Raw genomic sequence first — 72,089 nt, 5'->3', positions numbered from 1 at the left:
CCACTGCGGGTGTGTCTTACCGGCATGTTCTCTCTCGTCTCCGTCTCTCCATGGGACACCCCAGCTTCTCTCACATCTGTTCCCTGCTCCGCCTTAGCTTGTATTCCTCCTCCGTCACTCGGCCTGGCTCTCAGGACAACTTCTTCATTGTCCTCGCCTGCATCTTCCCTTTGGTTGTCTGAGCTGAATTCAGGAAGAGGTCTATCTTCCGGGTGATCCACGCTTCTCTCGACTTCCTCGGCCTTTGGCCAGACCAGTATTTTGTTGACCCTGGCCATGCGGTCTTGCGACCAGACCTTGCCGTCACTGAGGAGAGCCGCCCTGCCACGCACCTCCTTGACTTGCAGCGGCTGGCTGAATTTGCTTTCGCCCTTCTTCTGTAGGGTGGGGAGTTTGATCCTAACCCACTCCCCTTCTTCCAGCGCTGTTTCCTTCGCGCTGCGTCTCTTGTTGTAGTGTGCTGCGTAAATCTTCTGGGCCTTCTCCAGATTGTGCTGCACTACGGCTGGGGACCACTTGCTGGTGATGGTCTTCTCCCTCCATGCCACGTTGTCTCGGGTGAAGGGGTGCCGTCCTCTTAACACTTGAAACGGACTGTACCCCACTACAGAGGGCGTTATCCGGTATGCCCAAATCATGTTCATCATCTCCATCTCCCAGTCTTTTCCTTGCGATATGGCTGCCTGGATGGAGCCCATGAGCACTCTATTGAACCTTTCGACTTGGCCGTTGCATGCTGGATGGTACACGGCCGTGTGTCTCACCTCGATCCCATTCCTTTTCATGTATCTTTTCCACTTGTCCGATACAAATTGCGGACCATTGTCGCTGAGGATTGTTTTGGGAATTCCTTCTCTGAGGAACACCCCAGTTAGGAACTTCAGGATCGTGTCTGTGTCCATCGCTTCCTGTATGTCCACCTCTGGCCACTTGGAGTATTTGTCTATTAACACACAAATGTACTTGTTTACTCCTCTACTGTCCAGGACGGGCCCCAGGATATCTATAGCCACGTCCTCCCAAGGGCCATACGGGGTGTCGAACTTCCCCAGAGCGGGTCTGAGGGGGCGGAGCACCTTGTCCGCTCCTTGGCACTGTCCGCACTCCCGCACTTGTCTCTCGATGTGGGCATCCATTCCTGGCCACCAATACATCTGTTTGACCAATGCTTTGGTTTTCACTATGCCCAGATGCCCCTCGTGGAGCACTTTCAGCAGTCGGGGTATCAACGTCACTGGTGGCACCACTCTCTCTCCTCTGTACAAGAATATCCCCGAGTCACTCAGGGACAATTCTTCTCTCATCTCATAGAAACGTCGGACACCCTCCGTTAGCTTCTTCTTGTCCGGCCACCCCACGGTGAGATGTCTCCTTACTTCCATCTTCTCCTCATCGAGCTCATAAGCCGCCTGCCTTCCTGCGCACTGATGGACGACTCATGATCCTCCATGCTAGCGACCATCTCCTCTGTGTCCGGAGTCTCTCCTGGCGCCTCTTCCATGGTCGATGCCCGGCTGAGGTAATCAGCCACCCTGTTCTGCGTACCTGGAAGGTATTCCACGTCGTACGTATAATCTAGCAGCTTCAGGGTCATTTTTGCTATTCTCGGGGTGGCTGTGTCGTGGCCTGATGACGTCAATACTTTGATGAGTGGCTTGTGATCCGTCTGGAGTCTAAATCTCGTGCCCCATATGAACTGGCGAAATTTGCTCAACGCCCACGTGACGGCCAGCATCTCCTTTTCAATCACGCTGTACCTCTGCTCCGTCGGGGACAGCGCCCGGGATGCGAAACTGATGGTTTCTTTTGTTCCGTCCTCCCTTTCCTGCGCCAAGACAGCCCCCAAGCCCTTGTCGCTTGCGTCTGTCGTTACCATGGTCTTGCCCGTGGGGACATACCCCTGCAGTGGAATTGCATGGCTGATGCAGTCTTTAATGGACTCAAATTCTGCCTGGGCCTCTTTATCCCATTCGAATTTTGTATTGTGCCTGGTCAGTTGTCTCATCCTGTGCGTTCTCGTGGCAAAATGTCTTACAAACTTGCTGTAATACTCGGCCATTCCCAGGAATGACCGCACTTCCTCTTTGGTAGTTGGGGCTCTGGCGTCCTTGATTGCCTTCACATTTTGCTCCTTCGGCGAGATCCCGTGTGTGCCTATCTCGTGCCCAAGGTAGGTCACTGAGCGAGACCCAATCCTGCACTTGCTCCACTCCGCCGTCATTCCTTTGCCTTGCAGCACTCCCAGTACTTGGTGTAGTTTTCTGTCGTGATCTCCCTTGTTGGAGCCCATCACTAGGATGTCGTCTTGGAAGTATTGCACTCCCGAGATGTCCTTAAACAATTTATGCATCAGCTTCTGGAAGACGGCCGCAGCGGACGCCAGGCCGAAGGGCATTCTCCTGAATTGGTAGCATCCAAAAGGCGTTATGAACGCTGTGTACTTTCTGCTCGACGGGTGGAGTTCTATCTGGTAGTATGCAGACGTGAGGTCTATGGTGGAAAAATGGGTAATACCTTTTGTCTTTGCTAGCATCTCTTCTATTCTGGGGAGCGGGAACCTCTCCACTATGAGGTTTTTGTTAAGCTCCCTCAGGTCCACACAGAGCCGGACCTTGCCATTGGGCTTTTTTACCACCACCAAGGGCGATAGCCATTCTGCACTGTCCACTGGCTCGATGATATCCAGTTCTTCCAACTTCCGTAGTTCCTGGCGCACTGCCTCGCTTGTGGATATCGGTATGTTCCGGACCTTATGCACTACCGGTACTGCTCCTTCCTTAAGGACCATTTTATGCACAAATTTGTCCAGTTTGCCAACCGTGCCTTCAAACACTTTGGGGTATGCTGCTTTCCAGTCTTCCTCCCGCGAGAGGGGCCATTCATCAGTGAGCAGGATCTGTTCTTTCCCTCCAGGATTGAGTATTATGCCGAGGGCACCTGCATCTCTCCACCCTAGGACGGATGGGCCCTTTTCCGCTACATACAGGGTGCACGTGGCCGACCTTCCTCTGAATTCGAACTCCAGGTCCTTGCATCCTACCAATGGAATGGAATTCTCGGTATACGAGATGGGTCTGATGTCCGGCGGCTCCAGGTCGGGTCCTAATACTGGCACGAAATCCTCTTCCCAGATCGATCTTTGCACTATGGTCCAGGGGGACCCAGAATCCACGGCCACATATACCTTGACGCCCCCGATGTGCATGTCGGTGCGGGGCTTATCCCTTCGCTTCCCGGATACGTCCAGTACTTGATCCTCTATGCATAGCACCAGGTCGTCTTCTTCCTGGTCCTCTTCTTCACTTACGTTGGCTGTGGCCGCGTCGATGCACTTGACCGTGGACTTCGTCCCTTTCTTTCGGCAGACCTTTTCAAAGTGACCGTTCAACCCGCAAAATGCGCACCTGGCGCGAAACGCGGGGCAACGCCTGTCCTGGGCTGCGTGTGCCGCACTGCCGCATCGATAGCACGCAAATTTCGTTCCCTGGCTGGGGCGGGGCAACTGCTTCCCTGGCCCTCTTGTGTCCTTCCTCGGGTCTCCGTAGGTGCTTTTGGGCTTGCTGGATTGTGGCGCCTCGTCGATTTTGTTAATCATCGGTCTCGGCCCACTTTCTCTTTTCGCCGCGTCTGCGCCCCTCTTCGACATTTCTGCCTTCTTGACCATTGCTACCACTTCTTTCAAGGTTGTTTCATTCATCGCCCATAGCTTGTCTTGGACTGCTCTGCTGGTGGTGTGCATCACTATTTGGTCCTTGATGTATTCATCCTGCAGGTTCCCGTACCTACACGTGATTGCTAGCCGGCGGAGCGCTGCCACATAGTCATCAATGGACTCTCCTGCCTCCTGTTTTCTCTGTTGGAAGTTATAGCGGTCTATCGAGACACAAACTGCTGGACGGTAATGACTGTCCAGATCGTCCAGTGCATTCACAAAGACGTCCGTCTCCGCTGCACCTCTCTCTTTGGGCACCAGATTCTTGAACACCCTGACCCCTTCTGGGCCTAAGTTGTGGAGCAACAGCCTTTTTTTTCTTTACGGCTTGTATTCCACTTCGCTCTCATCCTCCAGGGCTTCAATGTAATTGAGGAAGTATTCCTTCCAGTCTTCCCATTTGAGTTGGGGTTCACCTGGCCTGGTTAGGAATGGGACCGGTGCCATTAGGGCTGATGCCTGGTTCGCCATTCTGGCTTCGCCTCTAGGTACCTCTTCCTGGGCCCTTTGGGTGGGTTCACCGGACGCTCCTGCGCTCACTGCCGTGTCACCTTGACCCCTTGGGCTACCTGGGGTATTGTCCCTCGTAGTGTGCGCTGTCTGCACTGTCCTCCCCCCTTCCTCTGACTTAGGGGTGTCTCCCTTGGTTGCCAGGTTGCTGCCTGGGGGCTCCCGGGGTCCTGGGCCACACTGACCTGGCTATTGCTGTTGGTGTTTAGCTCCTGGTCGTGCTGCTGCGCTGCTGCCACGCCCTTGTTTGTTTTTCTTGCAGATCCTGTGCTCTCCTGGTTCGTGGACGTGGTTGTGGGGAGTTTTAATTTTCTTGCCGATGTCCCTGCACCTGGTGGTGTCCGGATCCCACCCTCGTCGCCACTGTAATGTTCTATTCTTCCCCCACAGGATGCTCTGACACAGGTGAATGGTTTTACTCCGTTTATTCTCTTTATCTCTGCAATGTACACTACAAGGGCGCCGAGCGTCTAACAGATTGCCGCTCCGGTCGCCAACTGCCGGCTTTCTCTCTTCGCGCCTTTCCTTTTCCGTCTGTTGCGCATGCGCGACTATCCCGCTCTAGTCTACGGCGTCACGCGTCATCACGTGTACGCCGGTAGACTAGAGCGCACACCACAACTACCGTCCTCCTCCGACCAGAGAACACACCTACAAGCACCCGCCTAAAACACCCCCCTCCGGGGGCACCATGGGAACAACTGCTTCGCTGCACAACCAACGAAGTATCAAACAATAGCCGGGTGCCTCGCAACGTTCATCTGTACAAGCTAACTGGCGAAGCACTAGGCAGCAAGGGCGCACCGCATCCGCATAGTATACAGTGTTCTACATTCTCTACTTTCCCCTGACTACATGTCCCAGTCAAAATATAGCAAAGGTAGCAGCTAAGAGATGGCCTTCCTTGTCCCAAACACCATAGAAACACGCAAGCTCCGAAACACGGATGAAGCGCTGGCGCCGAAGCACATCTGTATATTTTAAACCATCGAAAACCGGAAAAGCGCGCTTCGCCACTACCGACGAATAGGCCAATACAACCAAATTAGTATGCCCGCCTGGCTGCAACAAACAAGCGCTCTCGTGCCCTGCGACACTCAAGGAAGAACTTCTATCGCCCTTTAAAATGCAATGGCACGGCTATTTCCGACACAAATCCATTTCTGGAACTTTCCTCACCACTCGGAGACCTCTACAAACACTCTTATTGCACACCGCATGGGGGACTCGGCAGGGAACACAACTGCCCCCACCGCCAAGGCAGAGAAACATGGCCCACGTGCAACCAACTAGGCCGTGCAAAACATGGCCGCTACCCCCATGTCACCCAAGGTATGGGGACGACTGGAGGAGGGTGAGAATGCCCCGCCACGCACAACATAAACGGGACAGCATGCTTATTATATCTCAAAACATAGCAGCAAGAAAGCCATGTGATAAAGAAGTAAGATCTACCACAGAATAAATACAATAAAAAGACGGTCAAATCTTATACAAGATGACGAGTAACGCACGTAACGAGATGGACCGGGAACACAACGCCTTACCACCGCAACAGCTCCATGACCCGACCACCTAGGCCGGAAAAGACGAGGAAAAAGAGTGTCCCCGAAGTTATACGCGCGACGTCCGGAGCGGCAAAGAGGCCTAAACAATGGCGAGGGGGAGAGATGTAGCCCCTCTGCCTGCCTGCCACCCCGGACGCGCGTCACCGACCCGCCCACCTCCAGCCGGGCATCGCCTGCCCTGGGGAGGAGTGGCTGACCACTGTAAGGGACGGGGGGCAGCCCTCTGAGACTAAGGGCCCGCCCTCCTGATGGCCACCGGGTGGCCTCGGGCAGGCACAATTCCCGCCTCGGCGGGTCTCGGGCTCAATTTCCTTGGACCCGATAATTCTCGCCTTGGTGCCTATTCTAATCATGAGTCCCACTCTGCACCTCTGGGCAATAGCTTGCTTAATCTCTACAACGGCCCCAACAACGCTGAGGATGCCTGACTTCACCTTGGGGGTGCCCAGGAGTGGGCTCCTCACAGGGAAAGGCCAGGAAGGGTCCTCGGCGGTATTCGTACAAGCGCCAAGATGCCTACGGGTAGTCGTGCGCTATACAAGTGCGTAATCATTTCATTTCATTTCAGGTGTGGTGACACCAGAGTCCAGGGGTTTGAGGAGCCCGTTGCACCACAGTTATTTCTGTAGATGGGGGCATTTTCCTTACTTGCATCAGGGTCCATGACTCCAAGACTACATCACTGCATACTTCCAATTGTTTTAAAATGTTAAGGGCTGAAAATCAACATTCCTGCCTTGCTCCTCTTCGGTTTCAGGCTGTTCCAGTTTATGCGCTTCTCAAGAGCACCAAGTGTTGCTTATTTGTGCTGGGGGAGGGGTGGTTTGCTGGTGGTTGGCATCGGCGTTCATTCGTTGGAACCGAGTACTCATTTTTGGGAACCAGTACTCTTACCCCTAGATTCATCAAAGTCCCGTTTTGCGAGTCAGTAATAGCGATTATTAAGGAATCGCTATTACAGACTCGCAAAACGGGATTCATGTACAATTCGCAATTTATTTTGCGATTCCTACTGCTTCCTTATTTGCAATTAGCTAATTGCTAATCGCAAATAAGGAATAACTCCCCATTCATTCCTATAGGCCTAAAGGCCCATAGGAATGAATGGGAAGACATATCAATGTGCGATTCGCTATTAGCGATTCGCATTTTGAGTTTGCAATTTCAAGGGTGCAGGGGTGTCCAAAGGACACCCTGTTGCACCCCTGAAATGATATTGGACGCTGGTGTTACGCACACACATGTCCCAAGGACATGGGTGTGTGTAACATGCAACTTAGAAAAATGCACTTAAGTGCATTTTTCTAAGTTTCCGCTATTTACCACGAGGTTTGACTTCGCAGTAAATAGTGGCCCAAAATTGCGAATTCGCAATTTTAAAATGTTTCATTAATTGCCTTTAAGGAATCTCAAATAGAGATTCCTTAAATGCAATTCCTCGCAAAATTGCGAATTCTATAATAGCGATTTTTGCATTTGGGATGATGAATCCCAAATGCAAAAATTGCGCTCGCAAAGGGCCGATTTCTCAGAATCTGGCCCTTTCCGAGCCGATTTTACGTTGATGAATCTGGCCGTAGGTCTTAGTCTTAATCTTTATTCGATCAACCAACATTAGATCATAAATGATACACAGAAAGAGACAAACAAATGAAGAGAAAAAAGTAGGAATATTAAAAACCTCTACAGTAAAATTCATGAATGACTTCATTCAGAGAAGTAAACAAATCTAAAAAAGCTACAAAAGAATAGCAATGTGTTATTCAGATAAGCTTGCAAACCCTTACAAGCGCTATAAGAAAGATAAAGTGCATTAATTCAGAAATAACATCATAACGCAAAGCCAACAATTCATTTTTGGAAACCAGAATTAATTTTTCATCATCAAATGTTGACCCAGAAGAAGGGAGAGAATAAGAGATAAGTAAAGAATGATAAAGGGAGAAAGCAGGGATGCAAATGAACCCCTCCCTTGATGATGGGATGCAGGAATCGTAACTCTAAAGTGGTGGAATAAACTGAAGAATGAGGTGGAATAAACACTACACAGCCATGGCATTTTGCAACTCCAGCATTCAGCAGTTAGTGTGCAGGGCTCCTAAGAAAAACGCTTCCCACTTGCAAATCTATGCTTTTATAAATTAAGCTCTGGATCAAGTCCCCATGACATGGTGTCCAACTGACCTACATGCTATGTTATTTACATTCTAATGGAATCAGATCTAGTGGTGAAAGAGGAAAAAAAAACATCAACCACCTCATGTAAATATTTTTGAGTGGCGATGCGAGGAAAAAATCCTGCGGCGCACCATAAGAAATGCGCACTAATGGTAAAATACTGTATGTATGTATGTGTTTGGTAATTATATGGTACAAACCTACACAAAAGGCAGCAGAGTGCTGTACCGGATCAATGGCAAAGATACAATAAATGCATGATTGGAGGGGTAGCTGGTTTCTGAGAGCGAATATGGACTTTTACTGCACAGTGAACTAGTGTTCATTGAAGAGATGTATCTTCAGCTAGTTACTGAATGAGAGAAGGGGTGGGGCAACATTGTTAGATAAGGGATGCATGGGGTTCAAGATCCTCACTGCATAGATGGAGCAGGCATATTATCTTCGCGTTTTCTGATCTTGCACTTCTCTGTCCCCAGTCTAATGGTACCCTGGCAGTAGGTGTGCCGACACCCGCAAGAGATGGTGAGCGTGTCAACCATATATACGTAAGTGCCAGGCGGTATGTTGTTCAGATGAAACTGCTGCTTTTAAAGATGGTGTGGCCCAGCATGAGGAGCCAGTGAAGTTGGGGGTGATTGATACAAGATCAGTTTTGTTTCTATTTTTATTTGAGTTTGGTTCAAATTATTGAGAATGTTTTCTCTTGGAACAGTGCACTCTGCTTGTAGGCCTATGTCTACATTCTATTATATTTCACACATTGTGCAGCCAACACAATTGGTAGTGTTGCACCCTTTGGTTTAGTGGGATTAACACAGTATAGCATTAAAGAGTTGAGTGCTCCTCTATCCCCTTGTAGTTGGGGGTGATGTGTTCATATTTCTTCAGCCCCATGAAGGGCTGTGTGCAGTAAGTAGGATGTCCTTAAAAAGGACCAGTATATAATCTGTGAAGCTGTGCTGCGGGGCATTCCCTCCATCCAGATGTGAGAGTACAAGGGCTAATGATGCAGTTCTGAAATCATTTCTGGGAGGATTGGTTTCATTTTCTTTGGTAGAGAAAGATGGTGCCAGGCCGTTTAATTTATCTTGGTGATTTGTTTCATGAGGGTGAGATCAGTGCTCAAACAGTTAACCTGGCACTGGGTGAAAGATGGGGGCTCAAATTCCTCCACAGTAAGGTCTTAAACTAGATTTGACTAGTTGCTGATTTTTGTTCTTGGTGAATAGTAGGAGCTTAGGGGCATATTTACAAGCCCCTATCGCCACAGGAATTTCACTTTTATCAACATTCCTGCGGCGAGAGGTGCTTCACCTTATTTACAAGGTGGCTTAAGGAACCCATTTCACACTATACTTAGCGTCAAAGGGGTGGGCAATGGGTGTCACAGTGGGCGTTCCACTGCAAAACCCATTGATTCTGACACTGCCCCCAAGTTACACGGGTGGCGTAAAAAGGAAGCAGCGCCAAAATTAAGCCCAGGGAAAACCTGATCTTAACATGGAGAAACAAGGAGAAATGCTTCATTTCTCCTAGTTTTTGCTGTTCCTATGATTGAGCGACACTTTCCTGCACATGAAAAGCATTTTAAAAAATGGTGATTTGCAACTTGCAGCACACATAAAATTTACAATATCGCCTTACCAGTTTGTTTATGTGCAGGAAGGAACACCTTCCAGCATATAGACAATAATTCCCTCAATGCAGGCACCCTTGCGCTATGGTGCAAGGGTACCTGTGTTGGAGCTGGGCAGCTGAATTTGCCACCAGTGCTAGCTAAACACAGGAATGCACCGTATTGTTGTAAATATGGTGCATTCCTGTGTTTCCAGAATAGCGGAGTGCAGCGCTACCTATTTTGGCTTAACGTCATGCTCAGCCATTCCTTTGTAAATATGCCCCTTAGTTTTGGTGAGGTTAAGTTTCAATATGGTGCTGGGCATCCAGGATTAGGTGCAAGCAGTGTTTGAGGCTCTAGATATCTGGAGAAGGAGAGCCTTAACATTATAGTTGTGTATAGTCGGCATATTGGTTAATTTGTAAGGTGTTACCAGTGAACAGAGACTCAGCAGACTTCATATAGAGGATGAAGTTAGTGGGGGCAAGACAGTTCTCTGGGGATCTTTTGAGACTGGAGATGACCCTGTGAATAAACTGGTATTGATTAGATGGGAAGAAGGAGAACCCGTTAAGGAGTTTCCCAAGGAATCCAATTCAAGACTTCAGTGTGTGGATAAGGGTGGGATGATTAACGGTGTTAAAAGCAGCAGAGTTGTCCAGTAATTTAGGGAGGCATGGGTCACCTTCACATGTGTCCATGAAGGGGCTGTCTATGATATGTAAGGTAGCTATCTGCAGCCAGATTAGTAGTCGTGGAAAAGATGGTTGGTGTTGATGTGATCTTGAAGTTGTGTACAGACTGCTTTTTCAATGATTTTGCCCAGGATGGGAAGATGAGTAATGGGTCGGTAATTAGTGAATTCATTGGGGTCTAGGGTGAGTTTCGTCAGGAGTGGATGGACCTGCTCTGTCTTGAGGGCTTCTGACATCATCCCTTGAGGAAGAAAGGTATTGAGCATGATGATTAGGGGTGAGAGAGCTTATAGAGGGAGTGTTTTGATAAAAGACGAGTAAGATATCATCTTCATATATGGTGGCTTTGACTGAGAGAAGGATATTGCTGAGATCTGCCAGAGGAAGAGGTTTGAAGGTGGCCTTTGTGGGATGCATTGCACAGGTGTGGGTGTCAGAAAAAAAGAGGCCTGGACTTGTTGATGTACTGCCAGAAACTCTATATTTTTTCACTTAAAAATGGTTGATGGGATTTTAGTTTGTCTGTGGAAGGTTGGACAGAAGTGTCAATTAGAGGGTTAATGCTGTGGTTGTCTGTCTTAAAGAGTCTCCTGCTTCTCACCATCTTCACTGAGTCATTGGAAATGTACTGCACTTTTGCTGGTGTGATTAGTTGTCTGCTCATTAGAAGGAATGACTTTTTTTTGGGATGAGGTCACCATAGTTCAGTTTTTCTTCCATTGCCTTTCCTGTCTGCAGATTGAGTGCTAGTCAGCTACATCTGTAGAGAGCCCTGGTGCTGAAGGGTTTGGCTACTAGACTCATTCTCTGTTCACTTATGATAGGGATGACATGACTGAAACCAGATTAGATTCTACGCCGAGACACCACCAATAACCTGCTATGGCAGGCCACTGGTATCATCTTGTTAAAAGTGACTAATGTGCTAGCATTGTGAACTGGCCCTAAAGCAAACATGGCCAGCAGGTCAACCCGTGTAGTAACCAGTGCAGCTTTCATTTTGTGGCAAGGGCAGTATCCAGACTGGCATATATTCAACAGGTAAATGTTGCTTAGTTTGGTTGAACATTCCTTTTGTAGGTCCCTCCTAAGATATCGCATGCGCTGTCTGTTGCAAGACATACCGTTAGCTTACAGTGTGTTTAGAGCTCACCCATTGCTTAACATGCATTGGCTTCATTGTCTTTCTCATATGCTTGCTTCTTATTTATCAGCTTCAGTAGGCTTTCCTTCTTTATCTTGGAACATGGATGCATTACTTGTGTCCTTCCACTGCTCATTTTTCAGATGCTACTTTTGTACCTTTTAAGCATTCTATAAGAGTTGATGTGGGTTCCAGCTGTCTCCCCTATGTACTGCTCCCCCACTGTGTTTCTCTATCTTGCCCTCTCTCAGATGTCATTCGTGCTTCCTCCCAGCCTACCTTCCCTTGCTATTTTTCTCCCCAGCACCCCATGTTCATTTGCTCCCTGAGTCCTGTCCACCCACCCTTTGCTGTAATGTGCTTTTTCAGCCCCAATCCATTGTTAGTGTATTTCCCCATTCCAATCCACCTGCCCTCTGTTGTCCATGTGCGTTCCTACCCCCTACCCCCAATCACATGTCGTCTGTTGTTTGTGTGGTGCTCCAGTCTCGTCCATCCTCCATCGTCAGGTTGCATCCTAAGCCCCTCCTGCCAGTCCTCCATTTTCAGCTTGCTACCACGTCCCCTCTGGACCGCCCTCCATTATCCCATTCTTTCCCTCCCACTCTCTGTTGTCAGCTTGCTGGTGCAAACCCTCCCGCTGATCACCCATTGTCAGTTTGCATCCCCTGCCCCACCCCACCCATGTCAGCTTGCAGACCCAGTCTTCCTACCCTCTGTCAGTTTGCTACTTCAGAACCTGCCACCTATCATTTGTTGTCAGCTTGTTTTACCAACAGGACCTTCTCACCCTCCATTTTGAGTTTCCAAACTCAACCACTCCTGCCTGCCCTCTATTATCAGCTTGCTTTCCCAGATTCTCCTGACCACCTCAGTTGCCAGCGTGCTTCCGATCCTCTCCTGCCCACCTTCTGTTTTCAGCGTGCTCTCCCAGCACCTCCTGCCCACCCTACATAATCAGCTTACTTCCTCAGACCCTCAAGCCATTGTCGGTTGTCCCTGTGCTTTCCCATTGTCTCTCACATGTGTTCTCCTTTACCTGTGTGTGTCTCTCTGGCTCTCCCTCCCTCCTGCTGTGTTGCTGTTTTCCCCAACAAATGAACCCCTTTGTTTGGCTTTTTTTATTGTAAGTTAGTGTTGGCCATGTCATAGCACTATTTTGATTAATTATTTTTAGCCTTGCTGAGCAGATTTATAACGCAAAAGCACACTAAGCAACCCCATTAAATGAATGTCCAGACAGATACTTGCTTTTATGAAAAAAATGATAGTTATATATGAACACAAAGTGAAATTTAGCACACAAAAAGCAAATACACACAATCTTTGTAAGGCCGTCACTCTAGCATTGTCGGGGTATATTCCTGAGCTGCACTCATGAGGATGGTTGTCATTCCCCAAATCAAGTGAGGCAACATTCAGTTTAGCCCCCGCCGATTGAAGTCTGAGAAGGTCCACAAAGTCAGTGTCCCAGTGCTTCAGCAGTTTTAATCAAAGCAAGTACCCCCAGAGGCTCGGTGGCCGAGAAATCAGTCTCACCCACTTTTGCTGCTGTTCTGCAGGGAAGGGCACACATCAGCGGTCTGGTGGTGAGTAGAAAACTGCATACTGTAAATGAGGTGTCAGGTGTCCGTGACACTCCTCCGTCCCTGAGGTAAGCTTTTGCCAGGTGTCCTGCTGCCAGTCTAGCGTGTTTCAGAGTTTGGGTAATTGAATTGATGTTTGGCTTCAACAGGTCATAACGGGCTACTCTTCACTGTTGCTCCAGTGCGACTACCCTCTCACTTCACCACAGTCTCCACCAAGCATATGGGGATGTGGACAGCACACACAAGGTGACCCTCCGGGTCAAAACACTGCATGGACAATGGGCCGCTTATGATTCCATTACCAACCCCCTCTCCTTCCTGAGATGTGCCCAAACTCCATTTACCAGGGAACTTTTCAGAACCAAAGAGCACTTTTTAAGTGCATAAAAGAGCCTGACCTCCCTTTCTCCATTGTGTGTGCTCCCCTCAGCTCTCAGGAATGTAGGCAATCCACAAATCTGTCTGGGATGGCTCCTCCATCTCCACATGCCTGCTTCAAGACCCTTAGCTTCCAATATGGAACCCACAGGCCTCCATGTACTGTACCACTCACAGGCAGACATACATTTCAGCATGCAAACACATGGGCTCCACAGCGCTGTATGATAACACCATGTAGGCCAAGGGAAAGTTAAACACACAGCAGGGGGACTTTACATGAGTGGCGCCAGTGAGCCCCACTCCAGTGACATAGGTATAAAGGCTGGTTCACTGTACTGCTAATTTACTGCTAATTATTACAAAAGCACATATGCAGCCACAACAGTGACTGTGCTACTTAACTCTTTGGTAAGAGCAGTTGCCCTTTACACTTATGACAGTAGCACTTTGGGTGCTCTTGCCTGCCTGTCAAGACCACAATCATTGAGACAGTCCTGGGTCATGGTCCACAAGCATTATCGGTAGTCTCTCTTCACTTAAAATTCAGCACCAGGGATCCAGATATTGCTGCAGATGGAGCACTCAGGGCAGGTGAATGTCCGACACCATGCAAGGGACTTTTCATTCCAACAGTGTTATTTTTTTGGGGTTACTGGAGAGGAAGGGGAACTTCACATGCCCCCATAGACAATGGTGCTAGTTTCAATGTCCTTCTGCCACTGTTATCACAGCCTCATTTGAAACGTGAGAGTAATTTCCTTGACTGGGATGAAACATTTCCCATCGTCAAATACGGAAAGCAGGCAGCAGCCTAAGCCTGTTTTTTGTAGGCCTGAGCGAAGTTCGCGAAGTCACGCTGCGATAAACTCCACGAGGTGCTGAAAAAACTACACCGTGCTACACAGAGAAATACAAGTGTTTGATTCTGGTAAGTCACGCTGTTCACGCTGATTTATAGCACCAAGAGTTTCCCCCACGCTGCAAAATCAGCCCAAACACCTTTGTGTGGAGCACCAGAGGGTGTGGCTTCTTTCTGCTGTTGAGATATTTTCTACTCGAGCAGCAGCTTCCTCAACGCAAGTGGCAGCTTCCTCTATGCGAGCCGCAGTTTTCTCACCGTGAGCTGTAGTGACCTGTTGCCACCGTCCGCATTCAGAACTCTCATTGGAGGTGGTCTAGCTTGTGATTTCTATCGCTCACCAAGGTTGGCGAGCTGTGCAACAGAAAAAACTCTGTCCCCTGTCACTTCGCAGAGTTTTTCAGAACTCCGCACTCCATGCGGAGTGGGCAAAACTCGCAAACTCTCCAGGCGGAGCCAAATTCTTCACCCACCCTTAGTTTCTTAGCAATCAGATTGTTGACTGCCAAATAAAGGGAGCGGTGGACAAAAACAAATCTTGCAAGATGGCCCCCAGCTCTCCTCAGCAGTCCCAATCCCAGACACCTCAATCCATCAACATGAGACAAGTGTTAAGTGTGCTGCAGATGGCTGCTCATCTCCACTCACCCACCTCCCTGAGTTTCACGGTTATTCCCGAGGGCTGGGAGGGGAGAATGTGTGAATCATGCTGTGCCTCTAGACCAGTCGATCGTCATCCTAAACAAGACATTGAGCTGATCTGAATATATATGTATGGTTTCTTCAATGGTCATATCATTAGACTGCTGCTTTCACACTGAGTGACAGCAGAAGAAATGGCCCAGACAAGTCAGGCAATATAATTTTACTGAAAAAATAGCCCTTAACTGGCCTCAGTTATAAGTCACTAGTGACAATGGCTGACTGTCCACCTTCTTCATATAATATCTTGAGCTATATCAAAGTATAGGAGGATTTCATGGCCACCTCAGTGTGGTGTGAAATGACTTCCTGCATACCTTTGCCCTCAAATTGCCCCAAATCAATCATCCATCTTGCCCCCAATCTTTTTAACTGATCTCTTTTATTGTTGATAATCACTCAAACAATTTAGGAGACTAGTCCTTCTTTCAGTTCTTCAAACTCTCTACTTTGCACTGCTATGTTTTATAGTTATTACTTAAAATATGTAAGTTGTTGTTTGCAAAAACTTTGAATAACACCCAACCCTGAAGCCACAAAAATAGTGCGAGAAGTCTAAGCAATAATCACAATGCTAATGGTCGCTGACTTGAGGTGTTTGGTGCAATTGCAGCATTCAGTTTACATGTGTCCTATTAACACCAAATCTTGTTGGTTATTTCATGTAATATGCCCAATCCAATAGACCCAGGGGTCTTTGTATACCGTGACAAAAAACAATGGTCCTAGAGTTATTGCCTCACTTTGGATTGTCAAAAAATATCCTCACATACACCAATTGAAGTCTAAAGGTTTTTTTTTATAATGGTCTTTTTATTGAATTTTGATTTGAAGACAAGTAAAAAAACAGGTAATTCTATACACAGGATAACAGGTTATCTACAACAAAAATGTTCAGAAGATACAACATAGTGAATTGCATGTAGTAAATTGTTGCTTACAACCCAGTCCATGTAGCTTTGTTGGGATGCCATTCAGGGTCCAGTACTATGGAAGTGGCCCCAAAATGGTCCGCAGACTTTTTTCATACCCCTTGGCATCTCATAGCTTGAGATCTAAGTGGGAGCAATGATCCATCGCTCGATTCCAGATTTACATTGCATGTGGGCTGCTTCTAAGAGCCGTTGGCATGCTATTTCTCTTTTCCCTACGGGGATCCACTCCTACAATGAGCGTTAGCCACTACATCCTCCTAGCCATAATCCCAATGAGCTCCATCTTAAATCCTAATTCCATCCTCGATCCCTCTGCGGAAGGTATGGATTTCTCCAGTAAGTGCAGATTAACAGATGCTCCCATACCATATGTGCAAGGTAGCTGCTGCCAGCTGGGTATCAGTTCTTAGCCATTTTTGGTCGACCAACGGGTTCCCAGCAAATGTATTGGAGTAACTGCAAGGAACACAATTAGATTAATCTAAATGCAGGCAAGCAATCAGGATCACAAGACCCCATACAACAAAGGGAGCATATTGGTGTCTGCATAGGTGCCTAATTCTGAGATGAGAAAGTAAGAAAACAAACCACCTCCAGATATAGCAAGAATATATTTTTTTTCTGCAGAGGGAACAAATATTCAATTTCTCATTTCAGGAGACAATATGTGAAAAAGAGGCTTGAACAATCAAGGATAGGCATTTCTTTGAGGCACTATAAACATGAACAAGCATGAAAGCAGCCGCATTTAGTTACTCTAAGGCAATAACTCTCAGCACAAATACAGTGGCTCTCCTGACCCATGGCTCTTTGTGCCCCAGTTTCCTGGTCTCTAGGAGGCAAAGTCCAGTCAATAAATCTCTGATTTGCCTGTGAGCCGGTCCTCACCTAGAAGCTTAAACATAAGTGCTTGGACAACACATCGAGTATAAATGTATTAAGACCCTAGTCACAGACGTGTTTACCTATGCTATTGCAGCATGGAGATACTCACTTATAGACTTCAGGCTTAAGAGATTGTATGCTTCAGTCCTTTACCCTGTGTGTGCACACATGAGATATGGAAATGTCAACACTGGAGACCCAAAAACTCTGAAAATGCATCTTATTTTTGATGTTCAGACACCCTTTCCCACCTCACCCAGTTTCATTTAAAAACCTGAAGATTAAAACATTAGAAAATTACAATATAAGTAGGGACCCAAAGTCCACTACTCACAATGACATGAATGAATTTTAAGACTAAGTTTACTTGATTTTGCCTCGTGCCCCTTTTTTCCTTCTTCATACATTTCTTGCCTGTTTATCAGACACCTGCAGGGTATTTTTAATCCCTGCTTTCTCCTTTTGTCACTGTTTTCCTACCTCACTCTTCCTCCCTTTTCTGCTTTTCTGTCCCTTGGTCTGGGTCGAAGTCTGATGATGGAAAATAGGTCCCAGTCTCCAACGAGCATTGGCAAAGTCAAGAAGTCTCGCCTATGTGAGAGCTATTTTCTTTGCCAATGTGTTTTAGCCATGTTGCACACCAGCATGGGCACTCTTCAGCTTGGCTAAAAGGTATTGCTGTGAGGAGAGTTGCATGGAGTGTCGTAGAGTGTAATGGCGAAGAGCGGAGAAAAGTATTGTAAAGTGCAGTGGCACAGAGTGTCATATATTGGGGTGGCATAGAGTGGAGTTGTGTTGCGTGTCATACTGTAGAGCAGAGTGGACTGGTGTGGAGTGCATCAGAGTAGAGTGTTGCAGAGTAAAGTGGTGTAGAGTGCAAGCAAGTGGTGTAGAGTGCATAACATCAGTGGTATACGATGCAAAATATAGAATGCAGTGCTGTAATTAAGAGTGTTGTATAGTAGAGTACAGTGGTATTGAATTCAGTGGCGCAGAGTGTATTGTGCAGTGGTGCAGAGTAGAGTGGCGTAGAGTACAGTGGTGTATGTGCAGTGGTGCAGATTAGAGTAGCATAGAGTGATGCAGAAAAGAATGGAGTACAGTGGTGCAGAGTAGAGTACTTGCGATGTGATGAACTCGCTGCTTTCTTCACTGAGAAATTAAGACTCATCACCATTGAGCTCGCCTCCAAGAAGGCGCTACGGCCATCTTCCGGGTCCGCATCACCCCTTGACCTCTTAGAAAAGCGCAAACCTATCAGCCTGAGCACCAAGAACAATGCATCATGGGGCTCCTTTACCCCATTCAGTGAAAAAGACATCAACAAGATTCTCCAGAATATCAACCCATGTAAACACTTCAATGACCCGCTGCCCCCGGCCATCTTCAAAGAAAACAAGAATGTCCTCATTCCCACCTGGACAAGGATTGTAAACACTTCTCTGTCACAGCGCAATATCCCAGACTGCCTAAAAGCAGCTCAGGTATCACCTATACTAAAAAAAATGAACGCAGATAGAGCTTACCTCAATAACGTCTGCCCTATCTCCAACATCCCCACCTTAGCCAAACGCCTTGAAAAATGCGCACAATCCCAACTTTGTGCGCACATAGAAAATTTTCAACTCCTAGACCAGCATCAATCTGGCTTTTGGAAGGGACACAGTAAGGAGTCGACTTTCACTCACGTTATGGATGACATTTTAAAAATGCTTGACCAAAACGAATCTTGCCTCCTAATCCTCCTTGACCTTTCCTCCGCATTCGACATGGTCAATCACGACAACCTCCTATCCATTCTGAAGAACAGGATCGGTTTCTCTGGTCAGGTGTTACAATGGTTCTCGTCCTTCCTCCACCACATATCACAACTCTCCCAGCCCTCTCCAGTAATCATTGGGGTCCCCGAAGTGTCCGCCCTATCTCTTATACTCTTCAACCTTTTCTTGAACCATTAGCTAATTCACCAAATTCCACAAACATTCTCTTCCATATGTATGTGGACGATACGCAACTTTATTTGAAAATCTCCTCCCCGTATAACATCATCTCACTCAACACTACCCTCACGTCTACTCATAATTGGGTAACTGAGAACCATCTCCTGCTCAAAACCTCAAAAACTGAATTCCTCATCATCTCTCCTCCGAACCACATCCCCAAGCCAGACCTTTGGTTGAATAACCTCACTGCTTTCAACTGCACCTCCCTCATTATAGACTGCCAAATCTCTCGCAGTCACCCTGGATAAGCACCTCAACATGAAGAATCATAAAAGCAACGTATGCACCGGAACTAATCACTCGATGAGGACACTTAGAAATATCAAACCATTCCTTCCACAAACTGATTTGAAGCAGGTGGTCCAAGCGCTTGTTTTACTGAGGCTTGACTACGGCAGCGCTATGCTCTGTGGCCTTACCAAATACACTCTGGCTACACTAAGGGCATGACTGAACGCGGCAGCTGGACTGATCACAGGTACCAAACGAAAATGCGCGCATATCCCCAGTTCTAAAATCTCTTAATCAGCTGCCCTTCGAAGCTCGAATTCAGTTAAAGATTGCTGTTCTGGCGCACAAAGCCCTCCATTTCAAAACTTCCAGGTACCTAGCGCAAAACCTTAAACTATCCTGTGGCGGTAGATCCTCAAGAAGTGCTAACATTTTCCTCTTGAAACCATACATATTGAGCAAAAAGAGAACTTGCCACCTAGCCTTCTCCAGCGCTGTCCCAAAGATACGGAAGACTCTTTCACCGGAAGTACGCAGAATCTCCTCAACGTTTGCTTTCAAACTGGAAGCCAAAGATTCCTAATGAACAAATTCTTACCTTAATTGGGCTAGGTTCATCTCCTCGAAGTCATTGATCCTACAACCATTGGACCATCAGTGGATGCTGCTCTTCTTTGCCTTATACTGGCCCCCCCTCATAGCCTGCTAAGTACTTGTTTATTGTATTACTCTCCTTTGACCCAGCTGTCTTGTAATTATGTGATTATTCTTGTTTGCGCTATATAAAACTGTATAAATAAATAAATAAGTAGAGTAGAAGATAGCGCAGTAGAGTACAGTGGCATAGAGTATAGTGGCGAAAAGTGGAGTGCTGCAAAGTGAAGTGGCGCAGTGTGTAGTGCCGTAGAATGTAGTGGTGCAGAGTGGTGTGGCGAAGAGTGCAGTGACAGAGAATGCAGTAGTGCAGAGTAGAGTGGTGTAAATTTAAGTTGCATAGAGTGCAAAGAAGAGTGTAATAGAATGCAGTGGTGTAGAGTGGCGTAGAATGCATTGGCATGGAGTGCATTGGTTTAGAGTGCAGTGGCATAGGGTAGAGTGGTGTAGAGTAGAGTGGTGCAGAGTAGAGTGCAGTGGCATGGAGTGGAGTGGAGTAGACTAGAGTGGCATAGAGTAGAGTGGTTTAAAGTAGAGTGGCACAGAGTAGAGTTGCACATTGTAGAGTGCAATGGCATAGAATGGGTTACAGTAGAGTGGAATGGTGCAGAGTAGAGTGCAGTGGTTCAGAGTGGAGTGGTACAGAGTAGAGGGGCATAGAGTGCAGTGGGGTAGAGTACAGTGGTGCAGAGTAGAGTGGCGCACAGCAGAGTGCCATGGCTGCAGTTGTCAGAGTGGTACAGAGTGGAGTGGCATAGAGAGCGGAAGAGTAGAGTGGTGCAGAGTAGAGTGACATAGAGCGCAGTGGTGTAGAGTGATGCAGTGTAGAGTGTCGTAGAGAGCAGAGGTACAGTGTGGCATAGAGTAGAGTGGCATAGAGATAAGTGGCATAGACTACAGTGATGAAGAGTAGAGTGCAGTGGTGTAGATTGCGGTGCCTAGAGTGCAGTGGCATAGAGTAGAGTGGCGTAGAGTGCAGTAGCAGGGAGTGCAGTGGCATAGAATGGCTTAAAGTGCAGTGGGGTAGAGTACAGTGATGTAGAGTAGCTTTGGCATAGAGTGTATTTAATTTTGTTGTTCAGTTACTTAAAACCATTATAAATTAAACAACATGAACAATGCATACACCTTTATATACAAAACCTTTGAGGCATTCAAATGTGTCATAGGTGCTTCATAGCTAATCAAACAGCTTTACTTCTATGACAAGGCTCAGGTATCAAAGAACCTTGCAACCAGCTCCAAGGTCAATGGTTAGATTAAGGAAAAGAAGGAATATAACTAGAAGAAAGGAAAACACTACCTAATAAAGGCATGGTTGTGCAAAAGTACAAAGTGCAAAGTTCAAAATTGCAGCAGACTTTTTACACAGAAAATAAGCACAAAGTGCAAATGGCAAAGTTCACAATAAAAGCAAACATTTTTCAACTGGAGTTGGTTGTGAGGCCCAGGTATTCCCTTAAAAGCTGAAGCATGGTTTGGCAGAGGGATTCTTAAATAAATACCTAGAAAATCAGAATATGTTGCAGAGAACAATTCACATGACACTTAAAACGGAAATTTCATGAGCAAGTTCCACTGCAAAAAAAAGATTCCTAAAGAAAAACACAGGTGCAGGGTGCAGACTTATCAGAGCAGGGATGAGCAGAGCAAGGTCAAAGTTCAACCACAATAGGAGGTCCTCACGCAAGCACAATGTCCTGGCACCCTGATGGCACTGCCGGCTGACCTTTCGTATGAGCCTGCCCCTCTGTTATTAGATCATTTAACTGGACAAGTTTGCCTCTGTGTGGTGTAGAACTGATGCACCATCATGTAAGATGTAAGATGTTTGAGCTTGAAGCTGATGCAACACCACAGGGCGTCTCCTTCCTGGTTCGTTTGTTAACAGCTTGGGCCACAAATTTGACCAGCAGCATCTTCATTGTGGTGTTATCCGGGTTAAGGGCATTCATGATGGCCTGCCGACATGTATGAGGGGCTAGTTTGTTCCATCCTGGTCTTAGTTTTGTCGTTCCTTTAACAGAACAGGGCAGTTCCAAACAATAGGTTGGAATTCATCCTTCTAAGCACTGCAGCCCCTGCACATTATTGTTTCTGAAGGCATATGCCACTGAGCTAGATGTTTCAAAAACAGCCAGTCCCCTAGCCTAAGAGCTATAAACTTTCGTTTTTTGTACTTAAAAGTGGAGTGGTGCAGGGTAGAGTGCAGTGCCATAGAGTGGAGTACAATAGAATCGAGAAATGTCATAAAGTGGTGTAGAGTGTAGTTGTGCATAGTAGATTAAAGTGGCATAGAGTGTATTGGCATAGAGTGCAGGGGTGTAGAGTCAAGGGAAGCAGAATAGAGTGCATTGGCATATAGTGTATTGGCATAGAGTGCAGTGGGATAGAGTGAAATGTTGCAGAGTGGCCTAGAGTGTAGTTGTGCAGAGTAGAGTGGAGTGGCTGTGAGAGGGTTGCGTGAAAGGAAAAACGAGGAGGACGAATCCGGGGATCAATTTTGACAAGGTTTTATTTAAAGCAGCCAAAAGTCCAACAGGGTGTCGACACAACAAGATGTATAGTTTGTTTTCTGTCTCTTTGGTGTTGTGGTTGGGGTCTTCCTTCTTCGGTAATCGGAGTTCTTGGTTCAATAGGGCACCTCAGGAGGCTCAAGGAAGAAGAAGAGAAAGGACAGTAAGATGGTCTGTTGTCACAAGCGTACAAGGATAGAACCCTTGAGCCGTTTAGCGCGGGACACCCCCGCAGCACCAGGCGAGAGACCAGCTTGTATATGTGGATGCTCGCAATATTGGAAACACGCAAAGAAAAGAAGAGAAAAAAAAACTGTGAAAAGCCACTGGTGGTTTGAAAGGCTATGCTTCCTCACAGTCTCCTTTGCCTCAGGGCACTGACTGTATAACAGATAATGGTAGTCACGAGTAGAGGTAAGGAGTGCTCAAAAGGTAACAGGGGCTTGTGCGTAGGGTGTGGGGGTATTCAGTGCAGAAAACAGACATAACTGCAAAAACATCCACGGTGCCCTGTGATGCGGCACATACCCTGATACCCTCCTTTTGCTCCCTCCGCTTCACATACCGCAACAGCTGCAACTCTCCTGAGTTGCGGCGGCTCGCAGGTATCCTCTGGTTGCGTCAACCACTCCTCTGACCAGGTTTCCGCTCCTTTTTAAGTGTCGTAGACTATAGTGGGGACAATGGCTGCGATCACCTCTCCGTGTTGTTCTGCTTCCTTGGTGCACTCCTGCCACACGTCTCTTGCTTCTGCTCTCGTGAACTCCTCTCCTTGCTCCTCTGTTCTGTGACGATGCACTGGAACTTCTGCGTTCTCCTTACATGGCGTTGACCCTACCTCGCCTTCCTGCCATTAGTTCCTGTCTCCGTCCTGGGGAATCCTGTCCTGTACGTAAGAGGCATTGGAAGAGATTAACCATTTCTCTCCATGCCTTCGTGAACTGTTGGTTGATCGTCTGTGATATTTAGGAGAAAAAGGAAGGAGGGGCAGGGAGGCTATGGCGGCAGCCCACTTACATTGGCCTAGACAGGAGGGGTGTACAGTGCATTGACGAAGAATGCAGATTCAAAGTTTGGAGTTGTGAAGAATGCACTAGCATATAGTAGAGTGGGGCAGAGTACAGTAGAGAGGCATAGAGTGAAGTGGCATAATGTGCAGTTGCTTAAATGGAGTAGTATAGAGTGGAGTAGAATGCACTGGCACAGAGTTCAGTGGTGTGGTGTAAAGTGGAGCAGTGCAGAGTAGAGTGCAGTGGTGTGGAGTGGTGGAGAGTAGAGTGGAGTGACGTAGAGTGGAATATGCATAGTGTGGTAGCCCAGTTCCATTGCAGACAACAGATCTTCAATTGAAATCACCACTACATTTGCACCGAAATACAGTTTCACAAAAAAAAGTATACAGCGCACAAAAAATAATTTGTGGAATTATCATCACCTAGTGTACTGATTTGTTTTGATCGTTTTTAAATATTTGTTTCCACCACACTTCAGAATTACCCAAAATGTGCTTCATTTGGGCTTTTCTAATTCTGAAATAAGCTATACAGTTCAATTACAGATATTTACATTTTGTAATGTGCTAGAAAAAATAGCATCATACAGCCTTCCTCAACCACTTCACAGAGCCAGCATGATTGTCACATAAATCCTCTCACTTTGAAGTCAGAGAAAGAAAAGTAAACAGCAAGCTCCCTCCAAGAGAGAGTCTGACATTTGACCTCTGTCTCTGAATGCACAGCAAATGTGACAAGATAAGAACAAGATTTAAAATCCTGTTTACAGAAATAGAACATTGATGGATGAATACAGTAAATAATGTTTGGGCAAGGTGAGGGACGAACTCGAGCTGGACAGCATAAAACAAACGGAGCCAGTAGAGAGAAAGCAAGCAAATGTGAGTTACAAACCACAAAGCCAGTAATGAACAACAGAGGGAATGCATTCCCAGGGAACCTTTCAAAATGTCCCCAGAATGTTGTTAGCAAACCAGACAGATGCACTGTCTGGTAGGCTTTGATCTAAAAATATGCACAGGTTCCCACCACCTGCAACCACCAGACAAATTCAGAACGGTGGTCTATCAATGCACCTAAGTCTTGAAACACAGCCATTGCTGCTGCTCTCGATCACAACCCATGAAGTCAAGTGAATTCCACTCAATGAGCAAAATGGCGCTGACCAGAATGGGCCTAAATTCCTTGAGGCTTGTTCTAGAAGCAGCTGGAATACCCGAGGGCATGTGGACATTAGAGCAAGGAGGAGGCTTGCGATTATATCCCACGCCCCCACATGGAAGAAACCAGCCCGTCCTTCAGATAGGCCCTGCACAAACAGGCCCGAAGTGCAGGGCTGAGGGGGAAAGCAGAACTGCTTCACACGAGGCGCTGTCATCCGGCTGCCATCCACCATGCTCCCCGGCCGCCTCCCAGCGGACTGAACTTCAGAGAAAGAAAGACGGGGCCTGTCTCTGTACAGTGTTAATTCATTCCAACATATTCATGGCATGCAAATACCATTTATCTATTCAGCCATCAAATCCCGCGATTTGCATCTCGAATCTGCCTCCTGTGCCCAGACTTTTGTAGTTCAGCTTCTCAGCACCAGATTTACACTAGAGGGCCTACACTGGCTGCACACATGATAAGCAGTGTGATGCTGTAAAAATATTAATAGCAACAATAATTATTGTTATAACAATAGTATTAATAATAATTATTAATATTTATATGTATGACAATGAAGCATTGCAGTTAATACTGTTTGGGACTGCGAGAGAATGCTAAAACAGACCTCTCTTTTTTATGTGCGCAGTTCTCTTCTCTGACTTCAGAGTCTCCACACTCATAAACTTACTAATAAAATTCAGTTTGTGAATTTCCACAAATGTGGAAGTTTACCTTTGTGAATCGGTTTGTGTGCCTTCTTCAAGTAATGCATTAAACAAAAGAAAATTATGTGGTAACTTATCAGCAAATACAGTCTAATCTGTAGTTAAACGTGCTGGACACCAGCACTTATTTTGGGAAGCCACACTGATCTCTGCTTTTTTGGCTTTAAAAGCCAAGAAAGCGGAGATAAAATTATCTCCCTATCAACAACAGGGTGCTAACACGCACATTTGCATGTTAGCACCCTTTTTCACTACGCTTCCCTTTGCATCTCTAATGAGATGCAAAGTGGGTGTTCTAGAGCAAAATAATAGGAGAAATGTCGCAAAGCGACATTTCTCCTATTATCAAGCTTCACGCTAACCCTATTAGAGACAAAAAAAGCAGCGCTAACCACGGTTAGCGCTGCTTTTTTTACACCTGGGGGCATATTACCAACGTTTAGCGATATTTACCGCTAACGATGCTTAGCAACGAATTTTTTAACGCTAAGCATCGCCAGAAATTATCGCAGAGATAACTTGCTATTAGAAAGGTTTATCTCAGTAGTGATAAAAATCCTTGCCTAACTGCCAATTGAGAGATTATCTCTGGAAAACCAACGATAATCTCTCAAAGTTTGGCGTTAGCTTGATAATAGCGGCTCACAAACTTAGCCATGATATCCACCTTCCATAGGATATCATGGCTAAGTCAGGAAAATACCAGGTGTAAAAAAATCAGTGCTAACCGCGGTTAGCGCTGCTTTTTTGATCACTAACAGGGTTAGCGAAATCCTTGATAATAGGAGAAATGTCGCTTAACAACATTTCTCCTATTATTTTTCTCTGGAACGCCCCCTTTGCATCTCATTAGAGAAGCAAAGGGAAGCTTAGAGAAAAAGGGTGCTAACATGCGAATTTGCGTGTTAGCACCCTGTTGCTAATAGGGAGATAATTTTATTTCTGCTTTCTTGGCTTTTAAAGCCAAAAAAGCGGAGATAAATCCCTTGATAATATGCCCCCTGGTATTTTCCTGACTTAGCCTTGATATCCTATGGAAGGTGGATATCATGCCTAAGTTTGTGAGCCCCTATCATCAAGCTAACACCAAACTTCGAGAGATAATCGTTGGTTTTCCAGTGATAATCTCTCATTTGGCAGTTAGCGTGAGGATTTTTATCACTTCTGAAATAAACGTTGCTAATAGCAAGTTATCTCAGAGATAATTTCCGGCAATGCTTAGCGATAAAAAAGTCGGTGCAAAGCCTAGTTAGCGATAAATATCGCTACTCGTTGGTAATATGCCCCTGAGTTTTCATGATCAGACTTTGATCCGCAGCAAAGGAGAGAAAGGCAGAAAAGAGAGAAAGGAGAGAGAGATAAGAAATCAGTGACTGAGTAAGAAAGGTGTAATGTAAAAGGATCTGCATGAATGAGATAAAGAGGCACACAGTGTATGTTGCGTGATGGAAGAAAAAGACATGAGGTGTAATGAAGTCTCGAGAACATTGGTATTCGCCACTCATGCATTTGGCAGCATTGGGTGTGGGATCTTATGAAAGGGTGGGCCCTGTTCTCTGGGTCCTCTGTTCTGAACTCTCTAAGTGATGTATTGTACTGATGGGGGTAGTGTGTGGCCCCTGCAAAGTGCAGCTTAGAAAAAACACCCCTTACTGAAGAAATCAGTTTATAGACTCTGTCTTGTGCAGCTTAGCAAGTAACATGGCACACTGGAGTACCCAGTGTGTGATCTCAGTAAGTGATATAACAATTGGGCTAATCAAAGGGTTTTCCATCTGCATCTTAGGAGGTAAACTCTGGCCTCTAGAGCTTAGTAATGGAAGCCTCCACAGAAAATACCACTTTTCAGTTTAGCAAATACCTGCGGTTTATAGCAAATTAATTGTCATATGGAAGAGCATTGAATTCAACTTGTACTCCTCAGGGTGATGGAGTAAATGACTCCATTGCCTTGAGGGAGTGTCTGTGTCCACATTTAGAGATGTCTACTAGCACTGCAAACATTGACAAGACCCGCCAAAATAGCGGTTTAGTTAATTGTTTTAAACTTTTGACAGACGTTCTTCAAACTTTTAGCGTGTTTTTGTAAAAACAAACCTCCAAAGTGAGGGTTTAGTTTTTGAAATATCAGAAACTAATGACCCCCACACCATTGGAGTTGTCTCCAATGATGGGGGTCTTTTAAACATTTTCACAGTCCCTTGCCACTAGGTTTTACCAGTCCTTGACAGACACAGAAAACTGGTCATTCATCCACCCACTCAAAATCAGGAGAGTGATCGAATTGCCAAAACTCAGATGGCCTGTACTCCTTCGGGCTACCGAGTACTATCTCAGTGACGGAACTGGAGAAGGCTCAGTCATCGAGATACTGAATGTCGACTCACCTGTAAATCAGGTGAGTGGACCCAAGGTTTTGTCTAGAGGATACTCCTTTGTGCCTGAGATGGAGTTCCCTAGCCACCAAACTCCAAATCAGGCCCATAGTGTCCTGCACTCTACAACTAGAAATGTGAGAATTTATTTTGTAGAAAGATGTGAATGACCTTTGCCCTTTCCAGTTCAACAAACTAAGGTGGTTATTTCCTAAGGGCCTCATGGAAGTGTTGTAGAAAGCTGACTCTTTATGTGATATATCAGTAATCTAATATACTGTGTAAAGAGTCCAGGGTTCCCTTACAAGTGGTCAAGGCAAGGGTTTGCTATACAATCCCTCTACAAGTGCTCTATTAGGGGGCAGCGTGGTCGAGCACCCTAAGGCTTAACACAGAGGAGTGCAAGACATTTGCAAATACACACAATGATTGATGATTAATAAATTACATACACAACTCAAAATGAAGATCCATACCAATTTATAAAGATACCAAGTACCTTTATATATGTTTAGGCATCAGAGAAAAATCGTTCAGGTAAGTAAGTTTTTAAATATAAATACTTTTCACTTTAAAAAGCGGACACAGTGCAATTTCCAAGTTCTGCAATGTTATCTTAAGGAAGGAAGAAAGAACAAGTTCTACTAACAGATATAGTACTGTGACTTACAAGACCAATCTCCAGGGGTTAAGTGAGAGGTGGGCAAGGTCCAAGGTAGCACCAACAGTACACCACCAGCGGCATGAGGGCAGCCGGGTGCAGGGTGCAAATCAGAATTGGGATCCCATTATATATCAAAGGAGGTTGGTCACTGCAAAATGAAGCTGCAGGCTCTGGCTAGGAAGCCAGCTGGGCTAAACCATCAAGTGGGCTCAGGCCTTCCAATGCTCGGGCATGGGGGGACATCTTTGGTCCTCTTCCCCAAGGCCCAGGGGCGATGGGCGCAGGGGTATCCTTAGCCGTTGTGTTTTTCCTTATCGTAGCTGTCGCAGTTGGGGGGGCCTGTGTGCAGAGGCTGCAGGTGACATTGGGGAGTCAAGAAGGGGCAAAACCACGATGGACTCAAGCCCCGAAGGGCTGGGGGACCTTGTCGACACCAGTGGGCCACTTGAACTTGGGCAGAGGCGAGAGGTGCAGTGGTGACTTCGAGTGTTGGGTTTTGGCAGTTCGAGGTGCCTCAGAGTCTTCTCTTTTAGAGTTCTTTCAGAACAGGTCCACTGTTCACTTGAGGTCTTGAGTCTATTTTAAAGGCAGGCTGACTTCTCAGGTTTATAGAATCTCAAGCTGCAGGATGAGTCGATGTTGATGCAGTTTCGATGAGGGATGCAGAGAGGCTGGCAGGCTTAATACCAGGTCAGCTGGTTCTTGTCTCCTCTCTGCTTTTGTGGCTCTTCAGTGTCCTCTCTCTTCTTTGGTCTTCAGGATCTCCTTTTCTGATGCAAGGGGCTCCCCTAAGTACTGCATCTAGGGGTTTTAGGGGAGTGTGGGATAGTGGCCAATGTGCTACTGACCCTTGGGTTCACTACGACCCCTATGTGGCCACTTCCTGTGGGAAGTGGGTACAACCCTGTACCAGAATTCCTAAGTATGCCATCACAAAGATGTCTACTTCTGCAAAAGCGTGTCCATCTCACAGTAGCCCACCTTAGGTGTGGTACTAAGCTGCAGGTGGCACGCCTACGTGACTAGCTAATTTTACCACCTGTCCAGGTGCCAAGGGGGCTCTGAACGGAAAGGGCCGGTGGCCCAGATTCTCATTCCTAAGGCAGCAACTTCTTTGAAGCTCGCCAGCCCAAGTAGGCTAATCAGCAGGTCATCCTGCGGGAGGGGGTGTTACACCCTATTCCAACAGGCTCTTGTTCTGGATCTCCTGAGAGCAAAGGCTCTGACCCTAGGAGGTCAGAGCAGTGTCTTGGGTGGCAGGCTGGAAGAAAACAGTCAGCAAGGACACCAGAGGCTAGTAGGTTTTCAGAGGTTACCCCTAAGGTTCCCTCTGGGTTCATGTATTGGTAAATTTGACACTGGCATCATTGTGGGTTTACCAATATGAGATGTTTGATACCAAATATACCTATTTTCAGTAAAGCCATTATGTAGCTGAGAAACTATTTTTCACCAGTATCTAGCACATGTTGTATAATGACCTCCCTAGTCACTTGTACTGACAGTAATAGGACTGACGAGCACAGGGGCATAGCTGCTCATGCAGGCATGCCCTTACATGCAATATTCAGCGCACTACCTCAGGGTGGTTAGGCCAGCTGTAGGGGTGACTTACAAATATGACATGTAGTGTTAGGGGACATGGCATACAGGGATGTGTGACATGTTGTATTTTCACTTTTGTCTGAACCTAGACACATTGCCTACATGGCAGCCTCGAATGTGCTTGTTGAGGGGGCCCTTAATGTGGCGCAATTTGTGCTGCAGCCCTTAGGGGCCCTCTTTAATACCTCAGACACTAGGTTCCAGTATACCATTTACAAGGGACTTACAAAGGGTGCTAAAGGTTTTGCAAATTGGAGAAACAATTGTATAGTTTTGGGAAAGAGTTCTGGCACTGCAGACCTGGTTAGTAGGAATCCAGTGCACTTTCATTAGGCAACAAGTGGGGGTGGCCATGTCAAAAAGGGTCACTTTTCTACAGGCATGGAGTGCTACACTAATTTGCACTGTACCTGCAGGCTAATATAATGGGTCTTTGGGCAAGTTTAGATTTGGTATTTTTAATTTCATCTTTATTTCTTTGGCTTAGGTTCATCCTTGAAAGTTTTTGATCTAGTCTTTAATTTTTAGGGTTCTTTGGGGACATCCTGTGTATCGCAATTCATTATGTGGACAATAACGGTACGAGTTGCAATTAAATGTAATTTTTCTTTTAGATTTGCTGACATCAATTCCTAATCTATATGCCTAAAGCCTTGAATCTCTATCTATCTATAGACGTTCTAGTAGCCTACTTTTCACCATTGCACCATAAATAAACTCCTCATCACTGCTAATTACACCCAAAGCTGTACCCTCGTCTACCTTACCATGCTCCAACTTTGTCAGCACCATCGAGGACTTTGTCACACTCCTGGACTCGACTCCGGCATCTTTATTTTCCTTGGCAACCTCAACGGCCACCTGGAGGACCTCACCGATCCCAACACAACCAACCACCTCAAGGACCTACCAAGCTCAGATTCACCCAGTGAGTGGAAGGCCCTAAACATGCCTCCGGACACCTACTGGATCCCATCTTCACCAGTTTCAGCAACATCATGGTAGACAATTCCACACCTATCACCTTGTCCATTCACACCCTCATCAACTTCAGCATACTCATCCCACACCACAGCAGAAACACCGGATCACTGAATATCAGAAACAAAAATATTGTGTCGACAGAATATCACATCAAAATTTTGAGGACCAAAATATTGCAAAGGGATGTGCAAATAGGTAAGTATAAATTTACTATTCTTAACTCTACCTTGAAGATATATATATATATATATATATATATATATATATATATATATATATATATATATATATATATATTACCTACTGGCGGTCGCCAGTAGGTATATATAGTTAGGATTTTTTTCCTATGGGATTTTTGAAAATTCTATGTTGAATAACTTTGGCGTTTGAGGACGGAATTGGCTGAAATTTTCTGGAAAATGGAACATTTTGTTTCTGAGCAGCCCCTGAAAATTTGGGGGGGTTTCGTCAAGCGGGGGCCGAGAAAAAAGGGGGGTCCCAAAACGTGTTTTTAACATTGAGTTTTCCATAGGGCGGTTGGACTCACTTTTAGCTCGAACGGCTGAATGGATTTCCACGAAACTTGGCAAAATTGTAGGGACTGGTAGCCCGATGTGCCTTTGCTATGTCTCAAGATATATGCTCCAGTGGTTTTTACGAAAATTAACTTTGAAAAATATATATTGGGCTACATTGGGCTATATATATGTTGGAGCCCAAATGTAGCCCAATGTAGCCCAATGAAGCCCAATGAAGCCCAATGAAGCCCAAAGATGGCCGCCAGAGACAAAAAAAAACAAATGTAGCCCAAATATCAGCCAGATGTAGCCCAACTATAGCCCAGTGACATAATGTCCCAGAGTGTTTTAAAGAACAACTAGAACGCTAACAGTCTTACTTATGACAAAAGTATGGCACACCTGAAGTCATCTTGATTGGAATAAAGTGGTAACACTTAATACATTTAATTTGAAAAGGAACAAAGTAAGGGGTTTCATTTTGCCATAGAAATGTTATATATATATATATATATTCACTGAAAAAACCATAGGTTAGAGACCATATATAGTTAGCTGGACATTTTATTGACAAAAAAACAATGAAATTCCATATATAGTTAGTTGCACTAACTATATATCGCGCACCCGCAATCCACTGCTGATGATGTCACATATTACATCATTCATGACATGGTCAGTGACATCACTGATGACATCACTGATGACATCTCAAATGACATCACTGATGACATCACTGATGACATCTCAAATGACATCACTGATGACATCATCTAGTGTCTGTGTGTTTTTGTAAAGTTTAAATATGTTTTACATATTGAAGAATGAGTGGATGTATGGAAGACTGAGTGTGTGTGTGGCTGGCTGGGAGGTGTGTGACTCTGTGCATATCAATGTGTACTTGTATCAGTGATTGTATAAGAGAGTAAGTATGTGTTAGTATATGTGTGAAAAGTATGGTGTTCTGTGTTTAACTGTATAGATGAGGAAATCGAAGTGTGATTGATTCTTCACAGGACTGACTAGGTGTATGAGTGCATATGATAGTGTTGTAATAATGAGTGACTGTATGTATGAGTGATTGTATGGGTGAATGAGTGAATGTGTGTGTAGACGTAGGAATCAGTGAGTGCGTATGTAGTAACTGGTATTGGTGTGTCATGATGTCATCAGTGATGTCATTTGAGATGTCATCAGTGATGTCATTTGAGATGTCATCAGTGATGTCATCAGTGATGTCACTGAAGTATGGTGTTCTGTGTTTAACTGTATAGATGAGGAAATGGAAGTGTGATTGATTCTTTACAGGACTGACTAGGTGTGTGAGTAACTCCATGGATGAGTGGCAGTGTGTGAGTGTCTACATAGGTGTATGAGTGCATATGATAGTGTAATAATGAGTGACTGTATGTATGAGTGATTGTATGGGTGAATGAGTGAATGTGTGTGTAGACGTAGGAATCAGTGAGTGCGTATGTAGTAACTGGTATTGGTGTGTCATGATGTCATCACTGATGTCATTTGAGATGTCATCAGTGATGTCATCAGTGATGTCATTTGAGATGTCATCAGTGATGTCATCAGTGATGTCACTGACCATGTCATGAATGATGTAATATGTGACATCATCAGCAGTGGATTGCGGGTGCGCGATATATAGTTAGTGCAACTAACTATATATGGAATTTCATTGTTTTTTTGTCAATAAAATGTCCAGCTAACTATATATGGTCTCTAACCTATGGTTTTTTCAGTGAATTTTCAAGGTTTTGTAAATGCAAATTCCTAACTATATATGGTCTATAACCTATGGTTTTTTCAGTGAATTTCATTGGTTTTTTAAAAGCTAATATCTATAGCTGTAAAATATATTCTTTATTACGTGACGTATCACGTAGCCACGTGAGACGCCTCATGACGCGTCGCATAACCGTGACGTATCGGTTCTGCAGCGCAAACAAAACCCGTAACGTAAGCGTGCCGGAGCACGCTTACAGATATATATTTTTTTTTAACCTTAATTAGACAAAATCCACACGTGCACATATCTTGAGGCCTTGCAAAGGCACATCAAACAAACAGTCCCTACAATTTTGCCAAGTTTGCTGGAAATCTATTCCCTTAATTTTTTTTTTACTGTTTCTCTTGGTTTTCCCCTTGTTACGCTTACCGGGACGCTACCCGGTACGCGAACCAGACGCTCCAAAAACACAAGATGGCGGACTCCCGTTACGCTGCCGGTTAGCTGCCCGGTTCGCGTACCGGGAAGCGCCTCTACTGCGAAAAATCGCGGGGGACTTTAATATCCCCCTCATAAATCCTAGGGGGTCAGGAGGGGTTTACCTTGCCCCCTTTCCTTCATTTCCCCCTTCTTTTTTCACCACATCTTGTCTCTCGAACCTACCGAGAGACAAGATGGCGGCCGCTCCGGACTGTTTACAATGTTGACAGCTACGCTGCCGGTTAGCTGCCCGGTTAGCTGCCCGGTGAGCTGCCCGGTTCGCGTACCGGGACACGCCTCTACGGCGTAAAATCGCAAAATTTTTTGCCCCGCAGGGCACTTTAATATCCCCCTCATCAATCCTAGGGGGTCAGGAGTGGTCTACCTTGCCCCCTTTCCTTCATTTCCCCCTTCGTTTTTCACCACATCTTGTCTCTCGATCGTACCGAGAGACAAGATGGCGGCCGCTCCGGTTTGTTTAGAATGTTGACAGACACCGGAGAGCCAATCAGATTCGCTTCGCGAAGTTCCGTTACGCGTCAGGTACGCGAACCGGGGCGCTAACCGGAGCGCTGTCACAGATATATATATTTTTTTAAACGTTAATTTCTCAAAATCCACTGGAGCACATATATTGAGACATAGCAAAGGCACGTCGGGCAAACCATATCTACAATTTTGCCAAGTTTCATGTAAATCTATTCAGCCGTTCGAGCTAAAAGTGAGTCCAACCGCCCTATGGAAAAATGAATGGGAAAAACGCGTTTTGGGACCCCCCTTTGTTCTCGGCCCCCCCTTGACGAAACCCCACCAAATTTTCAGGGGCTGCTCAGAAAAAAAATGTGCCATTTTCCTGAAAATTTCAGCCAATTCCGTCCACAAACGCCAAAGTTATTAGACATAGAATTTTCAGAAATCCCATAGAGAAAAAATCCTAACTATATATACCCACTGGCTATCGCCAGTAGGTAATATACATATATAAACATATGTAATCTGCATATCTATATAAATATAAATGCATGCATACATATACATATATGCATACATATGCATGTTATTTACATGAAAGTTTTAAAAACACTAATAAAAGCAAAGCTAAAAAGCCACCTCATTACAAACAGAATGGCTTTAACTTAAACGAGGGCGAGATCTATTGCATTTTCAATGCTTGTTTACTTTGGTTCTATCAAGAAGGCATTCAGATGTGTCACACATTTGCCATAAATTCTGAATGTTAGCACTCTAGTTGCTCATTAGATCACTGTAGTAAAGCTAGTGCTCACCAGGGAAGTCTGCTGCTAATCATGGTTTGCAGCCATTTTCCCGCATTTTTTATCCCGCAGACTTTCAGTCCGCATACCATTATCCCGCAAGGTCATTGAGCTCGCATACCATTATCCCGCATTTTTTCAAAACGCATGTGCATTTATCGCGCATGCCTTTACAAAGAATTACGTTTTAAAGGCATGTATGGTAAATGCATTTGCGTTGTGAAAACCACGATGACGAGAGAGGTAAGTGGGTTTGTGTTAATTTTTTCGTGGGTTAGTGATTGTGTAGTGTAGTGTTGTGTAGTGTAGTGTTGTGTTAGTGTAGTGTAGAGTTGTGGTGGTTGTTTAGTGTAGGGTCATGCTGGGGGTAGTGTTTTAGGGTTTAGGGTTGTGTTGTAGTGTTTGCGTAGTGTAGGGTCATGCTGGGGGTAGTGTTTTAGGGTTCAGGGTAGTGTTGTAGTGTTTGCGTAGTGTAGGGTCATGCTGGGGGTAGTGTTTTAGGGTTTAGGGTTGTGTTGTAGTGTTTGCGTAGTGTAGGGTCATGCTGGGGCTAGTGTTTTAGGGTTTAGGGTAGTGTTGTAGTGTTTGCGTAGTGTAGGGTCATGCTGGCCGTAGTGTTTTAGGGTTTAGGATAGTGTTGTAGTGTTTGCGTAGTGTAGGGTCATGCTGGGGGTAGTGTTTTAGGGTTTTGGGTAGTGTTGTAGTGTTTGCGTAGTGTAGGGTCATGCTGGGGTGTAGTATTTTAGGGTTTAGGGTAGTGTTGTAGTGTTTGCGTAGTGTAGGGTCATGCTGGGGTGTAGTGTTTTAGGGTTTTGGGTAGTGTTGTAGTGTTTGCGTAGTGTAGGGTCATGCTGGGGGTAGTGTTTTAGGGTTTTGGGTAGTGTTGTAGTGTTTGCGTAGTGTAGGGTCATGCTGGGGGTAGTGTTTTAGGGTTTTGGGTAGTGTTGTAGTGTTTGCGTAGTGTAGGGTCATGCTGGGGGTAGTGTTTTAGGGTTTTGGGTAGTGTTGTAGTGTTTGCGTAGTGTAGGGTCATGCTGAGGGTAGTGTTTTAGGGTTTAGGGTAGTGTTGTAGTGTTTGCGTAGTGTAGGGTCATGCTGGGGGTAGTGTTTTAGGGTTTAGGGTAGTGTTGTAGTGTTTGCGTAGTGTAGGGTCATGCTGGGGGTAGTGTTTTAGGGTTTAGGGTAGTGTTGTAGTGTTTGCGTAGTGTAGGGTCATGCTGGGGTGTAGTGTTTTAGGGTTTTGGGTAGTGTTGTAGTGTTTGCGTAGTGTAGGGTCATGCTGGGGGTAGTGTTTTAGGGTTTAGGGTAGTGTTGTAGTGTTTGCGTAGTGTAGGGTCATGCTGGGGTGTAGTGTTTTAGGGTTTTGGGTAGTGTTGTAGTGTTTGCGTAGTGTAGGGTCATGCTGGGGGTAGTGTTTTAGGATTTAGGGTAGTGTTGTAGTGTTTGCGTAGTGTAGGGTCATGCTGGGGGTAGTGTTTTAGGGTTTTGGGTAGTGTTGTAGTGTTTGCGTAGTGTAGGGTCATGCTGGGGGGTAGTGTTTTAGGGTTTTGGGTAGTGTTGTAGTGTTTGCGTAGTGTAGGGTCATGCTGAGGGTAGTGTTTTAGGGTTTAGGGTAGTGTTGTAGTGTTTGCGTAGTGTAGGGTCATGCTGGGGGTAGTGTTTTAGGGTTTAGGGTAGTGTTGTAGTGTTTGCGTAGTGTAGGGTCATGCTGGGGGTAGTGTTTTAGGGTTTAGGGTAGTGTTGTAGTGTTTGCGTAGTGTAGGGTCATGCTGGGGGTAGTGTTTTAGGGTTTAGGGTAGTGTTGTAGTGTTTGCGTAGTGTAGGATCATGCTGGGGTAGTGTTTTAGGGTTTAGGGTAGTGTTGTAGTGTTTGCGTAGTGTAGGGTCATGCTGGGGTGTAGTGTTTTAGGGTTTTGGGTAGTGTTGCAGTGTTTGCGTAGTGTAGGGTCATGCTGGGGGTAGTGTTTTAGGGTTTAGGGTAGTGTTGTAGTGTTTGCGTAGTGTAGGGTCATGCTGGGGTGTAGTGTTTTAGGGTTTTGGGTAGTGTTGTAGTGTTTGCGTAGTGTAGGGTCATGCTGGGGGTAGTGTTTTAGGGTTTAGGGTAGTGTTGTAGTGTTTGTGTAGGGTCATGCTGGGGGTAGTGTTTTAGGGTTTAGGGTAGTGTTGTAGTGTTTGTGTAGTGTAGGGTCATGCTGGGGGTAGTGTTTTAGGGTTTAGGGTAGTGTTGTAGTGTTTGTGTAGTGTAGGGTCATGCTGGGGGTAGTGTTTTAGGGTTTAGGGTAGTGTTGTACTGTTTGTGTAGTGTAGGGTCTTGCTGGGGGTAGTGTTTTAGGGTTTAGGGTAGTTTAGTTGTTTAGTGTATGCTAAAGGCATATTCGTTCTAAAAGTTTTCGTTATTTTAATTTGCGGCCTAATAGTACATGCGGGATTTTTTTTGCGGACTGATGGTATGCGGGATTTCGTCATATATTCGCTAATCATACTTTCTATGGCAAAATGAACCCCCTCATTTTGTTCCTTTTTAAATTAAATGTTTTAAGAGTTACCACTTTATTCCAATCAAGATGGCTTCAGGTGTGCCATACCTTTGTAACAAGTAGGACTGTTAGCACTCTAGTTGTTCTTTAGAACACTCTGGGACAATCTGTCATTGGGCTATAGTTGGGCTACATCTGGCTGATATTTGGGCTACATTTGGTTTTTTGTCTCTGGTGGCCATCTTTGGGCTACATTGGGCTACATTGGGCTACATTGGGCTACATTTGGGCTCCAACATATATATAGCCCAATGTAGCCCAATTTATATTTTTCAAAGTTAATTTTCGTAAAAACCACTGGAGCCTATATCTTGAGACATAGCAAAGGCACATCGGGCTACCAGTCCCTACAATTTTGCCAAGTTTGGTGTAAATCCATTCAGCCGTTCAGGCTAAAAGTGAGGCCAACCGCCCTATGGAAAATTGCATGGGAAAAACACGTTTTGGGACCCCCCTTTTTTCTCGGCCCCCCCTTGACGAAAACCCCCCAAATTTTCAGGGGCTGCTCAGAAACAAAATGTTCCATTTTCCTGAAAATTTCAGCCAATTCTGTCCTCATAAGCCAAAGTTATTCGACATAGAATTTTCAAAAATCCCATAGGAAAAAAATCCTAACTATATATACCTACTGGCTATCGCCAGTAGGTAATATATAATATATATATATATATATTACCTACTGGCGGTCGCCAGTAGGTATATATAGTTAGGATTTTTTTCCTATGGGATTTTTGAAAATTCTATGTTGAATAACTTTGGCGTTTGAGGACGGAATTGGCTGAAATTTTCTGGAAAATGGAACACTTTGTTTCTGAGCAGCCCCTGAAAATTTGGGGGGGTTTTGTCAAGCGGGGCCGAGAAAAAAGGGGGGTCCCAAAACGTGTTTTTAACATTGAGTTTTCCATAGGGCGGTTGGACTCACTTTTAGCTCGAACGACTGAATGGATTTCCACGAAACTTGGCAAAATTGTAGGGACTGGTAGCCCGATGTGCCTTTGCTATGTCTCAAGATATATGCTCCAGTGGTTTTTACGAAAATTAACTTTGAAAAATATATATTGGGCTACATTGGGCTATATATATGTTGGAGCCCAAATGTAGCCCAATGTAGCCCAATGAAGCCCAATGAAGCCCAATGTAGCCCAAAGATGGCCGCCAGAGACAAAAAAAACCAAATGTAGCCCAAATATCAGCCAGATGTAGCCCAACTATAGCCCAGTGACAGAATGTCCCAGAGTGTTTTAAAGAACAACTAGAACGCTAACAGTCCTACTTATGACAGAAGTATGGCACACCTGAAGTCATCTTGATTGGAATAAAGTGGTAACACTTAATACATTTAATTTGAAAAGGAACAAAGTAAGGGGTTTCATTTTGCCATAGAAATGTTATATATATATATATATATATATATATATATAATATATATATATATATATTACCTACTGGCGGTCGCCAGTAGGTATATATAGTTAGGATTTTTTTCCTATGGGATTTTTGAAAATTCTATGTTGAATAACTTTGGCGTTTGAGGACGGAATTGGCAGAAATTTCCTAGAAAATGGAACATTTTGTTTCTGAGCAGCCCCTGAAAATTTGGGGGGGTTTTGTCAAGCGGGGGCCGAGAAAAAAGGGGGGTCCCAAAACGTGTTTTTAACATTGAGTTTTCCATAGGGCGGTTGGACTCACTTTTAGCTCGAACGGCTGAATGGATTTCCACGAAACTTGGCAAAATTGTAGGGACTGGTAGCCCGATGTGCCTTTGCTATGTCTCAGGATATATGCTCCAGTGGTTTTTACGAAAATTAACTTTGAAAAATATATATTGGGCTACATTGGGCTATATATATGTTGGAGCCCAAATGTAGCCCAATGTAGCCCAATGAAGCCCAATGAAGCCCAATGTAGCCCAAAGATGGCCGCCAGAGACAAAAAAAACCAAATGTAGCCCAAATATCAGCCAGATGTAGCCCAACTATAGCCCAGTGACAGAATGTCCCAGAGTGTTTTAAAGAACAACTAGAACGCTAACAGTCCTACTTATGACAAAAGTATGGCACACCTGAAGTCATCTTGATTGGAATAAAGTGGTAACACTAAATACATTTAATTTGAAAAGGAACAAAGTAAGGGGTTTCATTTTGCCATAGAAATGTTATATATATATATATATTCACTGAAAAAACCATAGGTTTCACACCAGTTATAGTTAGCTGGAAATTTTACTGATATAAAACCATTGAAATTCCCACGTTATAGTTAGTCGGACTCACTATAACTTGCGCGTGCAATGCACTGCTGATGACATCACATATTACATCACTCATGACATGGTCAGTGACATCACTCATGACATCACTGATGACACCATCCTTGTGACACAGTGACAGACCTCCTTTCAGTGTAATGTAACCCATGAAACACATATTCAAAAATAGAAACTAATATTTTCAAAAAAGTGGATATACCCATACCAGTTACAACAACCAATTCAGTAATATCACCATCTAATACACATCCACTCATGTGTATGTATATGGGTTATTAGATATTTTTATTAGTATCAGTATGAGTGTCTATATGGTTTGGTGGGGGTATTACTTAGCACATAGATGCATGAGTGACTGACTCTTTGTTTGTATGTGTTTTGAAGACAACATATGTACAGGACTGTATGGGTGGATGAGTGTCTATATGTGTTTGTTAGTGAGTGAATGACTGTCTCACTAGTGTCTTTATCAGTAACTACATATGTTTTAATCTAGTATATATGAATATTGATGTATATAAGTGAGTATATGTGAGAGTAAGAGATTGTAAGAGTTCCTGTTTAAATAAGTATGTGTTTCTATAAGTGATTGTTTAAGAGAATAAATATGTGTAATTTTAAATAGAAGTAAGGTGGAAGTGTGTGTATAACTCTATATTCAAATAAATGGATGTTCAATAGTTTATTTGCACGTGTGAATATGTGTGTGAGTAACTTTTGGATGAATGTCGGTGTGTAACAGGATGTATAGGTGTATCACTTCATATGATGAGTGAGTATATGTATGAGTGACTATATAGAACTGTTGGTGAATGAGTGGATGTGTATATAGATAGTGGAATTACTGAATTGCTTGTTGTAACTGATATAGGTATCTCCATTTTATTAAAAATTTCAGTTTCTATTTTTGAATATGTGTCTCAAGGGTTACATTATAGTGAAAGGAGGTCTGTCACTATGTCACAAGGATGGTGTCATGAGTGATGTCACTGACCATGTCATGAGTGATGTAATATGTGATGTCATCAGCAGTGCATTGCACGCGCAAGTTATAGTGAGTCCGACTAACTATAACGTGGGAATTTCAATGGTTTTATATCAGTAAAATTTCCAGCTAACTATAACTGGTGTGAAACCTATGGTTTTTTCAGTGAATTTAATAGGTTTTTTAAATGCTAATTCCTAACTATAACTGGTGTGAAACCTATGGTTTTTTCAGTGAATTTCATAGGTTTTTTAAATGCTAATTCCTAACTATAACTGGTGTGAAACCTTTGGTTTTTTCAGTGAATTTCATAGGTTTTTTTAATGCTAATTCCTAACTTTTTATACAGACTCATACCTATGTGTTTTTTAGTGAATTGCTAAAGTATGTTTTTGTAAAAATGAACACTATAATGTATATTGAGATAATATTTTTAATTTAAAATATTTTTTTTTATATTTCGCTTTCGGTGCGCGCACCGGTGCGCGTACCGTCAGCGCACTAACAAAAAAAAAGAAAAAAAAATGAAGGAGGGACTGTGTAATAGATAGTAAGACAGATAAAAAGTGTAAAAGGAAGTAACTGAGAAAAGAAAAATGAATAAGGGAGCAAAAGAAAGAAGAAATAGGAAGAAGACTAAAGCAGAGGTTAAGGGAGATTGTAAATGGATGTTGAAAGTAAAAAGAAGGACAGTTAAGTATGGGAATGTCAGGTAGTGACGGAATCAGAGGAAAAGAATAGCAGTGATTGAGGGAAAGTAAATATCAGTGAATATAAGTAAAAAGGGGTGAAAGAGGGTACATGTAAGTGAATAAGGGTAACACATGGGGAGTAATAGAGACAAACAAGAGAGAGAGTAAAAGAAGGACTGTCACAAAGGGACTAAGTGAACCAGTAAAAAAGGTAAGTGAAGGAGTGTGCATAGGCAGAAGTACTGAAAGAAATTGAATGTGGTCGGAAGTAAACATGGAACAAAAGAATAAGTGAGGGAAGCAAAGTAAGGAAATAGGGGTGCGGTAGGGTGACAGAAAAATAGTGAAAATAAAACAAAAGGTGATAACAAAAAAGATTTTGTAAACACACTTACCATATAATCAATGCAAACTTGTATCTATGAAAGATAAAAGAAAAAACACGTTATAATTTCTTAAAAATATATAATAAAATAGAAACAACAGTTCATGAGGTTTAAAAATCTACAAAAGTTTACTAAGAAATGATGCAATAGTGAAGGATACAAAAACAGAAAGAAAGTAATGTAGAAAGAGAAAAAGAAAGGAAAAAGAAATAGAAAGAGAACAAATTCCTAAAGGTAAATAAGATACTAAAAGAATGTAAGATATCAAATCAAAATCAGTAAAGATAAGAAAATAAAAGAAAAATGAGTGAAAAGGAGAGAAGTCTGATTGAGAAACTATAAATAAAAAAGAGGAATAGAAGATGATTGAGAGTGAGTGAAGTAAAGTAACAGAGTGAAGGGATGAAAGGAATGAAGTTAGTATAGAACGATGGATAAAACAGGAGTGAGAGAGTAAGTACACAGAAAGACAAAAGGAAGAACTAAGTGAACTACAGTACAATGGATGCGAAAGAAAAAAAAAGGAGAAAAAGAAAGAGAGGGTTAGGAAACTAAAGCAGTGGTACTGTGAGAATATGAAAAAGATAAAAAGTGGTGGAAGGAACAGAGGAAATGCAGACAGTTCCTATTAGATTAAGAAGTTGTGAATGAAGTGCACTAAAGAAACAGCGATGAAAAAAGAGTGTAAATTAGTAAAGAGAGGTAAATAAGGGTGAAAAAGAAAATGAGTATAAGACAATGTGAACACAATATAAATTACACAATGCAAACTACACAATAACTTCTACAATATGTTACATTATTTATTTTTGCTGTTCTCAGAATATATTGAATTTCACTTAAATTAGTGAGATCAAAGTCTTCATCATATAACAGCGGGAAAAAAAAAACACAATCTAAAAGATTGTGTTTAAAAAAACCCATTCAAACATACATCTCATATAAGTACACTAATCTTTGATTCACTTACTTTTCCGTGAGACCAAATTGCAGATAGTGAAGGTCCTTTTGGTGGAAAAAAGTCTGCTGTGCTCTATAACTTCCATTTCATCGACTTCCTATGAAAAAAGATCTAACAACATCATATGTTACACTTTCCTCACGGCCAATTTGTGTCAGATATATCAGTATTTTTTACTTTGAGATCCACTTAAAGTATCTACATGAGATTGCAGATAGTGAAGGTCCTTTTGGTGAAAAAAAGTCTGCTGTGCTCTATAACTTCGATTTCATCAACTTCTAACAACATCATATCTTACATTTTCCTCACGGCCAATTTGTGTCAGATATATCAGTATTTTTTACTTTGAGATCCACTTAAAGTATCTACATGAGATAAATAATTTCAAATATTAGATTAACTAACTAACTAACTAACTTTTATTAACTATTCCCGTCTTCAAAGGCCAATTCCCTTTACTAAAACTTTGGTTTTAAAAACACTAGATAAGAATTTGTAGAGTCATAAGGCAAACGTTGTTTATAAGTTAAATGAGAATCATTGCAGTAACTCCATCCATTTTCAGATTTTAAGTAGCATGTATAATGTCCTGAGGTGGTCGAAGATCCATCATGATAAATAATAGCTTCAGTTGTAAAGGTCCTTCCAGAAATTGATAACTGAGAAGCCACAAAATTTTTGATAGAAGTTGTCAATTTAGTTCCATCAGGTCTACATCGTTGGAAAACTAAAATAATATACTGCCCATACCTTTGTATAAATAATGTGGACAGCATTGTACAGTTACATTGGGTACACACCATATTATGATCTGCTGCTTTAACTAGATTTTTAAAAGACACTGATTTACAGTCTGGTAAAGTCAAATATATAAATCTTTCAGTGTCTATTGTAGTAGTACTTGATAAACTACAATTGTGGCAGTCATGCTGCCATTGATAAGAAAGACTGAAAAGATTATCTACATCTACACCTTCATCTTCCAAAACACCAAACATATACATTAAAAATTCCTGACAATCCTGCTGAATGTTCTGTGAAAATTTATCTTGACCAGAACACAAATCTAAAATATTTCGAATTTCTGTTACACTTTCTATTTGTGCTGTAACACTGCTACATTTCTGAAACACAGAATTCAATAAACCACACAATCTTTGATCCCGATTTTCAACAATCTGTTCTTGTAAACTTTTAAGAAAAAAAACAACATTAACCACTACATTAGCATAGCAGTTGACACCAGAACTGTTTTCAAACTGAAATCCAACAACATTTTCTCCACAATTCTTTTTCTTCCTGTTTTCAATTACAGTTTTCTCTACTTTTTGTCTTTTTGCAACTACCTCACTACAATTATCCTCATTTCTTCTTTTTCGGCCTACCACACGTTTTTCAAACAGAGGATATTGAGGCAAATGTGGAGCATACTCTCTTCTTAACCTATTGTATTCTTTAACACAATCTAGATCGGCAGAAATCTTTGTCTCATCACACGCAATCAAGTACAATCCTGATAAAGTTCTGACTCGAGATAATGCCACATATGCCATACCCTCTTTAAACACAGATCTTCCAATGTTCACCAATGCACTATCTACACTTAAACCTTGAGATTTATGAATTGTCACTGCATACGCCAAACAAACAGGAAACTGTTTTCGGCGAACATATAAGTCTTTTACAAGTAAAAATCTAGCAGAACAACGACTTATTTGTTGTACTTGTTCAATGCCATCAAATTTTATTTTTAAAAATTCAATTCCATCTCTATTTCTGTAATTCACAAAATCAACAACATAACCCATTGCTCCATTTACCAGACCGCTTTCAACATTTAAATTCCTTCTCAAAATGATACGACAATTTAAACACACATTCAGAGTCTTTTCAAAACCAGCTGTTTTTGAAATACTTTTCTCCAATGAATGCAATTTAGTTTTCAAATTTTCTGACAAAACAATTGTTGCACCCATATGCTCTATTTTATCTATTGCTTCCAGTTTCACAATCTCTTCATTTTCTAAGTCTAACATTTTTTGATTGAAGATGGAACATTCTTGCAGAGTTGGCATCAAACATATCCCAGATTTCTTCTCAGTCATTTTTTTAAAAATATTCTCTGGAAGAATGTTTTCATTTGCATACAAATTTGAAATTAATCGACTATGCAAAGCTTTTTTCCCTTTCTCAGTCATTTTTCCAATTCTTACATCTTGTAGAATATTTTTATAATCTTCATCCTTGGCCTGTCGCATATTTTGAAGCAGTTCAGCATATTTAAAATTTAGCCATATATTAACATTTCCAATGCTTCCAAGGGACTTCCTGGTATCTTCATGCGTGAGCATTTTAAACACTGGTTGTCCTTTTACTGGAGTCAACTGCAATAGATCTCCAAAAACAATAATGTGTTTTCCTCCAAATAACACATCATAGTCTGTTTTAAGAATTTCTTGCATTCTCAAATGCACAAAAGCAAGCATTAGATTTGAGACCATGCTTACTTCATCTATGATAAGAAGTTTCATTTTCTTCAAGACTCTTGAAACTTCAGAACACGCATCTCCAGATAGCTTGTTGTAATGCAATTTATTATCATGTTCAACTGGCAGCATCAATAAACGATGTAGAGTAATCCCTTTAATGTTATGTGCTGCCAGACCAGTTGGAGCAGTTACAACACAAGACAGTGGTGAATCAGTCCTTTTCTGCAGATAACTTGCAACGGCTTTAATTAGAAAACTTTTTCCTGTCCCCGCTTCTCCACTTACATACAGTCGGACAGGGTCAAATAATATACATGAGCACTCTTTTTTCTCATGTCTGAATCCATGTTCAATCTGCTCTGTGACTTCATCATATATCTTTTTCTGCTCAATGTTTAGTTGCGTTACCAAATCTTCTAAGTTAACTCCATCCTCTTGAGCTTGTTCCATAGCTCTTTCCACCTCATCCATGGCAGTGGCAGCTTCATTTTGGATAATTGGTCCTCCTAGTGGATCCTGGCTCAATGAAGTAGAACTCTGACTATCTTGAGAACTGTTTCTAGCTATCTCTTCAGCAATTGTGGTTTCTTGCTCCATTTCTTCATTCAACATTTGCAGATAATTTAGAAAAATAGGACATTCTATGGTATCCTTAGTTGCATTAAAAGAGTCTTCATAACAGAGAAAATCTCCAAGTAGTTCCTCTTCTGTACGCCATGGCTTAAAGAGTTGCAAAAGAGCTAAATAGTAAAATTCTCTTTTGTCTGGAACTTCACAACTCAATTTTCGATGATTAATCAAATGGCCTTTTTTCTGCTTCACTAGACATCCTTCATAGCCAATGAGTGCATATTTTCCATTATTGATATCTTCTGTGATGTTCCTCTTATAACTGTAGTTTTGAAGAACTTCATACAAACATGTGTTCTCAAGGTGAGTACTTCTATTTGGATAGTATGTATCCAACATATTTGTCTTCAAAATATCTGTACTGTTTGGTTCTTTTTCCGCCAAATATTCAATTTCTTGTACAGATTTCAAAACTCGGTTTCGTGTTGCAGCAAGACCAAGACTCACCCAAATGATTGTTCTTGATTTGGCATAGAGACTTGCTGATGATAACCGATCAGAACATTCATATGCTCCAATTTCTCGATGCGACAACATCTTCAGACTGAAACTGTATAATTTCTTGCTTAGACTCTTTTCATGTGAAATGTCCTCCCACATTTCCTTCAGTTCTGTCTTTTCTTTTTTGGTGATGTAAGATGTCACATATCGAGCCACAGCAATAGAGTTGTCAGCAACGAACTGAATATCCATGTTAGCATTCCACATGGACAAAATCACTGGGTTGTAATCGTTGATGTACTTAGATTCTTCATTTCTTTTCAAATTATATGTGTTTTTGGGAGATTTTCTCGTCACAGTATGTCGTAGAGATGACATCAAATTATTTACTCTTCCTTTAGAAATCACTGGTCGAGGAAATGCAAAACGACATTTCGTGTAGTACTTTTCCTTGTTTTTAAATTTTCGACGACAGTACTTTCCACAACGATGAGATTGAAAACGTAAAACTTGTTGCCTTAAATTGTTTTCTTCAGTAGATTTTGGAACAGCACATGTTGAATACTCTTCAATGAAACTCATCACTGTTTCATCTGAATCTGATCCAAATTTGGGTGCATCTTTAATCCACAACAACATATGTATATGAGGAGCACCTCTCGCTTGATATTCCTTCCTCCAAAAGAAATCCAAAACCTCTCCAAGGGGAGGATTTTTTTTGTTGGTAATAAAAGACATCATAGCTTCAAATCTATGATTAAAATATCTGCAAACATTCACTGGATCTAAAGAACACAGTTCTCCTGGTGTTTTCAATTCTATATTTGGTATGTTTTCATTTGCCTCTCGTAGAAATTGAAGTAAATCGTCCCAGGCATACTCAGCACAGCTAAGAGTGAGGAACCATGTAGGAGTTCCTAAGTTTCTTAGCATACATTTCAATTCTCCATGACGACGAAACCAATACTCGTTGGTTCCACGTTGACATGCCATGAGATTGATTAGCTGAGATTCCAAAATACTGTCTTGCAGATTAACTTTCTCCATAAAGTCCCTTGCACATACATTTTGCAAATGAGGTCCACTTTTTAATATATGATTAACTGCATAAGAAAGCCCAGACAAATCACTTTCAAACAGTAGATGAAATAAATATGGAATGCATTGACGAAACCTTGGATCTTCTGCATATAATCTTAGAGTCCGGTATTCAGCTGCAGGAATTTGAACTGGTCGATCATCATATCGTCCACCACAACCTGTTGGAAATAATTGTGGAAAACAACGAGCTTCCAAACTTTCTTCCCATACACTAATGGGACTTCCTTTTGCTGCCTTCATTTGAAACAAGTCAATTGCATTTCCCATTACTTCTTTGGAATGCAAAGGATGAACAGTATAATGTTCATATATTTCTTCAGTTCTAGACACATCAACTTTTTCAATTTGACCAACTGAAGAATCACTATCTTCTTCTGTAGCTGTTTCCTCTACTCCAACACTTACATGTTTGTAGTACTCATTGTTTTTAACTAAATACAACGTTGCCTTCTTGACTTTTTTAACATCCACTAAATCTTGCCAAATTTTCTTACTCTTTGTTGGAACCCCATTAACTAGAATAACTAAAGGATCTTCTTCTACTCTTTCTACACCAATTGTATTAATATTTTTCTTTACATCTAGAGGCAAATAAACAACTCTTCCCTTTAATCCTCTCAGTAAATCTGATGGAGGCAATTTCCCTGTCTTAGGCTCCATGCGAACAATAGCCTGAAAAGGATGGACACATTGAATCAAAATAGATTCATAAGTATTTAGATCCATCAATTCAGAAGGAATATCTATCAACTGAAGATTATTATAAACTGCTCTTGCAGGCATTCTATTTTCATTTAATTTTTTCAAACAATAAGTGCAAATACGCTGATCCAAACTCAAATCAAAAGAATTCTCCACCAACAAATAACTTACAAAATCCTCCCATTCACTATTATTTTCCAATTCACTTTTTGCATATAAATCAACTAACCTAGTCTGAATTTTATAATGAGTCCGTCGACAACACACACAAGTTACATTAGGCCTCTCACTTGATTTCACCTTAAACTTGATAATTTCCTCATCAAACTTTTCAATACTTGAAATTTGTCCATTATCTTCTGCATTACCATCCATTACTATATCTATTTCTACACTGTCCTCTTTGTTCCCAAAATAACAAAACTCAATTTCTTCACAAATAGTCTTCACATCCACTTCAGATCCATGCAAAAGAGCACTATTTAACTGTTTAAGCTTAAGTGCAGGACTTTTTGCATAATACAACTTCCTCACTAATTTCCTTACGTTATTATGATGCACTGCTAACATCCTAAAATGATGAAAAACACTCCGACAAACTTTTCTAGAAAGACATGCTAGTGAATGCCCTTGCAAACCTGTGCTTTCTCTCACTCTGCAAGGATCTAACTCTTGCAGGATCTTCATTTTTTGTTTGAGACTTTTTTTACTATATGTACGTAAGAAATTTCGAAGCAAATCAATTGATTCCTGTCGCACACTACAAATACTACTGCATTTCCATGTGTACACTGGACCCTTAGTACGTCTCCCTAAAACTTCATCAGCTAAGACCTCTTCTGCATCTCTAGATACAAGTTTCTCTTTTTCCATCACACAACTATCTTTCACCTCATATGCACGACCACTGGTGTCAACTGCATGCACCAAATCATTTTCCTGAAAGTAACTCTCCTCATTAAAAAAAGGCTCAGAACTTGAACTATGCATCCATTCACCAGAAAATACTTCACAAAAATTACTCCGATTAATAATTCTTTTCCATCTACTGTTCGATTTGAAAACATCCATTGCCTTATTAAGTATCCTAATTCTATTGATTATTAAAATAAATAATTTTTTCTTAACTTCAAAAGCCTGATCAACAATCTTTTCTACACTTTTCTTTTTCTTGTAAAAAGCAGCTTTTAGTTTACTTTTCTTTTCATTTTTTAGCAAATTTAAAACTACCCTATTGCGAAACATTCGCCTACGAATGTCCCTAAAAACATTTACCCTTCTATTGCTAACCATTCTCTTCTCTCCTGGTCCAATGGAAACATTTTTTGTGGGCTTCTCTTTCCTTTTTAGATTTGTTGACTTTTTCTGTATATTCACATTAGCAATTTCATTTTTTTTCCTACGACATATGTTGCGAAGAAAAGACTTAATTGGCTTACCAGAAGCTTTTCTGGTGTTTTTTGAAGTAGTTGTTGAAGAGGATTCCATAAACTCTGTTGTTGATGTTCTCCTTTTCCGTATGGTATTTTTGATATTTCTTTGCCTTGAAGGCATTTTTGCTTCCTTTTCAGAAGTTGATTTGAATCTGTTGTTCTGTTAAAAAAACACATGAAAGACCACTATTAGCAAACAACAAAGTAATGTTAAAAAGCAAACAATATAAACAATAAATTGCAACATATTTAAGTTTATACAATAGCAACACATGGCTTTATTTTTAAAGGCCTTGCGCCACCAGTGCGTCACTTATTACCCATGTTTAAAGTCAAGCATCAGCTGCACATGGCATTCATAAATAAGGGCCAAATGCAAATACCAATCAATTGCACCCAAAAATCGATTTTTCAATAACATGTAAGAAACACTGCGCAAAACCTAAGTACAACCACTCAATATCATCAAACAAAGTCAGGGTCTGATTTATAAAGGCCTTGCGCCACCAGTGCGTCACTTATTACCCATGTTTAAAGTTTTGCATCGGCTGCACATGGCAATCATAAATAAGGGCCAAATACATATACCAATCAATTGCACCCAAAAATCGATTTTTGAATAACATGTAAGAAACACTGTGCAGAACCTATGTACAACCAATCAATATCATCAAACAAAGTCAGGGCCTTATTTATGAAAGCCTTGCGCCACCAGTGTGTCACTTATTACCCATGTTTAAAGTCATGCATCAGTTGCACATGGCAATCATAAATAAGGGCCAAATACATATACCAATCAATTGCACCCAAAAATCGATTTTTCAATAACATGTAAGAAACACGGCGCAGAACCTATGTACAACCAATCAATATCATCAAACAAAGTCAGGGCCTTATTTATGAAAGCCTTGCGCCACCAGTGCGTCACTTATTACCCATGTTTAAAGTCATGCATCAGCTGCACATGGCAATCATAAATAAGGGCCAAATACATATACCAATCAATTGCACCCAAAAATCGATTTTTCAATAACATGTAAGAAACACGGCGCAGAACCTAAGTACAACCACTCAATATCATCAAACAAAGTCAGGGCCTTATTTATGAAAGCCTTGCGCCACCAGTGGGTCACTTATTACCCATGTTTAAAATCATGCATCAGTTGCACATGGCAATCATAAATAAGGGCCAAATACATATACCAATCAATTGCACCCAAAAATCGATTTTTCAATAACATGTAAGAAACACGGCGCTGAACCTAAGTACAACCACTCAATATCATCAAACAAAGTCAGGGCCTTATTTATGAAAGCCTTGCGCCACCAGTGCGTCACTTATTACCCATGTTTAAAGTCATGCATCAGTTGCACATGGCAATCATAAATTAGGGCAAAATACATATACCAATCAATTGCACCCAAAAATCGATTTTTCAATAACATGTAAGAAACACGGCGCAGAACCTAAGTACAACCAATCAATATCATCAAACAAAGTCAGGGCCTTATTTATGAAAGCCTTGCGCCACCAGTGCGTCACTTATTACCCATGTTTAAAATCATGCATCAGTTTCACATGGCAATCATAAATAAGGGCCAAATACATATACCAATCAATTGCACCCAAAAATCGATTTTTGAATAACATGTAAGGAACACTGCACAGAACCTAAGTACAACCACTCAATATCATCAAACAAAGTCAGGCCTTATTTATGAAAGCCTTGCGCCACCAGTGCGTCACTTATTACCCATGTTTAAAGTCATGCATCAGCTGCACATGGCAATCATAAATAAGGGCCAAATACATATACCAATCAATTGCACCCAAAAATCGATTTTTGAATAACATGTAAGAAACACTGTGCAGAACCTATGTACAACCAATCAATATCATCAAACAAAGTCAGAGCCTTATTTATGAAAGCCTTGCGCCACCAGTGCGTCACTTATTACCCATGTTTAAAGTCATGCATCAGCTGCACATGGCAATCATAAATAAGGGCCAAATACATATACCAATCAATTGCACCCAAAAATCGATTTTTGAATAACATGTAAGGAACACTGCACAGAACCTAAGTACAACCACTCAATATCATCAAACAAAGTCAGGCCTTATTTATGAAAGCCTTGCGCCACCAGTGCGTCACTTATTACCCATGTTTAAAGTCATGCATCAGTTGCACATGGCAATCATAAATAAGGGCCAAATACATATACCAATCAATTGCACCCAAAAATCGATTTTTGAATAACATGTAAGGAACACTGCACAGAACCTAAGTACAACCACTCAATATCATCAAACAAAGTCAGGCCTTATTTATGAAAGCCTTGCGCCACCAGTGCGTCACGTATTACCCATGTTTAAAGTCATGCATCAGCTGCACATGGCAATCATAAATTAGGGCAAAATACATATACCAATCAATTGCACCCAAAAATCGATTTTTGAATAACATGTAAGGAACACTGCACAGAACCTAAGTACAACCACTCAATATCATCAAACAAAGTCAGGCCTTATTTATGAAAGCCTTGCGCCACCAGTGCGTCACTTATTACCCATGTTTAAAGTCATGCATCAGTTGCACATGGCAATCATAAATAAGGGCCAAATACATATACCAATCAATTGCACCCAAAAATCGATTTTTGAATAACATGTAAGAAACACTGCGCAAAACCTAAGTACAACCACTCAATATCATCAAACAAAGTCAGGGCCTTATTTATGAAAGCCTTGCGCCACCAGTGCGTCACTTATTACCCATGTTTAAAATCATGCATCAGTTTCACATGGCAATCATAAATAAGGGCCAAATACATATACCAATCAATTGCACCCAAAAATCGATTTTTGAATAACATGTAAGGAACACTGCACAGAACCTAAGTACAACCACTCAATATCATCAAACAAAGTCAGGCCTTATTTATGAAAGCCTTGCGCCACCAGTGCGTCACTTATTACCCATGTTTAAAGTCATGCATCAGTTGCACATGGCAATCATAAATAAGGGCCAAATACATATACCAATCAATTGCACCCAAAAATCGATTTTTGAATAACATGTAAGGAACACTGCACAGAACCTATGTACAACCAATCAATATCATCAAACAAAGTCAGAGCCTTATTTATGAAAGCCTTGCGCCACCAGTGCGTCACTTATTACCCATGTTTAAAGTCATGCATCAGCTGCACATGGCAATCATAAATAAGGGCCAAATACATATACCAATCAATTGCACCCAAAAATCGATTTTTGAATAACATGTAAGGAACACTGCACAGAACCTAAGTACAACCACTCAATATCATCAAACAAAGTCAGGCCTTATTTATGAAAGCCTTGCGCCACCAGTGCGTCACTTATTACCCATGTTTAAAGTCATGCATCAGTTGCACATGGCAATCATAAATTAGGGCAAAATACATATACTAATCAATTGCACCCAAAAATCGATTTTTCAATAACATGTAAGAAACACGGCGCAGAACCTAAGTACAACCAATCAATATCATCAAACAAAGTCAGGGCCTTATTTATGAAAGCCTTGCGCCACCAGTGCGTCACTTATTACCCATGTTTAAAATCATGCATCAGTTTCACATGGCAATCATAAATAAGGGCCAAATACATATACCAATCAATTGCACCCAAAAATCGATTTTTGAATAACATGTAAGGAACACTGCACAGAACCTAAGTACAACCACTCAATATCATCAAACAAAGTCAGGGCCTTATTTATGAAAGCCTTGCGCCACCAGTGCGTCACTTATTACCCATGTTTAAAGTCATGCATCAGCTGCACATGGCATTCATAAATAAGGGCCAAATACATATACCAATCAATTGCACCCAAAAATCGATTTTTCAATAACATGTAAGAAACACTGCACAGAACCTAACTACAACCACTCAATATCATCAAACAAAGTCAGGGCCTCATTTATAAAAGCCTGGCGCCACCAGTGCATCACTTATTACCCATGTTTAAAGTCATGCATCAACTGCACATGGCAATCATAAAAAAGGCCAAATAAAAATACCATTCATTTGCACCCAAAATCGATTTTTAAATAACATGTAAAAAACACTGCGCAGGACTTATATACTAACATACAATTTCACTTCTAAAACATAACTATCTGCTTCCAAATATTCTCCATAGAGAAAATAAATCTCTATCTAAATTAAATGAATCATTACTTACCTTTAGAAATGCTTTTGGAGATTGAAAACAGTGTCAGACACACACACCAATTTTTCTTTAGCAGAGGAGAAGGTGTGCTCTCAATACACTGAAACCAAGACTGGCATAGAAAATCTCTATCTTTGTACACATATGCCTTAATTCAACCAATGAAAACTCTTCCCTCACTATTTTCAAACCAACACCCATCCCCCTCTCAAACCTTTCTATCTGTTACCATAGCAACTCCCTCCTAACTGAACTGTAAGGTTCAAAAGTTTATCTTACAATGTTGCAAATTAACTCAGCAAGGATGTTTGACCTGTCAATACAGCAGCCTATACAGGGTATTTTTGCTTTTGGTGACTTTTTTTAAACCATTCAAATTGCTTCTTTCACACAACATAACCATACACCCTAACTTTCAGTTTTCAACTATCTGAATCCACCAATCATTGCTAGTGATTCAAGAGCACAGAAACTCCACAATTATTTTTTTGTGAACTCCTACTGTTCCAACTGCCATTTCATTCCCACACTTCATCTGACTGGACCAGAACCTTCTCACATCATGTACTCTGTTTGGGTTATTGGACATAGCTACATCCACTGGGCTCAAAGGTATGCAGCTAGCAGAAATTTTCATAACCTTGATTTATCAAATGTGGAAATCAAGTGGATTGGCCACAGAGGATTAAAATGTCACCAATTGATACCATTGGTGAAAACCTTTTTGCATCTGCCAGAACCTGACCTTATAATTGTGCACTGTGGTGGAAACGATCTAGGCACATTAACTGGGGTAGGTCTGGAAATGCTATTAAAGGACACCTTTCATCAATTGATGATACTTTTTCCCCACACTGCCTTGGTATATTCCAATATATGCCAAAGACAGAAATGGAACTGGTCCAACCAATTTGGTCCACAATTTGAGAAAGCACGGAAACATGTAAATAAATCTGTTTCTGCTTACATGAGAGACTATGGAATGGGTTCATTATACAATAATAACTTGCGTTACAACATGCAAGACATCTACAGAGGAGATGGAGTGCACTTCTCAGATGAGGGGAATAGAATATTCCTCCTGAATTTAAGAATGTGTATTGGAACCTACTTGTAGGTACCTAAATCAACCACAGAACCCAAAAGCTCTTTTCAGAGCTACCCTAACTCTGATCATTCAAAGCGTTTATTTTTTTCTAACTTTTTTCACTATTTTTCACCAAAGTACGCTTTCGGGTACGCTTAAAGGTGCGCGCACCAGGCGCTACCCCCGCGAAAAATTAAAGAATTTTTTTTTTTTTTTTTACGTTTATGAGCCTCCTAAGCCCCCCTCAGAAAACCTAGAGGGTCAAGAAGTCTCTACAGTTCCCCCTTCTATCCATTCCGAACATTGTTTACCCTCCATCTTGTGTCTCGATTGTTCCGAAACACAAAATGGAGGACTCCCGTAACGCTGCCAGTGCGCGTAAAGGAGCGCGCACCCCTAAGCGCTCGTTAAAAAAAGGTGGGAAAGTAATTTACGGAAAACCCAATGGAGACACTTTCATCAAATATAGAATACGCCCTACTACATAGCAGTCCCTACCATTTGCCCAAATTTGGTGAAATTCCATTGAGACATTTAGGCTACAGGCCTGTCTAAATATCCTGAGGTAAATTACATGACAAAAACACACTTGTAATGTTAGAATTTACAACCAATTAAAAAGTATCTCTCATTTTCTACGATTATTTCCTGACGTTTGATTGGTTAAGTACAACAATATATATAAAAGAAGAGAGGGAAACACAGCCATTTTGACTACTGCTTCCTGAAGTACACTTGAAAACAAATTTCACTGACAACTTCAACTAATTTCTCTAAGGTAACTTCTAATTATGGAAGTATATTGTACACGTTAAGTTTATTTCTTAAAAAATATTCTGTTAGTGATATGCTATCCCTCTTTAATAGTTAGAGATAGAGATAGACTTCTCTGTAATAGTTATGGATTGAGTTAGGCTTCTCTGGTATACTAGCTCTACTAATATAGTTAATTTATATGCAATTTTCAGAAAGAAAATGGAAGGAGAAAATAAGGCAAATGATACTTCTATCAAAGTAAAGGTGGAAAAACCAGAAGATGAAAAAAAAGAAGTTGATTTCATGGATGACTCTTTGGATGAACAGTTTATAGAATGTTTGGAAGAAATTGAATCATGTACATATAATTATGAGGAAATTCCGGACAATATTATGTTAGAAATTTTATTAAATTATGAAAAAGAATCAGAGGAATAAATTTATCTTTAATAATTTCAATTGTTTCAGACAATATTCTTTTTTATATGTAATTCATGAAGTATTACCAAAAATGTTTAAAATATAAAGTGAGACTTATAGTATACTGTTCAACTATTTTTCTGTTACATAGTAAGTTTACTCATAGTTACTACCTTTCTCCCACTATATTATCTCATATGAATATTTTACACCTCATTTTCATAAGTGAACAGGATAGACTACTCATGATCCCCTAGAAATTCTCAGGGAGTGCTTAAAAGATCTGTTTCTCCTTTCCAGACAGACTATATTATGAATTCCATATACCACAAAAAATACAATAACAACATGCAAGATGTCTACAAAGAAGATGGTGAACATTAAATTTAAGTCTCTTCATTAGTACCTACATGTAGGTACTTACATAAAATAAAAAAATAAAAAAAAAAACAATTCATAAACATACAATTTTTGAAGTGATTATTTTTCCATAGTACCCTCCTCGATACGCTCCCCGGTGCGCGCACCAGGCGCTTCCCCCGCGAAAATCGAAAAAAAAAAAAAAAAAATTTGAGGCCCCGCGGGGCCCTTTAATGGCCCCCATATCAAACCTAGGGGGTCAGGGGGGGTCTACCCTGCCCCCTTATGGTCAATTCCACCCTTTGTTTTTGCCACCTCTTATGACTAGATTTTACCGATAGACAAGATGGCGGCCGCTCCGGACTGTTTAGAATGTTTACAGACAACTGAGAGCCAATCAGCTTTCTGCGCGCAAGTCGCGTGTCGCGCCGGGAGCGCTCACCGGTGCGCGCACCGGAGAGCGCCTATAGATATATATATTTTTTTGAACGTTAATTTCTCAAAATCCACTGAAGCACATATCTTGAGACATAGCAAAGGCACATCGGGCTACCAGTCCCTACAATTTTGCCAAGTTTGGTGGAAATCCATTCAGCCGTTCGAGCTAAAAGTGAAATCGACCGCCCTATGGAAATTAACATGGGGAAAACGCGTTTTGGGACCCCCCTTTTATCTCGGCCCCCGCTTGACGAATCCCCCCCAAACTTTCAGGGAAGGACCGGACCGCCATGAGACCATTTTCCTGAAAATTTCAGGCAGATTCGTCAACCGGCGCCAAAGTTATTCAAAATAGAATGTTGAGATTTAACATTGAAAATTATCCTAACTATAACTACCTACTGGCGACCGCCAGTAGGTAATATATATATATATATATATATATATATATATATATATATATATATATATATATATATATATATATATATATATATATATATATATATATATAATATATATATATATATATTACCTTCTGGCGGTCGCCAGTAGGTATATATAGTTAGGATTTTTTTCCTATGGGATTTTTGAAAATTCTATGTTGAATAACTTTGGCGTTTGAGGACGGAATTGGCTGAAATTTTCAGGAAAATGGCACATTTTGTTTCTGAGCAGCCCCTGAAAATTTGGTGGGGTTTCGTCAAGGGGGGGCCGAGAAAAAAGGGGGGTCCCAAAACGTGTTTTTCCCATTCATTTTTCCATAGGGCCTTTGGCCTCACTTTTAGCTCGAACGGCTGAATGGATTTGCACGAAACTTGGCAAAATTGTAGGGACTGTTAGCCCGATGTGCCTTTGCTAGGTCTCAATATATGTGCTTCAGTGGATTTTGAGAAATTAACGTTTAAATCAAGATATATATCTGTAACAGCGCTCCGGGCAGCGATCCGGTCCGCTTACTTTTCGCTTATCGGAACTTTGCGTGCAGAAAGCTGATTGGCTCTCCGGTGTCTGTCACCATTCTAAACAGTCCGGAGCGGCCGCCATCTTGTCTCTCGGTAGGATCTAGAGAGAAGAAGAGGTGAAAAACGAAAGGGGAATTTAATGAAAGGGGGCAAGGTATCCCCCTCTTGACCCCCTAGGAATGTTGTTGGGGTTATTAAAGGGTCCCGTGGGGAAAATAAAAAAAAAATGATTTTTCACGGTAGAAGCGCTTCACGGGCCGCGAACTGGTAGCGAAACGGGAATTCGCCATTTTGTGCTTCGTTAATTAAATTACTAGGTATAAGTGGGTGCGGGAGACGTATCCTAATCCCCTATGTTTCCTGAGGGTGGCTGAGGAGGCTGATATATGTTGATACATCTCTTCCAGCGGCTGTGCGTGAGCTTTTTTTTTTTTTTGCTGCGTGACAGTCCGGAGCGGCCGCCATCTTGTCTCTCGGTAGGATCGAGAGAGAAGAAAAGGTGAAAAACTAAGGGGGAATTTAATGAAAGGGGGCAAGGTATCCCCCTCTTGACCCCCTAGGAATGTTGTTGGGGTTATTAAAGGGTCCCGTGGGGAAAAGAAAAAAAAAATGATTTTTCACGGTAGAAGCGCTTCACGGGCCGCGAACTGGGCCGCAAACTGGTAGCGAAACGGGAATTCGCCATTTTGTGCTTCGTTAATTAAAGTACTAGGTATAAGGGGGTGCGGGAGACGTATCCTAATCCCCTATGTTTCCTGAGGGTGGCTGAGGAGGCTGATATATGTTGATACATCTCTTCCAGCGGCTGCGCCATCTTGCCTTTTTTCGAATGCCACAATTTTGTCGTGCACGGCAGCCATTTTAGATGCCAGGCTGGTCCCAGGCTATCACCTAACCCTGCGGATGTAGTTTATGGCCCCAGCTGTAGAGAATTCAGACATGCCAATCCTCCTGATTCAGGCGTGTGACTACTGTTTCAGTGCTAGTCTCCCGCCTCCCGATTTCTGCAAGCAAAAACCCGGGGGCATATTACGAACAACTAGCGATAATTTTTGTCTCTAACTTGTTTAGAGACAAAAATTATCGCCGCACATCGGCGATTTTTATCGCAGATAAACCTTGCTATTATCGCAGAAAAGTCAGCGATATTCATGTATTATCGACCTAATGCTCTTAGCCATGTTATCCACCTCCCATTGGATAACATGGGTAATAACTGCTCAGGGCAGGTGTTAGATTTTGGAATTCAGACATGCCAATCCTCCTGATTCAGGCGTGTGACTACTGTTTCAGTGCTAGTCTCCCGCCTCCCGATTTCTGCAAGCAAAAACCCGGGGGCATATTACGAACAACTAGCGATAATTTTTGTCTCTAACTTGTTTAGAGACAAAAATTATCGCCGCACATCGGCGATTTTTATCGCAGATAAACCTTGCTATTATCGCAGAAAAGTCAGCGATATTCATGTATTATCGACCTAATGCTCTTAGCCATGTTATCCACCTCCCATTGGATAACATGGCTAAGAACTGCTCAGGGCAGGTGTTAGATTTTGGAGATATTCGCGCTTAGCGCGAATATCTCCAAAAGTTGGTAATAGAAGGTAGCGATGTTAGGGACTGTTTCTAGTCGCTAACATCTTGGCACGCCACTTTGCATGTCATTAGTGATAAGTATCACTGACATGCAAAGCGGGGCCCAAGATGGTCGCAATCTCCTTTTAGCTGTCACTAACTGGTGTTAGCGACAGCTTGGTAATAGGGAGATAATTTTATCTCCGCTTTCAAGGCTTTTAAAGCCAAAAAAGCGGAGATAAACCCCCTTGATAATATGCCCCACGATTCCTTGGGGGTTTCAGTTGACAGGGCTTGGTATTGGGTTACATGGTAATTTTTCCAGGAAACGTCAGAGGGTCGATGCAGGGGTTCTAGAAGAGGTGATAAACCATTTAAGCCTCATGAACAAGCGCATGGTCTTTTAAAGATTTGTGAAGTACTCGGAGCGGCGGTGTGTGTGTGTGCCCTCTTTCAGGAGCGGGCGGGGGGGCACTGCCAGCAACTTGCCAGGTCAGGTAGTGTTCAACACGTGCATCACCCTTTCTCTGCTTGCTATTGCGCTCCATGCTTCGGAAAGGTAAGAAAAAGAACGTGCATTTGAGTTTGAAATGTCCGATCCTGCAGCAGCACACTTCCAAAGCCCACACATGACAATAACCCGATTCAAGGCCCCATTCACCCGTTTTTAAAAAAATAGATAACACTCCAACAAAGTAAGGTTATAAAACTTTATTAACTACTAACTTTAACAAACGGAACAAAAACTAAAAACATTTAAACATTTCTCAACACAAAAAGCAACAATGGTTAGAAGCTGTCTTTTGTGCGAATAGTCCCAAGGCAGCACAACGTGCAGAGTTCTGGACGGCACCCAGGTGATGTCGCCTGGGTGCCGCACTGGTTTAGGGATCCTACAATGCAGCACAGAAAAACAGCGTGGGGCGTCCCGGGTGGTGCGGGGGGAGGCCTCGTCAGTAGCGGTCTGTGTCCAGTGTCACATGGCTGACACAACATGTACGACAGGCACCCAGGTGATGTCCAGTAAACTGCCGCACTGGTTTTGGTATCCTACAATGCTGCTCCGAAAATTGGCGTGCGGCGGCCCGGGGGGGGGGGCGTGGGGGAGCCGGCGTGAACGGGCCTCCCCAGGTGGCGGCCATCTAGCTGAGTTGCGCCCGCTCTTGCGGCTACAGCGTCTCGCTCACCATGTTGTTGAGTTGCTCCCACTCTTGCAGTGCAGCGATAGGCGGCTGCCACATGGCTCTTAAAATGGCGGACGGCTCCTCGGTTTTAGGCCTGGTCCACTGAAATGGCCCTGGGACACTTTGGAACTCGGACGCTTGCCTGCTAGGGCTTGGGCTCCATTCTCGAAAAGCGTTCCCTCAGCCGTGAAGATTGTATAAAAGTCTTGGGGGCCCCCGACTCCCGCAGGCTTCCGGTGGGGAGCGGCTGCCATGATTGCTCGCGGAATGACCACGACGGAGCCACGAGATGGTGGTGCTCTCATGCTGACGCCAGCTTCAGTCTGAATGATCCAGAAACAAGGTGGGGCTTTCATCGTTTGGGAAAAAAAAATGTTCTAAACCAATGAAAAGTGTTATTTTTAGGTCATATGACCAAGCCTTCCATCTTTAGGAAACCAAAAGTAAAATGAACCAATGAAAAGTTTTATAAACAAGTCACATGACCTGTTATGCGGCATAGGGCTACAAAAAGCGTAGAAAATCCGTTGGCACGTGAGGCGGCGTCAGTAGCGGACCGATGTGCGAATAGGCCGAAGGCAGCACAACGGGCCGAGATCCGGATGGTACCGAGGTGGTGTCCAGCAAATTGCCGCACTGGTGTGGCCATCCTACAATGCTGCGCCGAAAGACGGCGTGTCCAGCTGAGTTGCGGTCACTGTTGCGGTACAGTGACTCGAACGCGCCGAGATCCGGATGGCACCGAGGTGGTGTCCAGCAAATTGCCGCACTGGTGTGGCCATCCTACAATGCTGCGCCGAAAGACGGCGTGTCCAGCTGAATTGCGGTCACTGTTGCGGTACAGTGACTCGAACGCGCCGAGATCCGGATGGCACCGAGGTGGTGTCCAGGAAATTGCCGCACTGGTGTGGCCATCCTACAATGCTGCGCCGAAAGACGGCGTGTCCAGCTGAGTTGCGGTCACTGTTGCGGTACAGTGAGTCGAACGCGCCGAGATCTGGATGGCCCCAATGTTGTGTCCAGCAAGTTGCCGCACTGGTGTGGCCATCCTACAATGCTGCGCCGAAAGTCGGCGTGGGGTGCCCCGTTGGCTTATGAGGTGATGTCAGTAGTGGACCGATGTGTGAATAGGTCGGAACCAGCACAAGGCACCAAGATCCGAATGGCAAGTCCTGGATGTTGAGTGCCTCAGTTGAGAGTTCTGAGCAGTGCTTGTAAGACTGTCTGAAGCTTATTTGCACCTGCTGCAGCTTCACTAGGTCCGGCGGAACTTTTTGCCTTTTCCTTTCTGCTTCTTTTCCTACAATCCGTTTCATCTGAAGACACGACCAGGTCCCTGAATGTGTGCAGGGGGACGCTATTGATTGAATGAAAATGGCGGCTTGACACAAAGCTGACTCAAGCGTTACTGTTGGTGCTATACAGAAAAAAATTGGTTTTCAGTTTGTACATTCTTCAGGTTTTTTTTTTCCATCCAAGTCTGATTGAGAGTTTGTAGAAAAATGGCTTCAGATTTTCCACATACTACTCTTCAACATTCTTCCTAAATGTAACAATGTGAAACTCACTAGGAGAACGGCTGTTTCTGTTTCCTTTCAAAATGCTGCCAACAATATTTTCTGAATGGAAGACACCATCTTGTAGCATAAAGGGCCGAAAGGGGTTCTGGTCTGGCCGATGGTTGGTGGAGACATTTTGACTATATCTTGGACCTGCCCGGCCTCGCCCAAAATGGCGCCGGTATAAATGGGACTCGTAACTCCTTGCCCGCAAATGTATATCTAGAAAATGTTATTGTAAGTGGCCCTGTTCTATTTTAATTACAAAATGTATGTCCACCGATTCCGCAACTGTTAGACACCTTAGTTCTTGCAACCTAATGGCCCGCTCGTTACGTTCCTCTACAGTGTAAATGTCTCCTCATCATATACGATTTCAGTTTGCTCCGTGGCCGGCCCACGTGGTTATAGGCCCGTATTTGTATACTGACATTTTCACAATAAAGGTTTTTAAAACAAAACACGGTAGTAGTATTTACATTGGTAAAGTTTTTACTTTTAGTGACTGTTTTCGAATCAGTAAAAGGCAAGTGAAATAAAGCAGTCCAATTACATGACGGATAAAAGGTATAATATGTAGGAACGCAGTAAAGATAAATGGTCAAGGGCAGTTGTGTTTTTCATGTCTGCAACATAAAGTGATCGATAAGAATCTGATAATCAGGCGTATCGGCGACTAAGACAGCAGGCCGAATCTCTTTTACTCAACGGCTCCGTCATGGAAGGAAGAAACGCCCTTTTTCTCGAAAAAGGAATATATTTTACTTGCAAGACAGTTGTAAATTTTCCGGGAAAGTACATTAGCCTGGAATATTATAACATATGTTTGAAAAAAAAATATTGTTCGAAAATAATAAAAAGCGTAATTTTTAGGTCATATGACCAAGCTTTTCATCATTAAATTAACAAAAGTAAAATGAAGCAATGAAAAGTTTTATTAACAAGTCACATGACCTGTTATGCTTACGTTACGCGCTGCGCGCCGCGCCTCGGATCACTTCCGGGTGCGCTAACGCGGCGTGTCATAAAACGCATTACGCGACAACGTAGGTCAAGAATATAGTCTAAATGTCTCCACCAACCAGCGTTCAGAACACAACCCCTTTCAGCAGTCCAAAAAGTTCTGTTAAATGACAACAGAGGGGACAGGCAACAAGAACCATCAGTCAAAGAGGGGAGGGCAAGTTCTTCTCTTCCGGGTCATGTTGGGGCGCTACCGGAACTGATCGAATTGGTAGTCTATAGTGTTTCTGGATGTTTCAGACTAAAGCTGGTGTCAGCATGAGACCACTACCATCTCGTAGCTCCGTCGTGGCCATTCCACGAGCAATCATGGCAGCCGCTCCCCACCAGAAGCCTGCGGGAGTCGGAGGCCCCCAAGACTTTTGTAGAATCTTCACGGCTGAGGGGACGCTTTTCGAGAATGGGACCCAAGCCCTAGCAGACAAGCGTCCGAGTTCCAAGGTGTCCCAGGGCCATTTTAGTGGACCAGGCCCAAAACCGAAGAGCCGGCCGCCATTTTGAGAGTCCTGTGGCAGCCGCCTATCGCTGCACCGCAAGAGCGGGCGCATCTCAACTACATGGTGAGCGAGACGCTGTAGTCGCAAGAGCGGGCGCTAAACAGCTGAATGGCGGAAGAGGCACAGTGTAGCAAAAGCGGGCGGAATGGCAACTAAAACGATAAAGGGGCGCCCCACTACAGCTTGTCTTCAGGTCAAACGGATTGTGGGACAAGGTCCAGAATTGAAGAGTCATCAAAAGGCAAAAAGTTCCGCCGGACCCCGGGAGCCGGCCGCCTATGTCGGGGGCGATCTCAGGCTACACCAGTGCTATAAGACTTGGGGAGGGTGTCGGAGCCAAGCGTCTTCTCCGAGTCCATGGCCATCACACCGCCCCTCAGGGGCCTCCGTCAAGCTGTTTAGGAAGGTAACATATCACATTGTTTTCTAATGCAGTCAGGTCCACAAACGACACTCACTTACTTTGAGAATAGTGAAGCTGCAGTAGGTGGAAATAAGCTTCAGACAGTGTTACAAGCACTGCTCAGAACTCTTAACTATGGCACCCAACATCCAGAACTTATGCTATTTGAGAATGGCAGTGACATCAAAGCATCTCAGGGACCAAAACCATTAACGTACTTTCACGTATGAAAATCTTACTTGGGGAGGGGGCAGGAGCGAAGCGCCCCCTCCCAGTCAGCGCCACCACACCGTATGTTGAAAATCTGAAGCCATCGTTCTACAAAGTCAACCAAACTTGGATTGAAAAATCTAGAAAAATGTACAAACTGAAAACCAGTTTTGGTCTGCATAGCATCAGTAGCAACGCTTGAGTCAGCTTTGTGTCAAGCCGCCATTTTGATTCAACAAAGCACAGGCATTGAAAAAGGCTGAAATTCAGAACTCTAAACTATGGCACCCAACATCCAGGAGCTTGCCATCCGGATCTTGGAGCCTTGTGCTGTTTTCGATCTATTCACACATCGGTCCACTACTGACATCATCTTATAAACCAACGTTATGTAAATAGTTTTTTAATAAAATGTTTTACCCTGTTTCTTTGCTGGTGTGTTGTCTATATTTTTAATATTTGCATAGGGTTTGTCGTTATTTTGTGCGGGATGGGTGATGGAGCCGAGCTGTCTTGCAGCCCTCATGGTGTGGAGCTCAGTTCATCTCACTATTTTCGTATTTCTCATGAAGGGTTGTTCCTAATATTTCTATTTTAGCGAGGTCAAAAAGAGATCCAATTAGTGGCCTACTGATTTTGCTCGATTACTTTTATTTTTTTACACGATTTTTCACTATCTGCAAAGACTAAACAGAGTATTGCGACTTTGTGCTTGTTTGTAAATAGAGAATGATCCAAAGAGAACCAATTCTAAAACAGTAAATGCTTGGACAACAATCAATCAAATGGAGAGACAAGGAGGCACGACGGATTACAACGGGGGTAAAGGCCTGCGTTAACTACCCTTCAGTATCTGCAAAGAGAGAGTACTACTAAGACAAAAGAGGGGAGGGGGGGGGGTGCAGCGTTCAAAGCACATCAGCGTGCATAAATACGAAAATGTTTTTATCTATCACGTACTTGACATTTTAAAGCTTTTCATATTTGCTATTAAAAAACCAATGAAATTCACAGAAAAAACCATAGGTTATAGTGGATATATAGTTAGGAATTTGCATTTACAAAACCTTGAAAATTCAATGAAAACCATTGTTTTTAATCCATATATAGTTAGGAATTAGCATTTACAAAACCTTATTTTACTCGCATAAAACCATTGAAATTCCATATATATAGTTAGAAGCGCTAACTATATATCGCGCACCCGCAATCCACTGCTGATGATGTCACATATTACATCATTTATGACATGGTCAGTGACATCACGATGACATCACTGATGACATCTCAAATGACATCACTGATGACATCACTGATGACAACTCAAATGACATCACTGATGACATCTCAAATGACATCACTGATGACATCACTGATGACAACTCAAATGACATCACTGATGACATCTCATTTGTCATCACTGATCACATCACTCATGTGATAATACAATGAACCTCTTCAGACTCTAATATAACCTTACATACACTCAGTATAAACAGACACTCACAGACTGTCACTCATCCATGGAGTTACTCACACACCTAGTCAGTCATGCAAAGAATCAATCACACCTCCATTTCCTCAACTATACAGTTATACACATCTTACTTATTCAAACATATAATAACACATATTTACTCTCTTATATAATCCCTGATACAAGCTCACAGTGATCGATACAGCCACTCACACATTCACTGGCTCTTATGTTCAGTTATTTATATATTTCAACTCTCACATGTATTGTGTTTTACATACATACTTACTTGCACATGTAGCAATGAGAAATCCATTCACTCACCAACACACCCATTGATGTAAATAATTAATTTACTCTCTTAATTTCTATGCAGGTAAGTACTTAATCAATAATAACTCAATCGAAATGAAGGAAAACAGAGTCCGTGGTGTAAGAGTTTCTAAGGGTTTTATTCCTCATAAAGGAATCAGGATATCATGTTCTGACCACCACACAGGGTGTCAGAAGGGATAGATGAGCGCGCCGTCGTTTATTGACAATACATAGCTTATATACTTGATTTACATCATAATGTTCAATGTAAGAGGCGTAACAGCTGAGAGAAGACAAGATAACAGTATACACGTGGTGCTAGTACATCATCAAGAGGCGTAAACTAGGCGTGAACTAGGGCGTGTGCTAGAAACGTCACTGATAGGTGACGCAAGTGGGTGGCACCAAGGGGTGGTGCTAACAGAATGTTGCAATGTCAGCAGAAATCGGAAGCTTGGATGCGCGCGCAGCTGCATGACGTGTGATAGACGGGGTGCAGGGGACTTGACATTTACACTGACGGAAAGAGACAGAAGTCTGGCATGTCAGATCAACTTGTGCTTCTATCATATCTGATATCTGATGTTTTAGGAACTAAGCTATCTGGGCAGAAAGGTCTCTAGAGCAGAAGCTATTCTATACTTGCTGTGAGTGCGTGTATAAGCGCCTGAGTGTCTGTATGAGAAGCGTGGGGGCATGGGGCCTTCCATGGAAGCATGGCAACAGAGGCGATGAATTACTAGCATAAAGACAGGTTGGCCCTTTAGCCCTGTAGCTGAGGAAGGATGTTTACTGAAGCTAGCAGGCTGGAATGTATCTTCGGGGAGGAAAACAGATAACTCGAAGGTTATAGTCAATCTTGGCAGGCAGCAGGCTGAGCTGAGCACGGAGGGCCGCGCTAGAAGTAAGTCAGAGTTCACGGGTACGGGGGCTGCTTGGGCAGAGGCCCTCGCAGTCAGAAGCCAGAGAAGAGGCTCGGTGGCAGAGATTCAGGGCCTACTTTCAGCCAGGCTGAGAAACGTAGGAGTACACTTCAAAAAGACGTTGGCATAGCATACTTAGGAGCGGACCATCAAACCCATTCATGGTGGGTCTGAAAGAGGACAAGTTAACGTTGGACGCAAATGTATTTGCGTCTTCATAGCTGGTACAGGAGGGAAGTTACATGCACTTTTACTCGTACATGGAGTCGGCGGGGTACTCGCTAGGGAACACAACATGACCATAAAATTTATATTACCTCATTCCCTCCTTGTTCCCTACGGACCCTTCATGATATATCGATCCTCATAAATCGATCGGTTTGTTCTTGTAACATTATATGTTCGTCTTTCTTTCTTTGACTGTTTGAGAGGCAACTGGAATGCTCAATGCAGGATGTGGCACACAGTCCACATATCGCTGGCCCACACTGCAGGCACAGGCAACAACTGAATACTATAACAAGGCCAATGCCTAGGAAGGATAAGATCTTCCATCCCCAAGCTGTTAACGTAGTCCAGAACCAACCGGACCAAGTCCAGGTGCCTGGATTCTGATGTATCTGATTTGCAATTTTATGTAAACGGGTGATAGCTTGATAGACAGATGGTGCGTTTTGTGGAATGAAAACACAGCAGCTTGACCCGATGACCTTACAAGCTCCACCTCTATCTGCCAAGATGACGTCAATCACAAGACGATTTTGAAGGACAACAGTCCGTATAGCAGACTGCTCCTCTGTTAAGTTACCTAGAGCGGAGGCAGTTTCGTTCACTACTGCTTCGAGTGTTCTCGTTAATCTGCGTATTAATTTACTGTTTTGGACAGGCCCTAGGAAGAAAAAGAATCCTTTATTGAAATCAGTGTACTGTTCCCATGCCGTTTCTGTGTAGTCGACAAGGGGAATATCTCTTTTGGGTCTATTCGGTGCTAGATTCGTGTTTCTATGGTAATCAGGGGGAGCTAGAAAAACAGGTGGCAGAAGGAAGGCAATGTAACAGGTACCATCCCAATCTGGAGGCAAACGTATGTATGCGGTATGACCACAAACAAAGTAGGAATGACTGGTAGCTTTAAAGGACGATTTACCATGGTCACTGAACTCGACCACAGTAGTGCATTTACTATGACCTACGTGTACTGAACCTTTCTTGCTAACACATAATTCACCCGTGACTGGTAGTACTAACATATGGGGCAGAACTGGAGCAGTTTCAGATTCAACAGTGAGGATCATAAGGCTGATTGTGTAATTACCTAATCCATATACTTCATTTTCTAGATCAGTTCCTATTCGAGTAGGAAGTCCCTCTTTATCAGGATAACAGACGTTGAGCAGGACTAAGTTCAAGTTTCCCCAAACCCAGCCCCCTTCGGAAACAGCGATATCAGGATCTAAGGAATTAATTATTTTAAACCATGCTCCACAGGAGCCATTGTGGGTGAATGGATACGGAAAGAGGGGCAGAGCTCCCTTGTAATTCTGGTAGGGAGGGAGTCGGCCACATATCCAGCAGTCTGTAGCATTGCTTGTCTGATGGGAATGGTGTAACATACTAATGAATGTATTGTTGCGCAGCGCAAGTCTGTAAGATAGTTCATGTGCGGGAAGTTCACTAAAAGTGTGTTCAGCAGAGACATTGTAAGCAGATTGTTCACGCCTGAAAATAGGCCAGTACATAGGAAGCAGAATGCTGGCAATAATAATTAGAATACTCAGAATAAACATGATTATTAGTGTCACTATGCAGTGACTACGAAGTGATTTGCAATATGTTCTTCTCTTTTCCTCTCTCTCTCTAACTCGATCTAGGGGATACATGTCAGAAACTATTTAACCGATTCACCTAGGGGAGGACTTAAACAATTAAACTGTCTGACTTGCTAGATCGAAGCTTCATACGGTAAAGTTCTTGAGGAGTCTTTTCTCTTTTAGGCACAGTAACGTCTTGTGCTTCAACACAGTCTTTGGTGGGGGTGGACGAGTCAGAGTCCTGTTTCAGTCCGTTTTTTAGTTCATTGCATAGTTTGATGTGACTCGTGTGGACCCACCCCTTTCTCCCCTCGATTTTCACGGCGGTCCTGGTGGTAAGCAGAACGGTCTTTGGAGACTTCCAGCGGGGCTCCAGCGGACTTTTCCGGTCGAAATTCCGGACGACTACCAGGTCCCCTGGACGGACCTCATGCGCCTTTACATCGGTGTTGTCAGGGAAGGCTGCGGCAACCTGTGAACGACATGATTGGAGTGCAGACATCAAGGAGGCAAGGTAATCTGTCAACATGTTACAATCAATATCAGTGATCTTTTTCGGAACGGGCGTCCCCCACATATTCGGCGGTCTGCCAAAGACCACTTCGTACGGGGATAGCCCTGATCTTGAGTGGGCGACCATTCTCATGTAGAATAGTGCCACGGGCAGGGCGACTATCCAGTCGACCCCTTTTTCCTGACAGATCTTGGCAAGACGGATTTTTAGTGTCTGATTATGCCTTTCTACAAGGCCAGCTGCTTCGGGATGTCGGACACAGTGGAACCTCCACTGATATCCTAGCAAGAGGGAAACTTGTTTCATCAGCTCGGACGAGAACGGCTGTCCGTTATCTGAATACACGACACGGGGCAAACCGTACCGTGGGAAGAATTCACGAACCAACTGTCTGGCAGTGGTCGGAGCAGTGTAGTCTGGGACTGGGTATGCTTCGGTCCAGCGGGACAGAGCACAAACAATTACAAGGACATACTTAAATCCTCTACAGCTATTCATCTGGATATAATCCATCTGGAGGACTTCAAAAGGGTGATCGGGAGGATGGAATCCACCTTGCTCAACAGGGACACTTTTACCTGGATTGAACTGACAACAGATCATGCAAGTACGCACTTTCTGTTTTGCTGCTGTTCGTAAGTGTTTGTTGTACCAGAGATTCTGTAAACTGTCTAACATGGCTTTCTCTCCAAGATGGGCAGGACTATGTGCTGTATTTATCATGACTTGAACCATTGAGTCGGGGAGAAACCATATAGATTTTCCCTTCGTCACCCAACCTTGATCTGTCTGAATCCCTCCTAGTTCAGTCCATTTCTTTATCTCCTCTGGAGTAGCATGTGTCTGGATATCAATTACATCTAGGGCGGGATCTCTAACTGCCATACACTGGGTCTGGACTATTGTCTTTGTCACATCAGTAGTCTGGGTGTGAGTCAGTGCTGTATGCTTTGCTGTCTGGTCTGCCAGGTCGTTACCCTGGGAAACAGAATCTGTGACTTTAGTATGTGCCTTACACTTCATGACTGATATGCCCGAGGGCAAATGTATTGCTTCTAACAGTGCTTGAATGAGGGGGCCATGTTGGATCTTGGCCCCATGGGAAGTCAGAAAACCTCGTTCTTGCCAGAGGACTCCGAAGTCGTGCACAACTCCGAAGGCATAGCGGGAATCTGTGTATATGTTAACATTTCTGTTCTTGGCTAGAATACAGGCTCGAGTCAGAGCGATGAGCTCTGCTGCTTGAGCAGACAGTGTGTCAATACGATGTGTTTCTTTAATTTCAGTTTCAGTGGTCACGGCGTACGCGGCCACTAATTCTCCTGTACTTGTTCTCATGCATGAACCATCCACATAAAGTGTCAGGTCTGGATTTGTCAATGGGACATCTGTTAAGTCTCGTCTAGGCTTAGTTACTGCATTAATTATTTCTATACAATCATGCGGAGCTGGATCTGTCATAACTGTAGGTAACAGTGTTGCTGGGTTCAGGATGCTGCAACGTCTGATTTCTATGTGTGGCTGGAATAGTGTTAATTCATAACCTGTCAGTTGTGCTATAGTTAAGTGTTGAGTCTGGGTTCTGTTTAACAAAACCTCTACAGAATGTGGTACTTGAACTGTTAACTGATGACCTAAAACAATTGAATCACTTTGTCTTATTGCTAACGCTGTTGCTGCTACTGACTTTAAGCACGCAGGGAGTGCTTGAGCTACTGAATCCAATGTACTAGAAAAATAAGCACAAGGCTTATGTAAACCTGCTTGGTCTTGAGTGAGGACAGACAACGCTGTGCCATCACGTTCTGTAACAAAAAGTGTAAACGGTTTGCTGTAACATGGTGTCGCTAAGACTGGTGCTTGGCATAAAACTTTCTTTAATTCTTCAAAAGCTTGTGTGTGTTCCTGAGTCCAAGGGAGGACAGTCGAAGTCGCTGCCTCCTGTGTCGTTAACTGGATGAGTGGTTTAGCTAGAAATGCATACTGGGGAATCCATTGTCTGCAGTACGAGGTGAGGCCTATGAAGGCCCGCACTTCCTTTTGTGTCTTGGGTTGCGGCATGTTCACAATTAACTGAATGCGATCGGGAGTGAGCTGTCTCCCCACTTTGGACAGCAAGTGACCCAAGTACACAACTTGCTGAACACAGAATTGTAGCTTCGAAGGAGACACCTTGTGTCCCTTGTCGGCCAGGAAATGTAAAACTGTCAGTGATGCTTTTTCACATTCGGGCTCACTTCGTGCGGTGATCAGTAGATCATCGACGTATTGTAGTAAAGCGGTGTTAACTGGCATTTGAATACAATCTAGTTGTCTTTTCAGTGCTTGACTATAGATGCTGGGGCTTTCTGTGAATCCTTGAGGTGCGCGCGAAAATTTGAAACTGCGTCCATTTAAACAGAATCCGAAGAGATATTGGCTCTCGGGATCAATAGGCACGCTGAAGAAGGCGTTCTTGAGATCAATTACAGTAAAGAACGTTGCTTCTGAATCAATAGCAGTCAATAGAGATGATATATCGGGGACCACAGGATACTGTGGGATAATGCATTTATTCAATTCTCGAAGATCAATCACCAGCCGATATACTGGCGGTGCATTGGGATCAGTACGTTTAAGAATCGGAATGATGGGTGAATTACAGATATTGGAGTCGGTTTCGACGACCACTCCTTGGGCAATGAGCTCTTCAATGATTTTCAGTAAAGCCGCTACAGCATCGGGTGGTAACTTGTATTGTCTGATTCTGGGTAATACAACACCTGCCTTGAGGGTAACGCGGTATGGTGTAATGTGCATACATCCTACATCAGTTGGGCCTTTTGCCCACAAGTAATCAGGTACATTTTTCAATCTGACGTCAAACTCACGAAGAACGTAATGACCCTTGAAATCCCGCAGAAACAGTCTAACCCCCTCCGGGGAGCAGCATATTATAGCTCCTAGAGCCTTCAGTGTTTTAATTCCTAACAGATTTTCCGGACATGATTTTGTTAGTAACAGGTCTGTAACGCG

At 43.0% G+C, this 72,089-nt stretch overlaps 1 protein-coding gene across 1 annotated transcript; it reads right to left on the bottom strand.

Moving 5' to 3' along the window:
• Positions 1–21,478: 21,478 nt before the first annotated feature.
• LOC147711311 (uncharacterized) lies at positions 21,479–53,675 on the bottom strand. Its single transcript, XM_086919454.1, has 3 exons — positions 53,571–53,675; positions 43,858–49,500; positions 21,479–21,628 (listed from the first exon to the last, which is right to left on the bottom strand). Exons 2-3 carry the CDS (start codon positions 49,459–49,461, stop codon positions 21,479–21,481), a joined length of 5,754 nt encoding a protein of 1,917 aa, XP_086775580.1. The 5' UTR covers positions 49,462–49,500; positions 53,571–53,675.
• Between the last annotated feature and the right edge of the window lie 18,414 nt (positions 53,676–72,089).

The sequence above is a fragment of the Lissotriton vulgaris genome, chromosome 5, assembly GCF_964263255.1.
Source record: "Lissotriton vulgaris chromosome 5, aLisVul1.2, whole genome shotgun sequence".
NCBI classification, from domain to species: Eukaryota; Metazoa; Chordata; class Amphibia; order Caudata; family Salamandridae; genus Lissotriton; species Lissotriton vulgaris.
The sequence above is the reverse complement of the archived record's forward strand: the minus strand, read 5'-3'. Positions and strand labels throughout refer to the sequence as shown.

Bases quoted from the DNA above. Each gene is read 5' to 3' on its own strand.
- LOC147711311 (XM_086919454.1), bottom strand. From the start codon at position 49,461: ATGCCTTCAAGGCAAAGAAATATCAAAAATACCATACGGAAAAGGAGA. The intron at 21,629-43,857 runs GTAATTGAAAAC...ACATGTCGGCAG, and splicing joins GACAAAAAGTAGAGAAAACT to GCCATCATGAATGCCCTTAA.